At 39.0% G+C, this 60,948-nt stretch overlaps 2 protein-coding genes across 3 annotated transcripts in view; both read left to right on the forward strand.

The window, feature by feature from the left end:
* The window catches only part of LOC108712708 (chromaffin granule amine transporter), a 13,828-nt gene extending 5,125 nt beyond the window's left edge, over positions 1 to 8,703 (forward strand). The window contains exons 10-14 of the mRNA XM_018255067.2: positions 639 to 717; positions 806 to 857; positions 1,724 to 1,907; positions 2,599 to 2,732; positions 7,311 to 8,703. Coding sequence (XP_018110556.1) covers positions 639 to 717; positions 806 to 857; positions 1,724 to 1,907; positions 2,599 to 2,732; positions 7,311 to 7,355 — 494 coding nt within the window. The 3' untranslated portion in view covers positions 7,356 to 8,703. The remainder of the gene's footprint in view (positions 1 to 638; positions 718 to 805; positions 858 to 1,723; positions 1,908 to 2,598; positions 2,733 to 7,310) is intronic.
* Positions 8,704 to 29,437: 20,734 nt separating this feature from the next.
* Positions 29,438 to 59,760, forward strand: LOC108712709 (chromaffin granule amine transporter). 2 transcript variants are annotated; one of them, XM_018255069.2, is made up of 15 exons: positions 29,438 to 29,703; positions 34,981 to 35,117; positions 43,130 to 43,433; positions 43,577 to 43,635; positions 44,746 to 44,829; positions 45,983 to 46,075; positions 47,506 to 47,595; positions 49,638 to 49,681; positions 49,777 to 49,837; positions 49,966 to 50,061; positions 54,456 to 54,534; positions 54,622 to 54,673; positions 56,502 to 56,685; positions 57,039 to 57,172; positions 59,625 to 59,760. In XM_018255069.2, exons 2-15 carry the CDS (start codon positions 35,003 to 35,005, stop codon positions 59,658 to 59,660), a joined length of 1,431 nt encoding a protein of 476 aa, XP_018110558.2. In that variant the 5' UTR covers positions 29,438 to 29,703; positions 34,981 to 35,002; the 3' UTR covers positions 59,661 to 59,760. The 2 variants fall into 2 exon arrangements, with proteins under 2 accessions (XP_018110558.2, XP_041444040.1); XM_041588106.1 differs by lacking the exon at positions 45,983 to 46,075.
* The last annotated feature ends 1,188 nt before the right edge of the window (positions 59,761 to 60,948 follow it).

Raw genomic sequence — 60,948 nt, forward strand, 5'->3', positions numbered from 1 at the left:
TTCAGATGCATGTTAATTGTTATTTTTGCAAGGTTATTAGCCATTTGGGTTGCTAGGGTAAACAGTACCCTAGCAACCAGACATCTACTGTAGAGCTGCTGAACAGAAAGCCAAATAATTAAAAAAACTAAAAAACTAAAACCAATTGCATATAGTCTTAGAATATGAAAGTTGACATCATACTAAAAGTTTAAGTGTTTGCTTTACAAATTTTCAAATTTGAAATTCTCTAAATTCAACCACAGTCATACTTTAACACATTTTTCCTTGATCGCTAGCATATTTCTTATTCTCAAATCATGAGAGTTCATGGACAAGCTACGTCATACATATTACACTAACATAATTGTAGTGGTAAGAAATAAAAAAGTGAGGCTAGGAACAACAAGAAAATGTACCAGCATTTTTCTGCTCTGATTTTGTGACTCCCCATACTCACATGACTGTACTTTTTGTTTATGGGAAAAAACTATTAAAAAAAATAAATAAATAAACAAAAGTAAGGCCAGGAACAATAGAAAGTAATGCAGACCAAAGTTGCAATGTGTTTCTTTGCTGAGACAGGAATAATCTTATTAACAAAGCCTGTTTTCCCTTGAGCATATGAACTTAATTTGTATATTCCTACTTTTCAACAGGGCTTGCTTTCCTTCCTTCTATGATCACATATTTCATTGGTCTGAATGTTTTTGGGGGGCTTGCACAAAAAATTGGGAGGTAAGGTATATGAAAAACTAAAAGCAGCCCTACTATACCTTATTGTCTTATTAGCCAATTGGTGACGAGATTTTCTTCCATATTACAGGTGGCTATGCATTATGCTTGGGTTGATAATTCTAGGAATCAGTGCCCTGTTTGTAAGTACCAATCTCCCTCTTTATCCTTTTACTTTTTCCCCTAAAAATAGGGGTCACCGACCCAAGCATTCCATGTCTATTTTAGACATGAAGAGGTTGGTTTATTAAAAGGGATGCACCGAATCCAGGATTTGGTTTGGAATTCAGCCAGGATTCAGCCTTTTTCAGCAGGATTCAGATTCAGTCAGATAGTTGTGCCTGGCCGAACCTAATCCAATCATATGCAAATTAAAGGCTGAAAGGGAAAGAATTTAGCTTTTTGTCACAAGACAAGGAAGTAAAAAATTTTTTTTCCACTTTTTCTCTTCCTGTCCCTAATTTGCATATGCTAATTAAGATTTGGATTCGGTTTGGTATTCGCCCACAACTTTCATGAATGATTCAAGGTTTCAGACGAATCCCATAGTGGATTCGGTGCAACCCTATTTATTCATTTTTAAAATCAAGGTTTTTCTAGCTGTGCTTGCAAATACAAAAGATCACAATTCAATTTAATTTATTTTTTTCTTAATTGCTAGCATATTTGCAAATAACTTGAATCATATTTCATCATAGATAGAAACCTGGCTGCATGAAATATATAATTTTTTCATTAATTCTTACAAATTCAAATGTTAAAAAAAATAAAACAATAAAATAGCTAGAATATTGAAAATACATTTCCCAGTGACTTCTATAGAAGCTTGCCAGGTTATCGCTGCCAACAGCATTCAAATGTTCGATTGATAAATCTCAGAAATAGACCCTTTACTCTTTCAGAGCACATCTGAGCAGTTTATCCAAATCTTAATCTAGTACAATAGCCATATGGAGTATTTTGTTGTTTATATAATGCTGCTTCCTTGTTTTTTGATGTTTTCTTTTAGATGCCTTTAGCAGTTAATATTTACGGACTCATTGGACCTACTGCTGTGCTTGGATTTGGCTTTGGCTTGATGGAGACATCAGTTATGCCACTCATGGCACAGCTGGTAGATTTACGGCACACTTCCGACTATGGAGGCATCTACACCATCTCTGATATTGCTCGTTGTATTGGTTATGCACTGGGTATGTAACCATGTAGATCTACAGCCGTGTGTTATTACTAGAGGTTCATAAAACATGTATAAATTTCCTTTTAAAGTAGGGGACTGTGTTCAAAAAATAATTTCAATAATTGGACTACTTCTTCTGATTTACAGATGGAACCATCAATATTGGTTCTTACACCAGAGTATTGGTAATGCTGTCAGCAGTACAGCCATACATGGCAATAGATCATATCCCCTGAACAATACATTTCAATATCCTGTAAGACCCAAATATAACATAGTGTAATAAAAGATATTAAATAACATTTCGGGGCAAAATAAACTCAGGACTTTTCCAAAGACTAGAATTTTGATATATTTCCTGCATTTTCAAAAACCCTTCATCTTGGATACCTGTTTTTATTTTTGGCCCATGAGTGAAAATGGCTCAAATATGTAGAACACATTGGGAAGACAAATGGGAGATGGGATGAATGAAAAGAACAGTACTATGTTTTTCCTAAGAAATGTCAAGTTAAATGGCAAACTGCCACATTTAACCAGGCTAACCTTTGATGCATATACAGATACAGTTTCAATAATGACATGGGCTCATTAGAGAAAGATGCTGTGGCACTTTCTTTTTGCAATGTGAAAAGGTTAGGTCAAAAAACAGGCAAAATGTTGGGCTAACTCGGGTTAAAATTTTTAACTTTCTGACCTTTTAGGGCCGTCGTGTGGAGGAGCCATTGCCAAGACCCTTGGATTCACCTGGCTAGCAATAATATTGGGTATATTAAACATTGCTTATGCCCCTCTACTCTTTTTACTGCACAACCCACCTGGCAAAGAAGAGACAATGGTAAAACAACTAGGTTACTTTGTACTTACAGGTCTATTTATCAAGTTTTATGCAATGATTTATATTTCAAAAACCATGTAAAAAGCATAAAAAAGTGGTATAAAAGCACTTTCCTTAGTCCTACAGGCAGCACAGACCAAAGGGTTAATCCCCAGCTCCACCCCTAATGACACAGGAAAAAAGAACAACCAATAGTTAAACCACATCCATAAATACCTCCTAGCACAGTCCCCCCTTTGTGTAATTTTTTCCTGTCCGCTCTTAATGACATGCAGCAGCCGTAGCCGTTCAGGTGAAGATCCAGTCCCTTAGTGGTCTGAAGACCGTATGGCAGACCACTTGAGGGTGGGTCTTCCAGGGGAGCGTCTCCCTTAGGTTATAAGCACAAGCCATGGCTTCCATGTGGCTTGGTATGGAAGCGCAAAAAAGATTACCTGGACGGAGGGTTGCTTGTGTGGAGTGGCGCACTATCCAGTATTGACACTTCCAGGTTGCGCGTCTGATGACGTCATCGCGAGTGCGCTGGAGGCGCATCTCTCTGCTGAACAGGGGAAATGGCTATAAATAGCAGCCAAAAGGTTTTTCTCTTGCCTCCTGAAGTTTTCCGTGGCTGGGGCTGCCGGAGCTTTATTAAGGCTGCTAAGGTATGTGGCTTAGGGCACATGTATGGAAGTTTTTCTCTTTTTACGCAGCCTAAAACTGGGAGATAGTTTGTTGTTGTGGCATACATTATCTCTTCTCATTTTTTTCTTGGCAGATGTCGGCAGGCAAAAGGAAGTGAAAATCAAAGCATAATGTTTGCTCTGGATGTACTCAACCTCTTCCAGAGGACTGCCATTCATCACGCTGTCATCATTGTCAATCTTCTTCCTTAAATCAAGAGAGATAAGATCAGTTATTGGGCATTTTTAAGGACTTACTTCAGAAAACTTTTCAAGAATTTTCATCTAATATTTCTGACCAACAAAGTCTTTTACAAGATTCCTCAGACGTGGAAATTGAATTAGGAGAATTATCTCCTTCCTCTTCTTCATCGGGATCTAAAGAACCTACGAAACAAAAAGATGATTATTATCTCTTTCCCTTAGAGAAAATGCCCAGGCTCATTAAAGAAGTTCGTAAAGTGGTTAGTGGTAGAGTTTCACAAGCACCTACAGAGGATACCGGGTTTCCATATTTTGCTGTTAAAAAACCAACATGTTTTCCGCTGCATGATACAGTTAAAAGTCTGATTGAAAATGAATGGAAGACCCCGGGGAAAAAGTCAGAGGTTTAAGACAATGTTTCCGTTGGAACCAGAAAGTACATCATTATGGGATGATCCTCCTAAAGTAGATACTTCGGTGGCTAGACTATCTAAACAGACTACAATCCCAGTTGAAGAGACGGGGATTAAAGATCAGTGGACCGTTGAACGGAATGTGCTTTTAGGAGATCCTATGTGGCAGGGGTTAATATCTGCAAACCCTCCGTAGCATCCGTATCAGTTTCTAGATCTCTAAAATTTTGGCTTAATGCATTAGAAGAAGAAATTGAGGCAGGCACCTCTAGAGACAAGCTTTTGGATATCCTATTAAGTTAGCATCCGATTTTCTCTGTGACGTAGCTGTCGAATCTATTAAGCTTGGAGCAAGGGTGATGGCACTTTCTACTTCTGGAAGAAGGGCTTTGTGGCTAAAAGCTTGGCTCATCATTAGATAAGCTTATTGACAATCTGGCTTCAGGAAAAGGGAAGACTCTGCCTCATGATAAGCCTAAGCCTCTAAGGAAACCCTTTTTTCGACCATCCAGACGTACTTCCCCACAGTCTGGTTCAAGGAGATATTTTAGAGGGAACTTTGGTGACAGAAACAGAGACAGAAGGAACAGATTCAGCAACACCAGAACCAGATTTGTATCAAGAAATGATGATCGGAAAAGGGATGATAATAAGAAAATAATAGTGTAGTGATAGCTGCCGCTCTGAGACAACAAGGCATTTTCGTAATTCCTTATCTCAAAGATTGGCTAGTGAAAGCCGAATCTTACCAGCAACTTCTGTTACACAGGGAGATTGTGCTTTCTCTTATAAGAAGTCATGGTTGGGTCATAAATCTAAAGAAGTCTATGCTTCACCCAGCAACGTCGGTGAGGTTCCTAGGTTTCATGTTGGATTCAACACAGATGAAAATTTTTCTTCCAAAAGTCAAGGTGGTAACACTGATGGGAGCGGTCAAAGTCTTAATCAAGTCTATGACGGTGCCTATTCGCTTTGCCATGAAGGTTCTAGGCTTAATGACAGCTTCCTTGGAGGCAGTATCTTGGGCAAGGGCCCACATTCGTCCTCTGCAGATAGAGATTCTTCGGAGGTGGGATCATTGTCCTCACACCTTGGACAACAACATGCACATTTCAGCCAAGTTGAAAAAGACGTTGAGGTGGTGGTTGAGACCAGAAGAACTCTCGAAGGGAATGTCTTTTCAGGCGCCCAATTTTCTGTTGGTGACAACGGATGCGTCTTTATCAGGTTGGGGAGCTCACCTTGGGGATCATTTAGTCCAAGGCAAGTGGTCATTTCAGGAAAGGAAAAGATCCTCAAATTTCAAAGAACTCAGAGCAGTTCAGAAGTCTCTCCAGAGATTCAAGCCTTTTCTGAAGGGCCGGCAAGTATTGATCCAGTCGGACAATGTCACAGCCGTTTCTTACATCAACCGGCAAGGTGGGACAAGAATTCCATTATTGATGAAGGAGTGTCATCAACTGATGCAATGGGCAGAGTGCAATCTATCTCTTCTCAGGGCAATTCATATAAAAGGAGAAGACAAATGCTTGGCGGATCATCTGAGCCGGAAATCCCTGAATCAAGGAGAGTGGGAACTGAACTCGGAAGTGTTTCATCACATAGTTCAGATGTGGGGCATTCCTCAGATAGACTTAATGGCATCCAGACTCAACAGGAAAGTTCGAAAATTTTGCTCGTTGAGGAGGATAGACAGTCCGGATTTTTTGGATGCAATGTCGATTCAATGGAATTTCGAGATAGCTTATGTGTTTCCACCCTTACCCATGATTCAAAGAGTTCTGAAGAAAATCAAACAGGACCAGGCATCAGTGATCTTGATAGCTCCCTTCTGGCCGAGGAGGGCATGGTTCACAGACCTGATTTATCTGTCCAAGAAGGTGTTCTGGCGCCTGCCACAGAGGTCGGACCTGCTGTGTCAAGGGAAAGTGTTTCATCCAGATCCTTCCAAGTGGAACCTGACGGCTTGGAATTTGACAAATTCATTTTAGATTCACAAGGGCTGTCTCAAGGAGTGGTAAAAACACTCTTACATTCAAGGAAATTGTCTACCTCTAAGGTTTATAGCAAAATTTGGCGAGTTTTTCAGCAATGGTGTGAAAACAAACACATTTCTTCAGAAAATTGTCCGATTTCAGAAATTCTACAATTTTTACAAGATGGATTCGACAAGGGCCTTAAACCAGCAACCTTAAAGGTGCATGTTGCAGCTCTTTCAGCAATTTCAGGTAGAGTCTTGACTAATGAACCTTTAGTCAAAAGATTTCTAAAAGCAGTGTTGAGGTTAAGACTTTCAATTAGAGATCCGGTAGTTCCATGGGACTTAAATTTAGTTCTCAACGAATTATCTAATGATCCCTTTGAGCCTCTAGAGCTTATAAATCTGAAGTATCTGACTTGGAAAACAGCGTTTTTGGTGGCCATTACATCAGCCAGAAGGGTTAGTGAGTTACAAGCGTTAGGAGCAAATTCTCCATACACGATTTTCTTTCCAGACAAAGTAGTTCTCAGAACTCTTCCGCAGTTTACTCCAAAAGTTCCTTCTGAAAGGAATATCAACTCTCAAATTGTATTAACATCTTTCCTTCTCCCTTGGATGAGGAAGAGGCAAACTGGCATAATTTGGATGTTAGGAGGTGCCTTTTGAGTTACATTGAGAGAACAAAAGTCTTTAGGAAATCAGAGCACCTTTTCATTTTATTTGGAGGAAATCTAGAGGAAATAAGGCTTCAAAATCAACTATTTCGTCCTGGGTTAAAAAAGTAATTACTCTGGCTTATACTTCAAAAGGAAAAGATCTGCTGGAGAAGGTGAAGGCTCACTCAACGAGAGCAGTCTCTACTTCTTGGGCAGAAAAGTCATCTCTTTGCATGGAAGAAATCTGCAAAGTGACTACTTGGAGCAGCACCTCAACGTTTGTCAGGTGCTACAGACTGGACTTAGCAGCCTTAAAGATGCAGCTTTTGGCAGCCGTGTGTTGGAGGCAGTTCATCAAGACCATGTATAATTAAGTTTCCCCCCTCTTCCGACCTTGCATAAGCCATTAACACCTATACAAAAAATTCAGATGGCAGATAAATTCCAGGGTAAAAAAACTGAATTAAATGGGATAAAATGTACCATCACATCATTTACAAGTGGCAGCTGCTTCTTACACTTGAAATTCATGTGATTGCTCAAAAGCAATATAATTAAAATATTTTTATGTGATGATTGGTGTATTTAAATAAACAGCATGGTATTTTTTTTTCAGAATAAGTGATTATATGAGCCAAATTAAATCTCATTGTGTCTTTCAGCCTGTGCTAAGCCAAGAGGAGAAACAAGAGGAGGAAGACTTGTGACATCTTTCCAAATATGTGACACTATTGATGAGGAGATGGCCTCTAACACGGGCACAACCTACTGGCCAACAACAAGAGCACTCATTCTTCTTTAAGCAAAATGAAAGGATTGTGCCTTATTTAACCAACGGCAAGCTTCAATGGGCTTGTACAATGCAACAGAGGCTAATTTATTCAGTATTAGGTCTGTTATGTCATTTTCTTTATAAACAAGCATATAACAAGCATATAACAAGTTAAATCATATATTGTTAAGATTTGTCTTACAGTTGATAATTTAACCGTGTGCTGTTTAGAGGGTACATCTTTTTCTGGACCTCCACAATTTCTGCTTTGACTTACATAGACTACCTCCTTACATAGTCTTCCTCCTGGTGAGGAACAGTAATGGAAATGGTTCACCTAGTCTGATATGGAGCAGAACAAGGGATATGAAATATATCACTGACTGTTCCATAAAGGTATGAACAAAACTGTTGGGATACAAGAGTTTACCAAGCTTTCTTGCTAGAGATTTATTTATTTTCGGGAGGTGTTGACATATACCATTTCTTGATATAACTCTGTTGTGCTTGAGAGGATGATGTTGCAGCACAATGACCACCACCGCAATTTTTCAATCTCTTCATTCTAGAAATCACCATACATAAATTATAACAAGAATAATGAGGCAATAGGTGTTACACAGTTATGTCTCATATTTAATTCACTAATGTCAGGAAAGACAGGAGAGTTTATGATCAAAATTTTAAAATTACAAACTACATAAAGAGATGGAATTGTAAAAACACTGATAATACTGACAAAGCTCAAGAGGTTAAAATGCCTTAAAAAGCACCCAAACATTTGTTATGCATTTAGAAGGAAAACCTGTTTGATTGCTTTCACTTTTTTCACCATTATGCAATGGAGTCAGACAACAATGCTGTGCAGCCAGCCCCCCTCCCCCTCCAATAGAGATTTTCGGTGTTGTTTCACTCACATGCACAAACCGCCGTGGGCCCGTAGGGGGTGCGAGCCTTGGGGGCAGATTTATTCGAGGACAGAAATTCGGCAGCAACCTCTTCACCAGTTGAATTTTCATTCCGAAAACGCTAATTCACTGGAATGAGGAGTTTAGTTTGTGGTTATCGAACACTGGCGACATTTCGCAAGTGCTACTTCGGCAATGTGAGCAATTGAAAGCGAAGATTTGCTAGCGCTCATTTCTGCCTAGAGCAAATTCGCTAGAGGTCTTCTGCTCAGGTTTATTTGCATACAGCGGGAAATTTAAAGTTGAATTTTGCAACAAATACATTACATTACACAAGTCCAGGGAACTTTAATAAAGAAAATAGAGTTGTTATAATGCCCTCCACATGAGCCCACTGTATAGTTAATGTTCCATATGTTAGAAAATTTATGGGGGAACCTGGTAACCCAAAAACATTTAAAATAACTTTTGCAGGCTATCACGCCAGCATTTTTTGGACTTAGAAGCTTTTTCCACTAAAATAATATGATGTAAGTAACAGAAGGTTGAGGAAGATCTATGCACTCCAGTGTACTTTGCCTAGTCTGAGCTGGCGAAGGCAAGTCTGGCGAAAGAGGTAATGTTCAGTAAAATCCGCATTTTATTGAATGTGTGGAGTTACGTCCATTTGCCTATTAGGGATGTCGCGGACTGTTCGCCGGCGAACTTGTTCGCGCGAACATCGACTGTTCGCGCTCGCCGAATGTTCGCGAACGTCACGCGACGTTCGCCATTTTGGGTTCGCCTTACCTGGCGCTTTTTTGACCTCTCACCCCAGACCAGCAGATACATGGCAGCCAATCAGGAAGCTCTCCCTCCTGGACCACCCCCACACCCCCTGGACCACTCCCCTTCCATATATAAACTGAAGCCCTGCAGCGTTTTTTCATTCTGCCTGTGTGTGCTTGGAAGAGCTAGTGTAGGGAGAGAGCTGTTAGTGATTTCACTGATTTGAGGGACAGTTGATAGTAAGTTTGCTGGCTAGTAATCTACTTGATACTGCTCTGTATTGGAGGGACAGAAGTCTGCAGGGATTTGAGGGACATTTTAGGTTAGGTAGCTTTGCTGGCTAGTAATCTACCTTCTACTGCAGTGCTCTGTATGTAGCTGCCTGCTGTGGGCACTGATCTCTTCTGATCTCATCTGCTGACTGCTGTAATAACCCAATAGTCCTTGTAAGGACTGCTTTTATTTTCTTTTTTGTTTTTTTACTTTGCTAGTTGCTACTATAAGAGCCCAGTGCTATTAGTCTAGCAGTGTTGGGGAGTGGGACTGGTGTGCTACTGTGCTGCTCCTAGTAGTTCAGCAGCACCAACCCGAGAATTTTTTTTTTTTTAATATACATATAATTTTTTTTTAATTTTACTTATCTTACTGTTCTTTAACGTGTACAGTGCTGTTTGCTGTTCTTCATAGTAGTGCACCAATAGTAGTGCACTTGCAGGCATTATTTGCCCAGTGTGTTCTTCAAACAACTGCCATCTAGCTGTGTGAGCTTGTTCACATTCTGTCTAAATATCAATAATAATACCGTCTCCAGAACCACCACCTGAGTGACGTTTTTCAAGCAGCAATAATATATTCCGTATCCACTGCTGTAGTAGTGTATACGTTGACCTTGTAGGCATTGTTTGCCCAGTGTGTTCTTCATTTTCAAACAACGGCCATCTAGCTGTGTGAGCTTTTTCACATTCTGTCTAAATATCAATAATAATACCGTCTCCAGAAACACCACCTGAGTGACGTTTTTCAAGCAGCAATAATATATTCCGTATCCACTGCTGTAGTAGTGTATACGTTGACCTTGTAGGCATTGTTTGCCCAGTGTGTTCTTCATTTTCAAACAACGGCCATCTAGCTGTGTGAGCTTTTTCACATTCTGTCTAAATATCAATAATAATACCGTCTCCAGAAACACCACCTGAGTGACGTTTTTCAAGCAGCAATAATATATTCCGTATCCACTGCTGTAGTAGTGTATACGTTGACCTTGTAGGCATTGTTTGCCCAGTGTGTTCTTCATTTTCAAACAACGGCCATCTAGCTGTGTGAGCTTTTTCACATTCTGTCTAAATATCAATAATAATACCGTCTCCAGAAACACCACCTGAGTGACGTTTTTCAAGCAGCAATAATATATTCCGTATCCACTGCTGTAGTAGTGTATACGTTGACCTTGTAGGCATTGTTTGCCCAGTGTGTTCTTCAAACAACTGCCATCTAGCTGTGTGAGCTTGTTCACATTCTGTCTAAATACGCAGAGGCACTAGGGGCCGTGCTGCTATGCTATCCTGTGGCCCTAGGAAATTGCCCAGTTTTAAAAAGGCAATGACCCTGAACTCCCAAAATGCTGAAGAGGTAGTTGACTGGCTTACACAGCACACCCCATCCTCGACCGTTTCTAACTTTACCACAACATCCTCATCCTCCACTGCTATGGCCACCCCACGTAACACTTCCTCCACCACCGGCGCCCCTTCTTCACTGGAGTCAGAGGAGTTATTTTCACATGAGTTTCTTGAACTGAGTGATGCGCAACCATTATTGGCAGAAGAAGATGAAGGAGATGAGGACGTTACACAACAGAGATGGACATAATGAGTGATGAGGAGGTCCCCGCTGCTGCTTCCTTCTGTGAGCTGTCAGAAGAAATTGATGCATCTGAGGAGAATGATGATGAGGAGATTGATGTTTTGTGGGTGCCCAGTAGAAGAGAGCAAGAGGAGGATAGTTCAGATGGAGAGACGGAGAGTCAGAGAGGCAGGAGGAGAATAAGACTTAGAAGAAGCAGGGAGGACAGCTCCCAGGGAACAGTAGGGCAACAACATGTATCGCCACCTGTGGTCAGCCGGCCAACGCACCCGCCATTGCCGCCAACGCCGCCAACTTCTACTGTTACCGCCAGATTGCCAGCTTCAAAAAGGTCAGCAGTGTGGGATTTTTTTAATGTGTGTGCCTCTGACAAAAGTGTTGTAATTTGCAATGAGTGCAGTCAGAAACTGAGTCTTGGGAAGCCCAACAGCCACATAGGTACAACTTCTATGCGAAGGCACATGAACGGCAAGCACAAAGCACTTTGGGAGCAACACCTCAAAGGCAACAGGCAAACTAAAAGCCACCCTCCTTCTGGTCCAGCATCTTACTGCTCTACCTCTGCTGTCCTTGACCCGTCTGAACCACCCTCCACTCCGCCTTCCACCTTGACCACCACCAGTTCCCATTCCCAGTCATCTGCCCCCAGCCAAGTTTCTGTGAGGGCCATGTTTGAGCGTAAGAAGCCAATGTCTGCGAGTCACCCCCTTGCCCGGCGTCTGACAGCTGGCTTGTCTGCACTCTTAGCCCGCCAGCTTTTACCATACCAGCTGGTGGACTCTGAGGCCTTCCGCAAATTTGTAGCAATTGGGACACCGCAGTGGAAGGTACCCAGCCGCAATTTTTTTTCAAAAAAGGGAATACCACACCTGTACCACCATGTGCAGAGCCAAGTCACCGCATCTCTGTCACTTAGTGTTGGGCCAAAGGTCCATATGACTACTGACGCATGGTCCTCCAAGCATGGTCAGGGCAGGTATGTCACCTACACTGCCCACTGGGTGAACTTGGTAATGGCTGGGAAGCAGGGAATGTGTGGCTCAACAACGACAGTGGAGTTGGTGTCACCGCCACGGATTGCACGCGGTTCTGCCACCACCTCTACTCCTCCTTCGCTCTCTACCTCGTCTTTTCCTCTTCTTCCTCCTCTGCTGCTGGGTCCTCCTCCTCCACACCTGTGCACCCCCAGCTCCCCCTAGGCTATTCGACGTGCCAGGTACGCCGTTGTCATGCTGTCTTGGGGATGACGTGCCTGGAAAGCAGAAACCATACTGGATCTGTACTCCTGTCATCTCTGCAGTCACAGGCCGATCGGTGGCTGACCCCACACCAACTGAAGATCGGAAAAGTGGTGTGTGACAATGGAAGCAATCTGTTGGCAGCACTGAGACTGGGCAATTTAACACATGTGCCCTGCATGGCACATGTTCTGAATTTAATAGTCCAACGTTTTGTCTCGAAGTACCCAGGATTCCAGGACGTTCTCAGGCAGTCCAGGAAGGTGTCGGCCCATTTCAGACGTTCCTACACAGCCATGACACGCCTTGCTGACATTCAGCAGCGGTACAACATGCCAGTCAGGCGTTTGATTTGCGACAGCCAGACTCGCTGGAATTCAACGCTCCTCATGTTGGAACGTCTGCTGCAACAACAAAGAGCCGTCAACGAATACCTGTTTGAACTGGGTGGTAGGACTGGATCTGCAGAGCTGGGGATTTTTTTCCCCCGTTACTGGGTGCTTATGCGCGATGCCTGCAGGCTCATGCGCCCTTTTGAAGAGGTTACAAATATGGTCAGTCGCACCGAAGGCACCATCAGCGACCTAATACCCTTTGCTTTCTTCCTGGAGCGTGCCGTGCGATGAGTGACAGATGAGGCTGTAGACCAGCGTGACGAGGAGCAGGAAGCGCACGATTTCTGGTCGGAATCACCAGAACGAACCCAGGCACCTGCTGCAACGCAGGGAGAGGTGTCAGAAGTGGAGTCAGAGGAGGAAGGTGGCTTTGTGGAGGAGGAGGACAAACAGGATCAGGCTTCCCAGGGGTCTGGTGGTGACCTTTTGGGGACCCCTGGTCTTGTACGTGGCTGGGGGGAGGAGACCGTGGATGATGCAGTCCTTGATAACGAGGAAGCGGAGATGGATACCTCTGCATCCAACCTTGTGAGAATGGGGTCTTTCATGCTGTCATGCCTGTTGAAGGACCCCCGTATCAAGAGGCTTAAGGAGAAGGACCTGTACTGGGCCGCAACGCTACTAGACCCTCGGTACAAGCATAAAGTGGCAGAAATGTTACCAACATACCACAAGTCCGAAAGGATGCTGCATTTACAAACCAGCCTGCAAAACATGTTGTACAATGCTTTTAAGGGTGATGTCACTTCAGGAACTCATCAACATTCCAGGGGCAGAGGTGCCAGTAATCCTGCCACGAGCGCACCTGCAAGGACAAAGCACTTTGGCCACTCTGTAACGTCAGACATGCAAATGTTTTTCAGTCCAAGGCAGCGCCAGAACCCTTCTGGATCCACCCTCAAAGAACGCCTCGACCGGCAGGTAGCGGACTACCTGGCATTAACTGCAGATATCGATACTCTGAGGAGCGATGAACCCCTGGACTACTGGGTGCGCAGGCTTGATCTGTGGCCAGAGCTGTCACAATTTGCCATGAACCTCTTGTCTTGCCCCGCCTCAAGTGTCCTCTCAGAAAGGACCTTCAGTGCAGCAGGAGGGATTGTAACTGAGAAGAGAACTCGCCTAGGTCACAAAAGTGTGGATTACCTGACCTTTATTAAAATGAATGAGGGGTGGATCTCGGAGGGTTACTGCACGCCGGAAGACTTGTTCTGAGTTTCTGACTCCCCATGCAGCTGTCCTTCTCTGCACGCCTCATGACTCCACACACAGCTGTCCTTTAGCGTCCTCCTCCCTCCGCCACCGTTACAAACTAGGGTGCAAACCCTACTGGTTTAATTTGAATCCAGGTAAATCCTGAGTTTTTCTGGCCTCTGTGCTTCAGTGGCTGCAACCAAAAAAATGAATATTTTCAGCATTTATATGGCATATTTTTTCTGGCCTCTGTGCTTCAGTGGCTGTGACAAAAAAAATGAATATTTTCAGCATTTATATGGCATATTGTTTCTGGCCTCTGTGCTTCAGTGGCTGCGACAAAAAAAAATGAATATTTTCAGCATTTATATGGCATATTTTTTCTGGCCTCTGTGCTGCAGTGGCTGCGACAAAAAAAAATGAATATTTTCAGCATTTATATGGCATATTTTTTCTGGCCTCTGTGCTTCAGTGGCTGTGACAAAAAAAAATGAATATTTTCAGCATTTATATGGCATATTGTTTCTGGCCTCTGTGCTTCAGTGGCTGCGACAAAAAAAAATGAATATTTTCAGCATTTATATGGCATATTTTTTCTGGCCTCTGTGCTTCAGTGGCTGCGACAAAAAAAAATGAATATTTTCAGCATTTATATGGCATATTTTTTCTGGCCTCTGTGCTTCAGTGGCTGCGACCAAAAAAATGACTATTTTCAGCATTTATATGGCATATTTTTTCTGGCCTCTGTGCTTCAGTGGCTGCGACAAAAAAAATGACTATTTTCAGCATTTATATGGCATATTTTTTCTGGCCTCTTTGCTTCAGTGGCTGCGACAAAAAAAAATTATATTTTTAGCATTCATATGGCATATTTTTTCTGGCCTCTGTGCTTCAGTGGCTGCGACAAATTTTTTTTTTATATTTTTAGCATTCATATGGCATATTTTTTCTGGCCCCTCTGCTTCAGTGGCTGCGACAAAAAAAACATAATTTTTCAGGAAAGTACACATGCCTAATTTTTCAGGGTTCTGCAACAGTGGCAAAATCGCATCTTTTATGGTCACCGCAGGTGATCAATAAAGTAGACCAAAACTGGGCCCACACTGCAGAATCAGTGTTTTTTGGTTCACTTCACTGTACATTGAATTACCTCTGCCTGACCGTGCACGTGCGCACAAGCACGGTGACTGCTAAACACACCACTACAGAAATATTGCCACCAACAGGACGAACATCCTGGAGGTGACAAGCTCAACTAGTAATTAACAACTATTATTTGCTCACTTGACGGTATCATTCATTCATTAAAGCTCTTTGCGTTTTTTTGCGTTGCAGTAAGCGCCGCGTTTCGTCTTTGCGTGTGAACAGGCTGTAACCTTTACATGTAGACGCTGGACGTTTTAAAGCAGTTTATTACACAGGTTTAGAAATGGAGTGTGATTTCTGCCCTTTACAGCACAAAACGCAGCGCTGTGTCAACAATGTATTTTTTAGAAACATTTTTGCCCTTGATCCCCCTCTGGCATGCCACTGTCCAGGTCGTTGCACCCTTTAAACAACTTTAAAATCATTTTTCTGGCCAGAAATGTCTTTTTTAGCTTTTAAAATTCGCCTTCCCATTGAAGTCTATGGGGTTCGCGACGTTCGCGAACCGTTCGCATTTTTGACGCAAGTTCGCGAATATGTTCGCGAACTTTTTTTCCGACGTTCGCTACATCCCTATTGCCTATTGAAGCAGAGGAATCCTGTAGTTACAGCCACCTTCAGACCAGGTGGTAGTTCAGTCAGTTTATTGGTTGATCCACATCACCTTCTTTCAGGATGGGGGTAGAATATATGGGCATATATTTAAATAAAGAGGTGAAGTGTACAATTTGTATTCAGTGTTGTACAACCGGTTGGTTACTTATATCCTGTTTAACCTCTTTTTTGACTGCACTAAACATATAACTAGCTAATCTCCCTCCCTCATCTCCACCCACTGCATTCCATCATTACTGCTTAGGGTTGCCACCTTTTTTAAAATGTTTTACCGGCTGCTGGGGGGCGGGGACACAAAGGGGTGGGCCGTGATGCCAAAAGGGGCGGGTCGTGATGTCAAAAGGGGTGGGGCCACGACACGGATGCTAGAAGAAAAGTTAAGTTCCAGGGGATGTTCCAGGGGATTGGGGGCAGGCCGAGGGCTCCTTTTAATCGTATTACAAATTTACCGGCAGCTACATTGCCGTTAAATTTGTAATACCGGCCCTGGCCTTGGCAGGTATTTTACCGGCTAGGCCGGTAAAATACCGGCCAGGTGGCAACCCTATTACTGCTGCTGTTACCACCTCTGATGTTTTGCCATCTATATGCATCTGTAAGCACATATCAATAGGAGTCGTGTTTATTAACTACTGGCCTAGCACTAAATGATGAAATGTGAGTAGAATTTTCCTCATTAAAGGAAAACTATAACCCTAAACAATGTAGGTTTCTATAAAAATATATTAACTTTTTTTAGTAGTATGTGCCATTGGGTAATCATAAATAGAAAACTGCCATTTTAAAAAATAAGGGCCGCCCCCTGGGATCATACGATTCACAGTGCACACAAACAAACCAAACAAATTATACTTTTTAGGTCACATGAGCCAATTAACAGAGAGAGTTTTGTCTTTTAATCTCACTTGTTCCTGTCTAAGTTAGAGCTGCAGTATTTCTGGTCAGGTGATCTCTGGGGCAGCACACAGACCATGGTTCAAGGCAAGAGATGTAAAACGGTAATATTTACTTAAATATATATATATATATATATATATATATATATATATATATATATATATATATATATATATATATATATATATATATATATTAGTTTGGTAAGTAATAGGCCACTTCATTTGATATAAATAAACTATATGTTGCTTAAGTATTCATTTTGGGGGTATAGTTTTCCTTGAAATCATAATGCTTGACTCGGACTTGCAGTTGATACCTATATGTCAGTTTTGCTTATAGTGTACAAGGTGAGTACTGAAACACAACTGAGCCCTGTTCCTTGCATCAGCCTTGACTGAGTAGTAAGTACCTGGATTCATGTGCTTTGTTTACAAACCTGGCAAATTTGAATGCATTTAAATGCAATAAAAAAAGAGGTGTGCCCTCATTCGGCTTTACCTTACATTGTAGATGACACATGCACCCAAATACAGATCATTCAGGTCCAAACTTTTATGCAGGTTTGCTTATAATTATACTGGAATTCAGAGAAAAACATTGCATTGTGGGTAAAAACCGATTCAGTCTATGATCAAGTGCCCTGGAGGGGCGTGTAATGCATGAGGCTTTTTGTACCACAAATAAGATGTTGTTTTAAACTTTTTAAGATACATTTTATCGACTGAGGTCTGATGGTCATGTAAAAACGGATTCAGCCAATATTTTGCACTATGCACATTTCATTTGTATGTTACGTTACCTATAAGTTAGTTCTATCAAAAATGAATTATCTAAACAATATATGACATTACATTAAAGGGGTTATTTACCAAAATCCAATTTTTATTTAATTATATTATTTGATAAAGTATGACCGAACAGATTTGACCTAATTTATTATTAAAAAAGCACACTTTAATCGGATCAGGGAAAAACTGAATCGTATGATTTTTTCGGATTTTTTTCAGGCTTTTTCCAAAAAAGTCAGAATTTTTTAGATTTTTGCCAGAAAAGCCAGAAATAGTCAAATTTTCGGACTAATTCCAGAGCAGACCACAGCAACTTCCAAATAGGATAGAGACCTCTCCCATTGATTTATATACAACCTCTACAGGTCTGAGATGCCGGACTTTTGGATTCTGACTTTTTTATTATTATAATAAAGTTTTTTTCACTAAAAATGCAGTTTTTATAGTAAAAAGAAACTTGAATTTTAAGAGTTTTGGCATATTGTAAGAAAAATACAGAAATTATTGATGTCCTTTTACATCTATGGCCATCTATGTGTAGCTAAATGTCAGCTTGTGCAATGCCAATATTATATCAAGAAAAACTTAACTTCAAACTACTGAGGAGTGGCATATCACAAACAATTACAGTAGATAGAAGAACCAGCAGAGGATAAAAAACAGACAGAAAAGAGATAATAAAGAATGAGAAGATAGCTAAGAAGAGTGAGGAGATAATTAGGGTAAATATTAGAATGAAAGATAAAAACTTTTTTAGTGGCAAAATAAATCTTTTTGCCCTAGCTATTCTTTATCACATGCAATATAGGAAGGGAAACAGAACTATAACATTATGTCTCCAATTCTGACTTCTTTCCAAATCATTCACTCTTTCACAACTCACAAGTAAAAAACTGTACCATGACCAGACCACTAATAGTACTAGAGTCCTGGAAATAAAAGGAAGGGTATGAGGGGACGGAATATTGAAATGGACAGAATGTTCGGACTTCTCTTGCCAATTAAAGCCATTCTGCAGCTTCTAACAAACCCCATAGTGGGTAAACTCATTTTAATCCATCTAATATAATAAGAATTATCTAAATTTTGAAGGCTAAATGTAATACATATACATGCATGGGATTTGTTATCGAGAAAGCTCAGAATTACTAAAGGGTTGTCTCCCATAGACTTCATTATAATAAAACAATCCAAATTTTTTAAAAAAAAATATTGCCTTTTTCTCTGCATTGTACTTGATCCAAAACTAAGATATAATTAATCCTTATTGGAAGCAAAACTAGCTTGTTTTGTATATTTAATGATTTTCTAGTAGACTTATGATATGAAGATCAAAAATAACAAATAAAAAAAACAAACATACAAAACTTATTGTAGAAATGATACCTATATTGGCTAACAATAAAAATACCAATCATTTCTACAATACTTTTTGTATTTGTTTGTTTTTTATTTGTTATTTTTGCTACTGGCTAACACGGTACTACAGTTTTTGTTTTCTGCTATGAAGATCCAAGTTACATAACAATCTGTTATCTAGAGAACCCAAGGTCCCGAGCATTCCAGATAACAGATCCTGTTCCTGTACTTTTAATTCTAGATACATCTTATGTGACTACACTACATTCAATAAAGACTCCTTATTGGTTTACTCTTCTGTCAACATTTTTATGTTAAATAGACAGAAAAACAATGATTTTAAGAACTGGATATGATGCCCCTCATCTCATCTCCACCTGTGTACCCAACATCTGATTAATTGATGTAATTACATTTTTTTATGCAAGCTATCTTAGTCTGTTTGCTCTCTGAATATTCTTCTTTTACGTTTATATAGCATGGATTTTTTTTGTATGAGAAATTCACCGCTTTTGCCCTTTATTTTATTTTAATAATTTAATGGCAGGAGACTTTAAACAGAGAATCTGCATCTCCTAAAAGATAGGAAGCCAACTTGACCACATGTAATGCACTCACAATAGAAGGGGTGTGATATTGGGTGTTTGTACATTCCACCACAGAAGACACGGATATTTCAATAAAGTTGATTCCAAATGCTCAAGTTTACATGTACAAGTGTAAGCAGATATTCTCAAAACATCCAGACAGTTTATAACCTCAATAATCACTCCTCCATAGGCTGACCTGCATATGGTCTGCATTGGCTGTTTGGAACTAGTGGTCAGTTATTCCACTTTAATTAATATTCTTGCTTTGTGATGCATCTTTGAATTGTTTGCCTTTGCCAATTCATATGCACTTCTTTATGTAGGCAGTGGGTTGCAAGGAATTGGATTATCCTTAAACATACGTAGTGTTAGGTAAAACATTTGTATGGTTATTCTACAATTTACCTGTTGATTGGTAAGATACTGAAATATGTGGCTGGCAGATAACCTACCATCCATATTAAAAGTGGTCATAGGGGGGCGGAGCTAACCGCCATGCTGATCGGTCGCACTATCTGAGCGCTCCGTGTAGCGAAGCCACAACACGGTGAATTGCGGGGCCTCCTGTTTTTCAAACATTGCCACAAATCTTCAGCGACCCCAAAGGACCCTAAGGATAGCAATATGACCAGTACAAAGCAGCGTGGGTCACAGAGAGACTTTTTCAAACGCCAAGCGCCAGGCCCTGATAAAAACCAAGATGGCGCTGGCTCCCCTTCTAGCAGCCCGGAACAGAAAAAGGCAACTCCTCATGCATTATGCCTGAAAAAACAAGACCTGGACACAGGTTTGGAATCTTTATTTACCAAATTATCAGCTACGTTTCATACTGAGCTCAAATCAGCAGTTACTGATCTTACCAAAGAAATTACTGCATTAGGTTCACGTATTGACACACTAGAGGAAAAGCATGACACGATGGTGCAGGCCCATGACACACTTCAGGAGCAAGTACACTCCTTACAGCGTAATGTTACAGCGCTTAATCTTCATATAGAAGACCTAGACAATAGATCTAGGCGAAATAACGTTCGCATTAGGAATGTACCTGAATCTGCTACTGATCTGCACAAAGTTTTTGACTTACTGTTCTCCAAACTGCTACCAGAATATAGCCCAGATTTACTTATTATCGACAGGGTTCACAGGGCCCTTCGCCCTAAGCCACAACAAGGCGAACCTCCACGAGATGTTATCGCCAGACTTCATTACTTTGAAACAAAAGACGATTTGCTTGCTTCTGCTAGAAAATGCCCAGCAATAGAACTGGAAGGGGAACCACTCCATTTATTCCCAGATGTAGCACCATCTACATTGCAGAAACGCCGTGAGCTTCGTCCTATTACCCTGCTACTGCAACAATCAGGGCTCAAATATAGATGGGGATTCCCTTTTCGTCTTACAGTATTAAAAAACGGATCACTATTCTCAATAACTGATCCTGTCGAAGGCCCATCACTGCTAACACGGCTTGGTCTAGCTGATAAAGAACTCTCTTCTCCTATAAAGAAAAATTTTCCACTAACACTACATCCAATTTGGGAAAAGAAAAAATTGAGAAACTCCTGAACTAGCTCATCTTTTGATTATGCTACCTGACAACAAAAGTCACAGCAATCTTCAGAAATGGCTTATTTGTTTTCAACACCAGGAATACATAGTTATCTACCTCACTTTACTAACATCGTATGGCCCACTACATATTAATCTCGGAACGAGAATATTGGATCATCTTCCTGGAAGTTCTGTCTATATTAACATATACCGGTTGGATGGCTTTTTTCTCCCCCCTACACGGCCATGGATCGCTGCAGCGAAGTAATACAGCGAGGTCTATGGTCTACTTGAGGATCAGGTATCCTCAGGCACAGTTGATACTTTTACTACGATTTTTCCTTTTTTTTCTTGTTTTTCTTTTTTCTCCTTTTTTCTCTTTTTTTGATAATTTGATATTTTTTATTCTTGTTTTTATTGCTTTTACGATGAAACCGCAGCTCAGAGACGACTTCTATAAAACAATACTTGGACATGTATTCTCGATTTGGCTAATAGTTTTTGCTGAACTTTTTATGCCTTTTTCGTATACTGTTAAGCAATATGTTCCCAGAGATACTGAAGCTAAACAAACTACGATTGACTTAACAAATTGGTTCAAAAATGGCCTAAATGACAACTTAAACTCATATGGTTATAATGGGAATATGGCTGACCAAATATTAGCGATAAAGCTAATAGTTCACACTGAGGTTTGTAAGTTTTTACCGGGTTTACCCGTACAATATGTATGCAGTAACACTGAGATTTTACCTTTTCATGTTGACTTTGAAGTTCGTCTCAAAAAATGCTTAAGCAGTAATAATAATTGGGTAATTTTCACTATGATTATAATGGTTGTTTACATATGCCTGTATAAATGGTGTTTACGATGGCTATAACTATTCTTTCGCATAATGTAAAAGGCCTTAATTCACCTACAAAGCGAAAAATGGCAGCTCAATACTATTTGCGTCATAAAGCTGACATAATAGGACTCCAAGAAACGCACTGGCAACACTCGGGAACTCCTCCCTACTTACATAAATCTTATTCTCAAATTTATGCTACCTCCTATGCTGAAAAAAAGAGAGGTGTTGCCATTGCTTTTCGGTCTCATTTAGCATTCATACCCTACAAGTCTATAATAGACCCAGAGAGTAGATATATATTCTTACAAGGGACAATGCTTGGCTTTGAAATCACAATAGTTAATGTATATGCACCTTTCTCTGGCCTATTGACCTTTTATTCCAAAATTTTCAAGATGATACAACAGCACGCTAAAGGGATGATTGTCTTACTGGGTGACTTTAATTTAGTAATGAACCCCACTGTAGATCGTAAAGGACTACTTGCTAATACATCAGCGGCCTCCCCAAAATTCTTGAAGCGAATGTTGATTGAGGATTCTTTAATTGATACTTGGAGACACCTTCACCCAGGTCAAACAGACTATACCTTTTATTCCCCTGTCCATCATTCCTATTCACGAATCGATTACATTTTCCTATCTCAAGGTTACTTACCTCAATTAACTGCAGCAGAAATAGACCCAATATTTTGGTCGGATCACGCTTCTATAACCATTTCGATTAGGCTACCCTCTACTTTACCAGGTAGACCCTCTTGGCGTCTAAATGACTCTCTGTTGGCTAACTCAATGATACGAGATCAGATATCAAACTCTATTGAGAATTATTGGAAGGAGAATCTTGATGAAGAATTATCAATGGGCACACTATGGGCAGCTCATAAATGCACCATACGGGGGGAAATAATAAGATTAGCTACCCAAAATAAAAAAGTGTATAATGATCAGATATCTACATTAGAATCCACAATACAACAACTAGACGCCTTGCATAAACAAAATCCATCCTCTGCACTTCATTTACAACTATTAGAAGCACGACACCAGTTAAATACATTAACGCAAGGCAAAGCTGTTAAACAACTTAAATGGTTTCAGCAGAAACTGTTTCAAATTAAAGATAAACCAGATAAACTTCTGGCCAAAAAACTCAAACTTGAAAACGGTTTCAAGCCTATCCACTCCATCCAGTCAGAAACAGGGAAGATGGTTCATAACCCTTTAGAAATAATAAAAGTCTTTCAGAAATTTTACACTAAATTATATGAGATACCCATCCCAGACCACACAATTAATAAAGATGTACTACTCTCAGATATAACCCTCCCTAAACTTACAGTGGAAGAACAGTCTACCTTGAACTCTCCTATCACTTCCTTGGAAATTGAAGAGTCATTGAAATCCTTAAAAAACTCATCTAGCCCAGGCCCAGATGGTTTTTCGGCTCGGTATTACAAAACATTTAAGACTCTCCTCCTACCACACTTACTTGTATTGTTTAATGACATGCTCAAAGGACATTCAATTCCCCCAGAAATGGTACATGCCAATCTTTCATTGATTCCTAAGCCTGGAAAAGACCATTCATCAGTCCAGAACTACCGTCCTATATCAGTGATTAATGTGGATATTAAGTTGTTTTCAAAAATATTAGCTACACGTCTAAACAAATACTTACCAAGTTTAATACACCCGGATCAGACAGGCTTTATTCCTGGCCGGCAAACAACTGATAGCATTCGTAAGTTAATAAACATAATAGCAGATGCGAATACTTCACACTCTCAATTATTAGTATTGATGTTAGATATACAAAAAGCTTTTGATAGCGTTACTTGGCCATATCTTTTCCATGTTCTCCCTAAATTTAACATTTCTGGTCCCTTTTTGGATGCTCTCAGAGTACTATATCAACACCCTATAGCATATATAAAATTTTTAAATCATCAAACTTTACAAGTACCAATCCACAGGGGGACTCGTCAGGGGTGTCCTTTATCCCCTTTACTTTTTGCCTTAGCAATGGAACCATTAGCCCATCTTATCCGCAATAATGTAAACGTTACAGGATATATCAAAAATAGTCAATCCCATAAGCTGAATCTTTATGCAGATGACCTATGTTTAACTTTAACCAAACCCCTGACGAGTCTTCCTAACTTATTCTCACTCTTAGATACTTTTGCCAAGGTCTCAGGCCTCCGGGTTAACGTTTCAAAAACGGAAGCCCTACCGATTAATATTTCAAAACCTCACCTGAAATTATTGGAACTAAACTTTCCATTTTACTGGCGAACTACTACAGTTGACTATCTTGGGGTTAAAATTACGAAAACATATCAAACGTTATACCCACTTAATTTCCCTACAATGTACAAAAAATTACAGCGCTTCTTAACAGACTGGAATGATTTGCACATATCATGGTTTGGACGCATAACAGCAGTGCGAATGGTTGTTCTCCCTAAGATACTATATTTATTTAGAGCCCTCCCTATTGCTGTAAAGTCCCAAGATCTTATGCTGCTACAGAAGCAAATATGGCAATTCATATGGAAACATAAATACCATAGAATTAATAAAAATGTGTTATATCGCTCACGACTGCAAGGCGGTCTTAAGGTCCCCTACATAAGGAATTACTACTGGGCAGCTAGAATTGCACAAATAATACAATGGCATAATGACTCAGGAATGCTCAGATGGGTAGAATTTGAGAATGATTCAATATATCCCTTACAAGTTAGAGCACTAATGTGGTTAACTACGAATAATATACAAAAATATCCTGTTACTAACCCCATTGTTAAATTTCATATGCAACTTTGGAAATTGCTTAAATCAAGATTGTTACCAGCAACTACTAATAGCTACATGCAAGCTCTAGTAGGAAATCCAGATTTCCCCCCAGGGATGGTTCATAGCGATTTTCAATGGTGGGCCTCTCAAAACCTAAATAATCTATATGATTTATTATCCTTACAAGGGTTTAGAACTTGGAACTCATTAAAAGAGTCATTAACAATCCATCCACGAGAGTTTTTACGTTATTCTCAACTTTCCCACTTTTATTTCTCGCAATTACAAAAGAAACCTTCATTAACAGGCTCACTCTTTGAAAATCTCTGTAAAAATGCCCTACAAGCTAAAGGTAATATTTCCACAATATACTCAATGTTAATTGAGGCTCCATCTTCCTCTTTACCTACGTATATGACGGCATGGGAAAGGGATTTCAACCTATTATGGACTACTGAAGATTGGTCCAAAGCAATGGAATTCTCTCATAAATTTTCTCCCAATGTTGCCATTCGAGAAATGGCTTACAAAGTAATTTCAAGATGGTATTACACGCCAAAACGTAAACACAATTTTTCTCCTTCCTCTTCTCCATTGTGTTTTAGAGGATGTGGGGGACTAGGTGATTATAAACATTCGTGGTGGTCCTGCCCAATAGTAGAGCATTTTTGGAATAGGGTGGTCCAAATTGCATGTGACTTAACTAATTCACCTATTACGCGAACTCCTGAACATCTTTTACTGAATCACCCTAATCCAGATTTTAAAAAAATTACCAATGCTTTGCTATTTCAGATATGGGCAGCAGCACGCTGGGTTATTGCACTTAACTGGGTTTCTCCTACACTTTTTGTAACTCAATTTATTTCTAGGCTCAATTATATTCAGGAAATGCATTTACTAACAGCCATTGCAGATAACAAAAAAGAACTCTTTGATGACATATGGCAACCTTGGGAGAACTACAAGAAATCCTCTTCCTTTTTGCTTTTGTTTCCTTAACTCAATTTCTCCCCACGAGTACATTTACTTATCAAAGTTTATTGTGAACACAACCCGTCACAACAGGATGGTTTACCAATAATGGAAAACTTAGAAGCTCGAGAGATATACGTGAATTCTCTTAGCATTCACATTCTTACCTGCTCTGTACTATTTACCTAATTATGTTTATCTATTCCCCCTTTGTTTTTTTTTTGTTTTTTTTGGTTATTCTTGGTTTATTTTCTTTTTCTTTTTCTGTTGTTTAATGGAAGTTGTAATAATTGCCATATATTTACGCAAGTTAATATTGTTGAACTACCTTTCAATGTATATCACATATGAAACACGATATTGTGAAAAATGACGCAATGACAAACCTGTACTGTTGACATTTTATTCACGAAATAAAAAAAGATATGTTAAAAAAAAAAAAAGTGGTCATACACAAAACAATATGGTTGCCTAGTCTCTTACAGCACAAACATAGCTTTACATATTGGGGACCTCGGGAGAATTTTCAACAAAGCTTTAGAAAGACTTTAGATTTTGTTCTGTGGGTCATGAGCTTGACTATTGCACAATAACATCTGCAAGAAGCTACGAAAAGGTAATTATTAGCTATACATTGTCCCGCAAAGCACATTTGTAACATTGTTACAATGCTACAAATGTCAGAATCAGGCTTTTCTGACGGTTTCACAAAATCCCAAAAAATTTTCAGACAGAAAAAGTCACAGTTTTTGTGAGATAATTCGCAAAAGTTGCATTTTTTCCCGATCCAATTTTTCGTGCTTTTTAAATGATAAATAAGGGTAAATCATGTATTCTAGTTTGGTCTGACTTTTTTTATTCAAAACATCAGAAAAAATCTGATTTTTATAAATAATAATGTTAAAGGTGAACAACCTCTTTAATAGGTTTGTGCCCCTCCAGTCTTTCTACTGTGCAACCCACCTGGCAAAGAGACAAAGGTGAGACAACTCTGTTTCCGACAACATAAAAGTGGTGAAAAATAAATGTATAGGGAAGACCTGGTGGTATCTGAGTAGCAAAAGGCGGCTGTTAAAGGTAGAAGCTGAGACCGGGACCTTGGCATTTGTTCTGGGTTGTGGGACAGCACATGTTCCAGTGTAGTTTCTTGAGCCCCATTTGTCATCTACTAGATATTTATTTATTTGTCAGTATTTGCCAGTGCTGGTGCTAACTTTTTGTTATTCATTTTGCAGTATTATTCCGTGTAGATACTTGTGTTTACCATACTGTATATTGCACACATGTATGTATGTACACATGAGATAGAAAAAATATTCAGATTATCAAAATAAAGTTGTATTAAAGTATTTACAATGGAAGATTCTATAATACATATATATGTATGTTTGACTGTGTGTGTGTGCAAGAACATTTAAGAGATCTCCAAACAAACCAGTTGTGCTTTTGATGCAATAAAACCCCTATTCATTGTGCTGAAGAAAAGCAATGTGTAGTACAATGATATGAAACCTTTTAAGTCTTGAATCATACATTTGTCTTTATTAGTATTTATATTAGTTTATTTATGCTGTTTTCTCATTGGAACCCCTTGCAAACAGAGATATAAGGATAGTATGTACAGCCCTCTTCTGCTACTGCATGAGATCTAGCACGCATTTAGTTGTCACTACAGGAGTCCTATGCCTCCGCTACATGGGAGAGCACTTTAATATGGCGTGCCTCCACCCAAGGTCAGGACAGGCTGAACTGTAATACCCCTCCCTGGGAACTTCTCTGATCCGCAACATACACATACACAATGGAACGGTTGATGGATTTATTTGTCAGGACAATATACCTTTAAATTACAATGATACAGATAGCCTGCCAGCCAGGAGCAACTTCACTCAAATAACACAGCTAGTGATGTCTGAACTGCTGAAGGGAATCCCCACTTATGTGCCAATTGCTTCAAAGCAGGGCCGGAACTAGGAGTAGGCGAAGAGGCATGTGCCTAGGGCGCAAAAGTGGAGGGGCACCAGGCAGGTACTTCCCCCTAGCTCAGACCCTTCTGTCTCTCTCATCTTGGCAGCTCCTCCTGTCTCTTCAGCGCATGGCTGCTCTCTTCTGCGCATATGGATGCACACCTATGCATGTGCTTGCACTACCCGGCAGAAACTACCATGTCCTTGGTGCGTGTTCGCACCTCCGCGCATGCGTGTGCACCTCCGTAAACTTGCGAGCTTGAGAAGGGGGAGAAGCACTTCAAAGTCCTGAGAAGGACTCCCTTTGGTTTTTCCGTGACCTGAGAAGAGCACGCTTTGCTCTTCGGAGCCCTGACAAGGACCCCCTTTTCTTCTGCGCACTTTACTGCCATTGAGGTTCCTTACTAACTTCCCCACACAGAAACTCGGGGAGCATGCACACTTTGCTTGTACTCTCTGCTTCTCTCTTCCCGCAGCCCTTTCTCTCCCAGCAGCACTTTCTCGCTCCCTCTTCCTTCCTGTCAGCTCACAGAGGGTGGGGTTCCTCCCCCTCCTTGCACAGAATCAATATAGAATAGAGACAAGTGTACACAGCTCTCCTACATATGGTTATATACACTTAATATTGTTTTCTTTAGTGGTGGTGGGTCCTGGGGCAAAACAGACTTTTATTGTACATTGTATGAAGTGTCCAACCTACAGCCCTTCATCTGTTTTTTTGTAAATACAACTCCTTTAGCAGTCATTGGGATCTTGGATTTGCACTACATCAATAACTCAGGGGCCATGGGTAGGTCAGCACTAGGGGCAAATTTACTTACCTCCGAAAATCCGCCAGCGTTGGCTTTGTGCACATCGAAACACTTCGCCAGGCGTAAATTTGCCTGGACAACCCTAATTCACAAAGATCTGAAGCTGCGCACAGGGTACCGAACACTTGCGAAGTTGCACTATCGATAATACGATCAGCAGTTCGAAATTACTCTAACATTGGCTAATTTGCATACGGCGTACAGTTAAAGTACAATGGACGTATTTGCTGCAGCAAATACATTACACTACATAAGGCCAGCGAACCTTAATAAAATAAAATAAAAGTGTTATAATGTCCTACACAACTTGAACCACCCCTTTTAGGCGATCTATTAAAGTCCGAATGTCAAAAACTTGAAAAAAATATATTTTTATATAAAATCAGAAATTTTAGTGGAAAAAAACTAATTTTTTTTTAGGTTTATTAAACCCTGAGGATGGAAAAAGTCTGAATCTGAAAATCCAGCATCTCAGAAAAAACTAAAAAAAAACATACGATATAGATTTTCTCTAGATTTTTTTGTGTTTATCTCTCGATCCGATTATATCCTTATTTTTTTTTAAATAAATAAGGTCCAATCATGGATTCTAGTTTGGTCAGACTTTTTTGATGAAAATAATCAGATAAATTTGGACTTTCATAAATAAGGCCGTTAATGTGATGTAGACTTTGATATTCTTAGACATTTTTTCAATTTGTCATTTAGCTTGTTGTTGAGCATTTCTCCATTTGGATTTTTAGCAACTATTTGGTTGCTAGGGTCTTATTTAGACTAGCAACCAGGGAGTGCTTCAAATGAGAGATGGGAATATAAATAGGAGGTGACCCCAATAAAAATGTTTACATTGGGAAGATAATTAAATGATCTATCATAAAACAGCAATTCTGTCCTTCTGTAGCTGACATTCTAGCAGTTCTCTGTGGCTGACATTCTAGCTTTCTATAAAGCAATGCAGGTGGTTTCTTCCTCCACAAGCGGAGCAAAAAACAGCTGAAGTTACAGTCTTAAAATATACATCTATGAAGATTCATTACCAGAATTGTCCATTTCTGCTTACAATTACATGCAAAATTAACAGAAATGTCTAATAAATACACACTAGGAAATTGAAGTATATCTTGAAATCGACTTCTTTTGAAAACCTTTTTCTTTTTTTTGCAATTCATTACTATTATTCGGCTAAATTTGCATTATTTTCATTGACGTAGCTAACCTGTGAGCTTTATATAGTGTTTGTTTTTAAGTTCTCTGTGCAGCACAAACACTCATTTTCCCTTCTGACTGCTTTAGCCTGAAGGCATCAAACTCTTTGCAGTAATTGGGAAGGCTATACTGACTGGCTATTTCAGTCCATATTTCCCTTATTTAAACTACTTTGGGAGTATTTTGAGGGACAACAGGCTGTATTGTTCTACATGAAAAATCTATTCTAGTGGAATAGGTACTTGACATAGGGTTTTAAAATGAAGTATATTTTGCTGCTAGTCTCATACAAACAGGAGCAGGACACAGACAACTGCAACTAAGACAGAACTTCACTAACGTGTGTACAGAAGGTAAGACCTTTTTTCAACTTTAGCACTCAAGATGTTTTTGTCATTATTTTCCTGTCCCATTTAAGAAAGTATAAAAGAGGGAGAAGTCCTTTTGTATGGAAGAACTTCACAGTATTTCAAAATAAGAATGCTGGGATCCAGAGACGGGACCGGACATGGGGTAGGCAATACAGCAGGTACGTGCCTGTTGCCCCCCAAGCTTTGCACCCTAGGCACGTGCCTACTCTGCCTACCCCTAGTTCCGGCCCTGCTGAGATCTGTAATAATGCTTTTACTGTCGATTGCAGTCTCACACAAAGAATTAAGTCTTGGTAAATAGAGGTGGGTAAACATAAAGCAAAGCAAAGAAATATAAATATAACTATTGGGAACCATTTTATTTCTTATTGTAACTAGTAATGTGTTTAGAAATTGCAAAGCCTATTACTGTGTATCAGATATAGATACCATACCATAAAACAAATGGTTAAAAGAGTAGTTTTCTGGTTGAAGTCACATTTTGAGGTCCAGGCTTTAGCTCATGACAAGGATAAAGTTTATTTTTTTTAAGCCAAAATGTGTTTTTTCCCAGTGAAACAAAATGCATTAAGAATGGTTAGGACTATAATTTTATGATTATTATTATTAACATGTATTTTTAGAGCGCCAACATATTGCGCAGCGATGTAAAATAAATGTGCTTATACAAAGAAATCACATGAATTACACACACAGAACACAGAGTTATATACATAACAACCAGTACCGGTACAAAAGGTGAGAAAGGCCCTGTGCAAAAACAGTTTACAATCTAAAGGGGAAGGGAATGGGACACAAAGTGTGGGAGTGGGCAAGATCAGAAATAAGTTGGTGAGAGATGTAGCATATGGTATTGCATTTGGTAGCTTAACAGGTTAAGGGTAGTGTAAGGGAACCTTACCCTGGTGATCTAGTGGGCAGCGGGGTCCATCACAGCTCCTTTGGCGTGGACGCCCACTGCGCAACTCCCTTCTCTCCAGTGCCGGCCTTCTCTAAGGTGCAGTGACACTGACTTGTGACGTCAGCACGCAATGGCGCCAAATTCAAACCGTATATAAGGGAAAGTCTGGTTTGATATGATTGCCTGTTGTTAGGTTCAATTGTTGTTCCTGGATGTTATATTCCTTGTGAATCCTATTGATCTTTAGTGTATTGACCCTTGCCTTCCTGATTAACTACTCTGAGCTCTCCAATCCTGATCCTGCCTGTCTGTGACTATTCTGACCTCTCCAATCCTGATCCTTTGCCTGTCCACTGACTATTCTACATTCTCCAATCCTATTTCCGGCCTGTCTGACGATTTTCTGCTTGTGCTGGCCCGGCCTGCCTGTTCCTGGTGGCGTTCTTCCTTCCAGTATCCTGGTGAGACGATCGTGCCCCTTTCCTCGTCCAGGGACCAGGGAGCTTAGCTTGGGTTCTGGATATAGAGTGCCGAACGTGACATATAGACATCTCTAAATAAGTGTGTTTTAAGAGATCTTTTGAAAGCAGGGAGGTTGGGAGAAAGTCGAACAGACTGTGGGGTATATTTATCAAAGAGTAAAGTTAGAGGTCGCCACCGTCCTCTAGAGTGAAATTCCACCACTCTCCATTCATTTCTATGAGATTTTTAAAAGAGTATTTATCAATTGGTAAAATTGAAAGTTCACCCATTGATAAATGCGCCTTTCGAAAACCCATAGAAATCAATGGAGAGTGGTGGAATTTAGAGGACTGTGGCGATCTCTAACTTCACTCTTTGATAAATATACCCCTGATGAAGAGAATTCCAGAAGAGGGATGCAGCCCTTGCAAAGTCTTGAAAGCGAGCATGTGAGGAGGTAACTAGAGAAGAGTTGAGGAGCAGGTCAGTAGAGGAGCATAGTAAGCGGTTGGGTTGACTATCTAGAGGTGAGTTCAGAGATGTAGGGGGGGGCAGAGTTATGAAGTGCTTTTCAATATTTTGAATTTTATTCTTGAAGGTAGCGGAAGCCAGTGCAGGGATTGGCAGAGCACAGGAGGAGCAGTTGCTAAGGTGTATAAGCCTGGCGGCCGTGCTTATTATGGACTGGAGTGGTGACAGTCTCTGGTGGGGAAGGCCAATTAATAGAGCATTAGAGTAGTCTAGACGTGATATGATGAGTAAATAAGAATTTTGGCAGCATCTTGGGGGATAAATTATCGCATATTGGATATGTTACTTAGGAAAAATTTACACGATTTAATAAGTGACTGGATAGGAGGAGTGAAGGACAGGGCAGAATCTAGGATAACCCTTAGGCACTGTGCCTGTGGAGATGGGGTGATAGTGGAATTGTTAGCTATGATAGATATTTCTGGGATGTTACGGCTGTAAAAATGTTTTACTTCCACTAGTATTGAAATTTTAACTGTGATGTGGCTGAATTATAAGCCATGACTCTGACAACCAGACAATGTTCCAAGTTGAAAATTTGAAATAAGCAAGCAAGCACACTAGTTCAAATATTAAACAATATATATATATATATACAGTGCTTGAATTGGGATCAAAAAAGCAGAGGGATGGTATGTGCGGTGTGCGTAGCACAGTGCCGAATTTTTTTAGCCACGCCCACCATCATAATAAGCCACACCCACCAATACTTTCTTGTTTCGGCCACTTTAAAAAACATTTTGCTATTTCCATGTTTATTAACAATACAACAACTTAGTCCAACAGGTCACATTAACGCTAACCTGGCAAACATTTTATAATCAATGCCTTTATTTTTACATACATCCCTTTTTGGTTTAAATGTGACATGTTGATTGCTGTTGGACTGTGTTAGATTTACTAGTGCAGCATCACCACAGCTATTTGCAACTCAAATAGTGATCCATTATGCTAGTAGTCACTGTAGAAAATGATCAGCTTTAACACCAGAAATGCTAGCAACCACAATAGAAAATGGATGTAATTAACCCAAGAAATGCCAATAATCACATTAATCACTAGGCATGCCAGAACTCATTGCAGTATATAACAAATAGAGGCATTAAGCCCTGACATGACAGAAATATATGATGCAGAGTAGACACTAATAGGTAAAAAAAACTGGCACCCCAAGAACAGTATCATATACAATTAGCAACAGTGAATAGCCACACCCCACATACATTAAATTGTGCATAAAGGTGAGATACAGTGTGTATTATACTGTGACTGGAACCACAAGACAACACAAACAGCTGACACTAAATGAATCAAGCACATTTGCTATGACCAGAAGTCACCCAGTGCAGAGTTATTATACGTGCATATAAACATAAGTTTTGTAAAAGCAAGATACAGGTATGGGACCTGCTATCCAGAATGCTTGGAACCTGGGGTTTTCTGGATAACAGATCTTTCTATAATTTGGATATTCATAGCTGAATTCTACTAGAAAATCATGTAAACATTAAATAAACCCAATAGGCTGGGTTTGCCTCCAATAAGGATTAATTATATCTTAGTTGGGATCAAGTACAAGCGACTGTTTTATTATTACACAGAAAAGGGAAATATTTTTTTAAAAATTTGGATAAAATGGAGTATATGGGAGATGGCCATTTCGTAATTCTGAGCTTTCTGGATAACGGGTTTCTGGAGAAGGGATCCCATACCTGTACTACTAACCTTTTTTTTTCCCCTGTTCTGCTTTTCTTTCTCTTTTATTTTCTTATACATCAGTTTGTGATCCTGCTCCTCTACTATTTCTCTCTTTGTGTTTCTTTCTTCCACCATTTCTTAACTTTTTAACATATTGTTCTACCTCTTGCTGTTCTTTTGCTAGCAGCCTGGCACCCCACTTTTCTGTTTTTAAATTTTTGCCTGACAGGGGTTTTCTTTTACTATGTTCTTAAAATACTTTGCTACTTTTCTTTCCTGTATTTATCCTCTTTTCACAGCCATGAAATAAATATACACATACTTTACTATCCTAATCTTACCCCTGGAAATATAAATCTTTCCCCATAACCATCATCAGTGTGATCCCATTCTGCCACAGCACTCCCACTTTTGTTTAACTTCTTTAAACAGAGGCATACATCGTGTCCCACTCCCAGCATAAATCTTGTCTCAGCATAAAATAAAGGGCTTAACCTTGTCCTGGGAGGCTTAAAGCTTGTCTCAGCATAAATCCGAACTTTATCTGTCTCAGTGCCCCGTGAATAACTTCTTTACAGAGCAGTCGGTAACAGTGCGCACATAGTGGGAGGATCGTCCAACTTCGGCGTCTGTACTTCTTATCTTGCGCATGCGCTGTACACGTCTCCCAATCGTCCAACTTGGGTGTCTGTACTTCTTATCTTGCGCATGCCCTGTACACGTCTCCCAATACATCGCATGCGCAAGATAAGAAGTACAGACGCCCATGTTGGACAATCCTCCTACTATGTGCGCACTGTTACCGGCTGCTCTGTAAAGAAGTTATTCATGGGGCACTGAGACAGATAAAGTTCGGAGTTATGCTGAGACAAGATTAAGCCTTTTTTTATTAACAGTCCCTCCTCCCACCGCTCTGCCTGCTCTGGAGTCGCAAAAAAAAAAGCTCCGGTATTCTGAACAGTAGCATCCCGCCTGACGGGATGCTATTTAGTGAAAAAAAAAAGTAGCGGGATCCCATCCCGCCGCATCCCGCCCCAATTCCAGCATTGTATATATATATATATATATATAATGAATGGCAATTAAAATATTCTTATTAGTAATTTAAAGGCAAAAACTTCCTTTAATTTACTGAAGAGCAGTAACGCTTCATTAAAGGAGAGGGAAAGCTACTGAAACAGTTTATTAGCCACAATAGTGCAAGCTATAACATTATATTTATTCTGCAGAATGCTTTACCATACCTAAGTAAACAACTCTAGAAGCTTTCTCAGTTTGTTTAGGATAGCAGCTGCCATATTAGCTTGCTGTGATAGCACTTCCTGCCTGAGTCTCCCCCTGCTCACTCATAGTTCTGGGCCCAGATTACAGCAGGGAGGGGAGGAGGAACTGGGAGGGGGAGAGAGGAGCAAACTGAGCATGCTCAAGCCCAAGCCCTGGAGGTTTATGCTGAAAACAGGAAGTCTGATAAAGAAGCCCATATGTACACAATAGAAAGAAAGAAATGCTGTATTTCTTTTGACCTAGGACTGAGAGCAACATTACTTTGAGGATTTACTGATGTATTTATATAGACATTTCTGGTAAAGCTTACTTAATTTTAGCCTTTCCTTCTCCTAAGGAATGGCAGTTTTATTTGTGCTAAGACATGTTTATGTTTATTTTAGGAGTTCCCATTTTCATAACACTATGGCAGGATGTTCCCCATGTCAGAGTTTGAAGGAAAAATGCAAGTCGCGGGGACTGATCCTCTTTGTGATTACTGTGGTTATGTTTGTGGATTGCATTCTGTTCTCAATTGTCGGTATGTGACATGTGCTCCAGGTGTCGGCATGGCTTGTAATAACAAAATAAAGTGCAGATATATAGAGTTTGTTTACTATTAATTGGCACAAAATGGATGTTAGAATGAGCAATGCTAAAATAGAGTTGCAATCGGTAACCCAACAGGCATAAAGCCTCTATCCATACCTGAATGTAGTGCAAGTTGCACCTTATATTGTGCACTAAACCAAGGGTACAGGAATTGTTCAGTATAAAAATAAAAACTGGGTAAATAGATTAGGCTGTGCAAAATAAGAAATGTTTCTAATATAGTTAGGCAAAAATGTAATCTATAAAAGTTGGAGTGACTGGATGTCTAACGGAAACAAACAGAACACTATTTCCTGCTTGGCATCTCTCTTGGTTTCCGCTGACTGGTTACCCTGGTGACCAAGCAGTATCAGTGACTTGAGAGTGGGCCATAACTGTTGCTTTTGAATCTGAGCTGAATGCTGAGGATCAACTGCAAACTCACTGAACAGTTATGTACCATGTGGTCCCCCTTCAAGTCGCTGACTAACTCAGAGTTAGAGAGCTGAAAAGCAGGAAATAGTGTTGTTAGACATCCAGTCACACCAGCCTTTATACATTACATTTTTGGCTAACTAACTATATTAGAAACATTTTTTATTTTGCACAGCCTATCTACTTACCATTGTTTTTTACACTAAACTGTTCCTTTAAGCATATGGGTGTCCTACCGTGCTATAACTTTGCAGTAAGTACTGGGCTTCATTGTTGGACTGGGCAGACAGGAAAAAAACCCCGGTCCTTTCACGGAAGTGGCTTCTGACTTCCCTCCCTGGCCCCCCAGTGCAGCTGAATGAAAAAGAATTACTCCAAATCAGACTTGCTGAGTTCATGGCAGATGTCCCGAAGATATCCTGATTTGCTCTGGGTTTCCAAAAAAGTCACGGTATTCGAGCATCAACTCCGAAAAACTTGCGGTATTCGGGCAACAAATCCAAAAAGTACGATTTTTTTCATGATTATATAACGTTTTTTCCCGCACAAGAAGTTTTCAAGAAAATTTATTGATAAATAGGGGGGAAAAATCTGTGCAGATTTGGTTGGAGTAGTTTTCAGATATTGTGAGAACTTTTTGGATTTTGATAAATAACCCCCTGAGAGTCTATTTTACCAATAAGACAGAAGCAGAGCCAGAATGAATAGTCATGCAAGTACATGATATCCTATTTTAAAAGATCCTTCACTGAGCTCTTGTGAGATACATTTGTGAATAATAAATCACATTTCTTCAGTTCCAAATATGATACAAGTTTCATTTTGTAAGATATAGATACTCCTTTATTACCTTTGTAGAGTCATACATTGTAGAAAGATCTGTCACAAATGACTCAATATAAATGGTTGGCCACTAAGTATGTTGGAGGCTCCAAGTGCCTTTCAGTGGGATTTTCTGTTAAACCCCCGTAAAGTCCTATTTCAATGATCTCTCTTCACCAAGTGCAGGAACAGCCACACAATGCAGTTGAATCAAGCCCCAGACCCACAGGTAAATAACTTAACCAGTTTGATAAATATGCACTCTCCATCGCAGTGATTTTAGAGCTCCCGCACTTGCAGTTGTGTTCTTAAACAAACCCTCATGTGCAGTGCCTGTTTGTAGTCACTGGATGTGACTACTGTAGATTACAGATAACTCAAATCTGACAATCCATGTATATTAGCTGTATATTACAAAGAGAAATTAGAATAAATGAGAAACCTAAGAATTAGAAATAACTTCAGAAAAAGAGGGAAATGTGCTGGACAACAATCAATATATAACAGGTCAATGCTGAGGTTATAAACACTGACCGTTGTGATGTGTGGAAATAACTATATCTATGGATTGCACACTCAGACTTATATAAAAAAATCAAAATTTATTATATCATGTTGTTAAAAACTTACAGACATCATAGAAAAACCCGACGCGTTTCGACCACCATAGTGGTCTTCATCAGGGGCAAAAAAACTCCTCAATATAAGAGAGATCAAAAAGGCAGGAAGATTGTATATGTACATACAGTTTAAATACCTTATGGCATGTTACACAGGCTCCCAAACAAACGATGCTTGGCATGTGACGTCATTTCCGCCCAATTACAGGCGAGAATAGGAAGTGTGCGAGCTAAATCTCTGTTTGTAGCGCACATGCGTTCCACTCATGGAACATCATGCGCATGTGCATTCACGCCCAACCGTGGGCGAAAACGCGCATGCGTTACATACAATCATGCGCATGCGCATTTACGCCTAATTATAGGCGAAAATGGAAATGTGCGCACAACTTCTTAGAATGGAACGCATATGCGCTCCACTCACCGTTGTGCATGCGCATTTTAGTTATTATTTCAAATAGCACATATAGTTCATTGGATCTCAAAAGAGGGAACAAAATAACAATTTCTCGCTCACATTTACAAATCCTTGTTATGACTCACAATTGCTGCGCATCATGTCTGTTTGATGGCCAAGATATATCAAAAAAAATGTTTAATTTTTTTTTTATCATATCTCATGTTACTGTGCACAATTAAATCACAAATGGGCCATTTCTTGTTTAAGAGCCCCAAACACAGTCTAAGTCTGGTGTCCCATGGGTCTGTTATACACTAGAAAAAATTGAGAAAATAGAAAAATTACATAAATATACAAAGATCATTATACAAGAACTTATTTTTTACAAGATTATGTAACAACCCTCACAAGACATATTCTTTATTAGACCTTTGAATATGCGATTGGATTTGAAGAATATCTATATCTCAAGATCAGAGCAGAACATACCTATCCCGGTGCATCATCTAGTATGGATAGAGAAATTCGCATCGGATGAGTAAATCTCAATAATCGGAACCGATTTTATTGATATATCTTGGCCATCAAACAGACATGATGTGCAGCAATTGTGAGTCATAACAAGGATTTGTAAATGTGAGTGAGAAATTGTTATTTTGTTCCCTCTTTTGAGATCTAATGAACTATATGTGCTATTTGAAATAATAACTAGAATGCGCATGCGCAACAGTGAGTGGTGCGCGTACAGTATGCGTTCCATTCTAAGAAGTTGTGCGCACATTTCCATTTTCGCCTATAATTGGGCGTAAATGCGCATGCGCATGATTGTATGGAACGCATGTGCGTTTTCGCCCCCGGGTGGGCGTGAATGCGCATGCGCATGATTGAGTGGAACGCATGTGCGCTCCAAACAGAAATTTAGCTCGCACACTTCCTATTCTCGCCTGTAATTGGGCGGAAATGACGTCACACGCCAAGCATCGTTTGTTTGGGAGCCTGTGTAACATGCCATAAGGTATTTAAACTGTATGTACAAATACAATCTTCCTGCCTTTTTGATCTCTCTTATATTGAGGATTTTTTTTGCCCCTGATGAAGACCACTATGGTGGTCGAAATGCGTTGGGTTTTTCTATGATGTCTGTAAGTTTTTAACAATATGATATAATAAATTTAGATTTTTTTATATAAGTCTGAGTGTGCAATCCATAGATATAGTTATTTCTATGATATTTATCAGGAGCCTATGTTTGGGCAGCCCCCCTTGGATTAGCACCTCAGCATGCTAATGGGTGTGCGCCTTCCAAATTTCAATTTGAGGATCATCCTTGAAAAAGGTCCCAACAGCGACCAAAACGTTGGATAATGATGCAATAAAAGATTATTTGTTTTACATCAAAAGGAGTGCTGGTCTAAAAAATATTGGCGTATACAAGATTTACCATGCACCCCTGCCTTTATTAAGATTGATTTCAGAGTGTGGATACTCACGTGGAAGTATATATATATATATATATATATATATATATATATATATATATATATATATATATATATATATATATATATATATATATATATATATATATATATATATATATATATAGGTTTTAAAAATTTGTGGTTAGCCGTGGCCAGCTCCATGTTGTAGCTCCCATCCTTTCCAGATATGGTCAGGTGATCAATAAAAGAGCAACCAAGTTTGGGAGTTTTAACCTTGAAATCAGCAAGTAAGTTGCAGGTAAAACTTAGTCCCTGTGTAAAATGTATAATGAAGCAATAGAATTATTTCCCCACAACCATATGGGACTTAACCTCTAAATGCGAATAAACGATATTAGATATCCAGGACCATGCAGATTATACTAAAAAGCAATATTTATTGTCACCATGCCAAATAACTAAAAACATTTAAAATAAGCAGCGCTGATTAGGGGGTGGGGATCCCATTTATCCTATTTTGCAAATGTTACAATACAATACAATATAAGAAACTGCGTGCACGCTATAGATCAAGGCCTCCAGTGTATGTGGATTGCAACCAACTGGATACATCCGTAATTAAGTGTTCATAAGATGAGGAGAGCGAAAATCATCGCGGCTGTAGTATAAGTAACCATTAGGGTGCTCAATTTGATGGTAGAGAAAGTACTTAGTCGGATTCAGTTATGAGTGAGATATCAGAATTAAAACGGCATGTGAGGGCGGAGCCGGTGTGGGGTTAATTCTTTAGTGCCCAGAATGATGCAGTCTTATATGGTGTGAATATAGGCACTAGAAGAGGAAATATCCTCTATGCACATCCAATGGACATTCGGATCCCGGTACTCTGGTGGTATGGCAATCGCTATGTGATAATGTTTATCCCACCACTCCGCAGCAGACCGCTTTTCGGGATAGAGAAATTACTGACCGTGATGGATCACCTCTCACACCGGCTACTCATCGCTCCATACTCACATCCGACTCCCGCAACCACTTGAGCCTCTGATGCGCATCATCCTCAAGAAGGAAAACAGAAAACCGCAAAATCCCCTTGCAGCGCTGTGCGTCGACAGCTGTTTCGCCGCTACCTGCGGCTTTGTCAAGAGACCAACAAACCAGAAATGACATCCTTTTAAGGGTAAAGTCACATGACTCCAATGATCGTAATTGCCACAACATTGTTGCGTAAAGCTTTCAAATGTCACTAGTATCAATGTGGTAACATCGTTGAAATAGTATACAATCTAAGGACATCCTTTAGACCAAAATAAACAATAATACACAGATCAATGCATCCTATATCAAAAATAAGAAGTAAATGGAAAAAGAATGAAAAATAAACGTATAAAGGTAAGCCTTTTTGTGGCACTATTCACATAGCTACTCGCTAAGTTTGTGTACCCCTAAGGCATGGTGGTAAGATACAAAATAAAAGAATATCCTATAGGTCCTGGACATGTGATCAAAATTCTCAATTGTAAGTATGTATGTATGTATATATATAAATATTAAAACTCCCAAAAAATGAATATATTAGAAAAATTAGAAAAAGAAAAAGAGAAAAGAAGGGAAAAGAAGGAAGAGAGAGGAAAAATGATATATATACAAATCAGTACAATTCTAGACAAAAGGTATGGTATGAAATCATTAGAATTGCCGAAATGGCAATTAAAGTAGGAACCTGCATGATGTCCATTGTGCATGCCGAAAATGTGTTTGGCAATTGCTGATAACAGATTACAATTTCTAATATCGCGCATGTGCTCATATATGCGTCTCCTAAAGGGTCTCCCTTTAGGAGACGCATATATGAGCACATGCGCGATATTAGAAATTGTAATCTGTTATCAGCAATTGCCAAACACATTTTCTGCATGCACAATGGACATCATGCAGGTTCCTACTTTCAGGGCATTGACCGCCTACATGGGGACATTAGGGGGGGCGATTTGGATAATAAATTATTACAGTTGGAAACAACATGGATCTTCAGACTCCATACTTACAAATCTGAATTTGGTTTGAATGGCCATCTTAATTTTCAAGCTTTTGTAAATAAATGATAGGACAGGATGTTGAATGACCTATGGTATGGTTAATGTATTTGGCTGCCCATTTCGGCAATTCTAATGATTTCATACCATACCTTTTGTCTAGAATTGTACTGATTTGTATATATATCATTTTTCCTCTCTCTTCCTTCTTTTCCCTTCTTTTCTCTTTTTCTTTTTCTAATTTTTCTAATATATTCATTTTTTGGGAGTTTTAATATTTATATATATACATACATACTTACAATTGAGAATTTTGATCACATGTCCAGGACCTATAGGATATTCTTTTATTTTGTATCTTACCACCATGCCTTAGGGGTACACAAACTTAGCGAGTAGCTATGTGAATAGTGCCACAAAAAGGCTTACCTTTATACATTTATTTTTCATTCTTTTTCCATTTACTTCTTATTTTTGATATAGGATGCATTGATCTGTGTATTATTGTTTATTTTGGTCTAAAGGATGTCCTTAGATTGTATACTATTTCAACGATGTTACCACATTGATACTAGTGACATTTGAAAGCTTTACGCAACAATGTTGTGGCAATTACGATCATTGGAGTCATGTGACTTTACCCTTAAAAGGATGTCATTTCCGGTTTGTTGGTCTCTTGACAAAGCCGCAGGTAGCGGCGAAACAGCTGTCGAGGCACAGCGCTGCAAGGGGATTTTGCGGTTTTCTGTTTTCCTTCTTGAGGATGATGCGCATCAGAGGCTCAAGTGGTTGCGGGAGTCGGATGTGAGTATGGAGCGATGAGTAGCCGGTGTGAGAGGTGATCCATCACGGTCAGTAATTTCTCTATCCCGAACAGCGGTCTGCTGCGGAGTGGTGGGATAAACATTATCACATAGCGATTGCCATACTACCAGAGTACCGGGATCCGAATGTCCATTGGATGTGCATAGAGGATATTTCCTCTTCTAGTGCCTATATTCACACCATATAAGACTGCATCATTCTGGGCACTAAAGAATTAACCCCACACCGGCTCCGCCCTCACATGCCGTTTTAATTCTGATATCTCACTCATAACTGAATCCGACTAAGTACTTTCTCTACCATCAAATTGAGCACCCTAATGGTTACTTATACTACAGCCACGATGATTTTCGCTCTCCTCATCTTATGAACACTTAATTACGGATGTATCCAGTTGGTTGCAATCCACATACACTGGAGGCCTTGATCTATAGCGTGCACGCAGTTTCTTATATTGTATTGTATTGTAACATTTGCAAAATAGGATAAATGGGATCCCCACCCCCTAAGCAGCGCTGCTTATTTTAAATGTTTTTAGTTATTTGGCATGGTGACAATAAATATTGCTTTTTAGTATAATCTGCATGGTCCTGGATATCTAATATCGTTTATTCGCATTTAGAGGTTAAGTCCCATATGGTTGTGGGGAAATATTTCAATATAAAGTAAATGTGGACACCTCTTTTCATGCGGGCCACAATTGGCTGCTATTAATTGTATGCACCTTGCTTGGGTCATATGGATATTTGAAGCAATAGAATTCTTAATGAATCAGATGCAAGTTGAGTTTTGGACTGGCCATATCAGGGATGACTTTGATGTAGTTGGCCAGCTTAAATATATTACAATATATAAACAAACAATCCCTGTTTTGTTTAAAGAATAAGACATTTTTTTAGTAGCTTAAGGCACAAAATGTCACAATGTCCTAAATATATTGATAATGGGTTGGGTGCAGAGGACCTCTTGCATATTTATATACAAGTATGGAACCTGTTATTCAGACTGTTCGGGACCTGGGTTTTTCCGGATAATGGATCTTTCTGTAATTTGGATCTTCGTACCTTGTCTACTAGAAAATCATGTAAAGAACCCCAATAAACTGTTTTTGCGTCCAATAAGGATTAATTATATCTTAGTTGTGGTCAGGTACAAGGCACTGTTTTATTATTACAGAGAAAAAGGAAATCATTTTTTAAAATGTGAATTATTTGATTAGAATGCAGTCTATGGGAGACAACCTTTCTGCAATTCAGAGCTTTCTGGAAAATGGGCTTCCGGATAACAGATCCTGTACCTCTACATATAAGATTATTGAAGTCAATGTTAGAATGAAATAATCTGTTACAGTAATGATAAATTAACATGCATTTCTCTTGCAGCTCCAATAGCCCCGGCTATTCTTTTTGACACCGAGTTTGGTATAGAAAACACAACTATAACATTTCACAATGCCTCCAGTTCTTCTTCTGTTCTTCTTTCAAATCATTCAATTAATGAAAACTCAATAAAAGAACCATACCATGACCAGATCATTAATAGTACAGAAAGTACTGGAAATCAAACAGACTGCTACCAAGCAAAGGAATATTTAAATGAAGAGAATGTGCGAGTGGGACTTCTCCTAGCAATTAAAGCCATACTGCAGCTTGTGACAAACCCCATAGTGGGTAAACTTATTAACAGGTAATTTAATTAAAATTTCTATAGCTACATTTTGAAATAAAATCATATCCTCAGTTAAGATTAAAATGCCCTAATATACTGAAAAACAAACAACTTGAAGTTACTTTCTTCATGTTCATGTGCCTTTACTCTTTCCCCTACAGAACTGGATATGATGCACCACTGTTTTGGGGCACTATCATTATGTTTTTCTCCACTATTAGTAAGTATGTTCTCTTCTTCAAATGGGTATCTTACATGGAATAAATGTACAAATGCCAAATTATTTTACAAAAGATGTATCTTTTATATAGTACAAGCTTTCTTATTGCGCAGAAGTTTGTTCCCATTTTCATTGCATGAGAAAGTTGAAATGGGAAATGTCACAACAGTAAGAATTTATTTTCCTCCAATAATTTAACGGCAGTAGATGTTAAATACATAGGACCTTGTGTCAGTTTATAAACAGATCAGTTTTGTAGTTTATTGCTCTATACCTCTATACTCGATGTTTAGAACGATGTTTAGGGGGTGCTATGACCCTAAGGCACTTGTCCCTTCTGCCTCAACCTCAGCCTCGGAGATGCTTTTTGATTGAGAAGCATTGTAAGAAATAGAAGAGGTACTGGCAGAGGTGTGAGTGGGAAATTGTTGTGGATGGAAGAGAGAGATAGGAGGGACTAGGGGATGTAGTCGCTGAGCGGAGGGTTGGGGCAGCCTCTAACCCCTGTTTGGCCCTTCTCTTTCATCAGGAAGTGGCGGAGTTGTGACCAGAGAGATTTGGGCAGGGAAGATAGAACAGGGATTGCAGAACTGGGGGATGTAGTCACAGAGTGGAGGGTTGGGGGCGGCTGATGTTGGGGGACTTTATCAAAATCTGAAAAGTTCTTACAATTTTCTGAAAATGACTCAGACCCAATCCGCATGGATTTCCCCCCCCCCTATTTATCAATACATTTGCCCAAAAATTTCTTATGCTGGAAAAAACTCGATAAAATTATGAAAAATCTGAATACTTAAAAATCATTTAAACATTAATTAAACCCAAAAGGATTGTTTTGCTTCCAATAAGGATTAATTAGATCTTAGTCTGGATCAAGTACAATGTACTGTTTTATTATTAGTGTTATTATCATTATTATTATTATAATTAAGAAAAAGGAAATATGTTTTACAACTTTTAACTATTAAAATGGAGTCTACGGGAGATGGCCCATATTTTGAAGCTTCCTGGATAATGGGTTTCTGGATAATTGATCCCATACCGGTACTATAATTATCAATGCTGATCTCATTGGCTGTTATGAGTTCAATGTGATGCATTTTCTTACAGTGTTTGCCTTTACCAGTTCATATGCCTTTCTTTGTGTGGCCCGGGGGTTGCAGGGAATTGGATCATCCTTTACCACAGTGTCAGGTAAATATATTTATAACCTACAGTATGAAAATGTATGAAATACATTTCCTACAGGTGATATGATGTTATTGCTAATTCTTAGGAGGTTATTTATCAAAATAAGAAGTTCTATTCATAAATACATTTTGCCAAAAATTTCTTATGCTGGAAAAAACTCGATAAAATAATGAAAAATTGGAATACTTTGACTTTTTTGGATTTGACGCCTGAATACTGAGACTTTTTTGGAGACCCAATGCAAATAAGGATATCTTCGGGACATCTGCCATTGACTTCTACAAGAACTGGGCTGGGGTACTTTTTATTCGGACTTTTAAAACCATCAGGGTTTAATAAATCAGTTTTTTTTTCCACGAAAAAATTGTGTTTTCCCCCTTTAAAAGTACAATCAGAAGAAAATGGACTTTAATATATAACCTTTGAAGGACATTTTGAAGAACCCTTAGAAGTAGCCTGTACTGTGTGAACCCTACTTAAGCACTGATAGCATTGACTAGTTGACTAGCACCAAGAATGTATATATTGTGGTAGATTGACCAAAGAAATTGGTAAAAAGGTGTGTTTGGCCTTTGATATGCTCCTGGAATGGAGTTTATAAACATAGAGTGGTTTCTCTGTTTAAAGATGGTAGGAGCCAGACACTCCATCCCCTAATCCAGTACAGTTATTTGAGCTCACCTTCCATAGGAAGGCCGTCTTGTGCACAAAGCAGGAGTTGACTTGGACCATGAGCTGGTCGAGGTTCTGAATTAACAGTCTGGGTAAGACTGTGAGTACAGGAGGCTGAACTATCAGGAAAAGTCCTGTGAGTAAAGGGGCAAGCCCAAACTGGTTTGTTTTTCTGGTAGTCCACAAGGGCCCCAGACTAGTTAGGGACCTCTTCAATTGTGTGAATGTAGTGGACAGGGTTTTATTTGATGATTTCTGTTTGTATGCTGTAATGCTCACCCCTGTGTATGTTTATGTGACAGTGTCATTTAAAAGCTGTAAAATAAACGTGTGTTTTTTTTCTGAAGAAGCTTGTGTCACTGTGTTTATGCTCCGGATCCTCTGCTTACCTGCCTACCATTTGCTAATCCCCCCAAAAATGACATGTCCAGCAGCCAGCTTGTCACAATATATTATATAAATTGTACATATCTGTCCCCCTCAGCTATGGGCATGCTGGCACATGTATTTCCAGATGATGCTGAAAGAGGGAAAGCCATGGGATTTGCGATGAGTGGTGTTGCCATTGGGCTGCTTGGTAAGTTTTTTTTAAGCTCTAAGGCTAGGTTCAGCTGTAAATTCAGGGAACACTCAGCACAATAAACCATTTTTTCACTTTGCTCCCTGGCTTCCACTCTGTTTGACTTGCTGCAGGTATCTGCACTGTTTTTGGTGCACAGAGGCCATGAATACAGGGCTACCTTTAGTTGAAATACTTGTATTTGTGCCAGAAACAATATATATAAATAATATATTGGTAATCAATTGCTACTTCCTCTTTCTTTAAATGATGAGGGTCAGTATAATACACATATGTAGGGACCCATAGGTTAATATGTCCCTATGGCTTTAAATCCCTACACTTCCTTATCTCCCTAGTGGGCAGATGCCCATGTATCTAGCTATCTAATTTTCATGTTTCATTTATTGGACTGCTGGACTATGGCTACTTCCTGCCACACTGTAACATAGTGCCTGATTAAATGTGGATCTTTCTCTTTGGCTTCTGGTTGCTGATCAGGCTGGATCTGTTCCAGGAAGTGCATCAAAGCCCAGTAAAGCTGCTCTGCCCTAGAGAGACCAGTACCTCTAGTGATGAGTTGTGGAGCAGGGACACCTTGAAAGAGGACAGTCAGAGACAGGTTATATTCTTTCATAGTACAGGTATGGGAACTGTGATCCAGGATGCTTGGGACCTAGGGTTTTCCAGATAACAGATCATTCTGTAATTTGGATATTTATACCTTAAGTCTACTATAAACATTAATAAACCCAGTAGGCTGGTTTTGGATAAAAACCCAATAGACTGGTTTTGGATATTTGGATAAAATGGAGTATATGGAAGACAGCCTGTCCATAATTCGGAGATTTCTGGATAATGGGTTTCCAGATAACAAATCCCATACTTCTCTTTAGGAGAATAAGATAGAGAGGTTAAATAGCATGGGAAGCGGGTGCTCCTACAAGGATTTTAGTAGGGAGTAGCTCTCCCCTAGGCTCTGAGTTTGCCAATAGTGAAGGGACCGCAACTGGATAGGGTGTCAGGCTTTAGATTTATTAACCCTGATTATTCCACTATATGAGATCCAGACCACAGCTAGGCATTCCATCCTAGAGGTGTACCTTCAGCTACCTTATTTACGTCTACATTGTGCCACATTATACTGTCTCTACCTTAACTGTCCTGGCATTTTGATTATCTAAAGTACATTGCCTCTTGGATCTTTTGTGGATCATTTGTCTCTGATAAATAAACTTGTTCTGTTTGTTTTCTGCAAGAAAAACGCCTGGCATCCTCTAAGCACAGTAGCCTATGTGTGTTGTAGCTTAACTACACCTTTCCATCCTACCTTCCACATAGTGAAGGCCCTGCCTTGTGTGTTAGAGTCAAGTGCAAACCTTGCTCTACTGTTTAGCTGGACATTTTTTAGCCCGAAATAGTCTCTCATTGTCTCTGTCTCTCTGCAGCGGGGCCTCCATTTGGTTCTACCATGTATGAGTTCATTGGAAAGTCTTCTCCATTTCTGGTTATTGCAGGCTTGGCTCTTCTAGATGGAGGTGAGAAAATACTTTGATTCTTTATGCCAACTGAAAGTTAGCCAACATACTGCACTGCCTTTAGCTTCTTAAAGGAAAATGATACCCCCCAGAACAGTGTAGGTCTCTATAAAAATATATTGTATAAAACAGCTCATGTATAAAACCCTGCTTTATGTAAATAAACCATTTTCATAATAATGTACTTTTTTAGTAGTATGTGCCATTGGATAATCCTAAATAGAAAATTGCCATTTTAAAAAATAAGGGCCACCACCTGGGATTCTATGATCCACGGTGTACACAAAAAAAACAGGGGCACACATACATGTTAGGTCACATGAGCCAATAAACAGAGAGAGTTCTACCTTTTGCTTTGTTACAGAGCTGCAGTATTTCTGGTCAGATGATCTCAGAGGCAACACAGAGAATATTATAAAATGCTGGTTCAAGGCAAGAGATGTAAAAGGGCAATATTTTTTTTTATATATATTCTTTATTTTTCCTTTTTTTGAAATATAAAGCACACACATATAACATCAAGATTGATATGTAAGAGTTACAGGCATACATAATTTGAGTGTATCAAACATGCATTATCACATTTTGCAAGGTAAAAATCTAGATATAGCCATGATCACCTATACAATTTCCATAGTAATGAGTACAGAAAGTTTTAACCATATCCTTTTAAGTAGAGTTATGTATGAACGTTATGCATCAATAACAAGGGGAGGGGGGGACAAAAGGGCAATATTTATTTAAATATATATACCAGTTTGGTAAGATTCTTTAATATGCCCCTTAATTTAATATAAACTTTCTATTGCTTAAGTATTCATTTTGGGGTATAGTTTTCCTTTAAGGATTTTATTTTAAGTTCTTTCATAGCCCTCCTTTGATGTCAACATGAATATAATGAAAATGTCAGGTTATTGTGATCTTATCCCTCCCTGATATTATACAAAAGGGCTCTAGTAGAGGACTGAAGGCCAAGGCCAGTATTTTCAGTTTCACATGATTCCCACTGAAATTTATATTGTCAATTTGTAAAATGCAAAAAAGTCGCTACATATGGCTTTAGGGTTCTTCTAGTCCTTATTCTTATATGGGCTTCAATTCAGCTTAATATTGAAAACCCCTTAAACTTCATCTTTTGTGTTTCATTTACTATTTTAATGTAATGTACAAAACGTGTACTTAAATGATGCAAGAAGATTTCAAGACACCATAGGAAACACTTCTACAAATAATACTTTTATTTGCAATGGATAGTAACCAGGCATCATCTACATAGTAACATAGTAAATTAGGTTTAAAAAAAGACACACGTCCATCAAGTTCAAACTGTGTGAGTTGAAAAGACCTACTGGTAAATAAAGCATTAGAGAGATTATATAATCCTCTTCTATATTTATACATAGTTATCATATCACCCCTTAAGCGTCTCTTATCCAGCGTGAGACATTAACTACAACATCAGCCTTAATCTATAATGATGTTCAATCATGGCACTAGACTGAATCACTCTACATAGTGCAACTGTTTATTTTTCACCTCCATGGATCTTCTAGATAAATGGTATCACCATATCACAATGGAATTATTTCTCAACCTTGCAATGACGAATGGGCATTCTCAGTGACTATATAAGCATGTGCATACTCCTACTTTGGGAATAAAACCACTGCCTGACTTGAGCCATATGATTGCTCACAGTTACTTAACTAATCTTTTTTTTTTTTACTCTGCCCCCCTCAAACATTTGGCCCCCCTCTAACTCACAATGAGATCATAGGTACAGTGTAATAAAAAAAGGTCATAGTCAATCTCCTCTTTTTTCCAAGGACATCCAAGCCTAAGCATTCACCTTCAAATTCCATGCTTATTTGCTTTCATGCCATGCCCTCCCTTCCATTTTTGGGCTTGCCTTAGGGGGGCAAGTATTCTCTTCCATTTTGACAGAATACTGGTACCTGATTGTTCCAGAGGTTCCGTCTCTTGCAATGTGTATGCAGTTGCCATATTTTTAATATAACCTTACCTACTCTATTTATTCTTAGCACTGCAGCTTTTTATACTTCAACCTAAAAAACTGACCCCAATAGTAAGTATCAGTATTTATGATTACCTGCTATCAGTGGGTTAGAAGAGGACATGGAAAAAATACAGTGAAGATTAAACCAATTTCTTTTCAAATAGTCTGTTCCTGCAACACCCTACAGAAATCTTCTTATGGATCCTTACATTTTGGTGGCAGCAGGTGAGAATGAATATATCCCTATTACCATATCTGATAAGCACCAAAGCGGGTAGTAATACAATTGAAGTTGTGCATAAAGTTAACCAGTTTAATTTGTTTAGGAACCCCTCTTGCTCTTTTTTCTGTAGTGGCTCTCTGTATTTGTAATCTTTCATACGGCATCCTGGAGACAACTTTACCCATTAGGATGATGGAAACCATGTGTGCCCCCCGCTATCAACTTGGTAAGTTCTGTTACATTATTGACAATAAGAGATGAATCTTTGTGCTTTAAAAGAGAGTTGCTCTGTAGCTATCCACATTCTCCTATCACCATAACACCTCTTATCATATCACCTCTTTTGACCTTTACTGTGCTGCAATGGTATAGTCTTCCATGTAGGCCTCATCAAGTTTCTTCACTTGTCTTCCAACAAAATCCATGCCAAATATAGTCATTATTGGCAATTTATATTTTTAATAGCAATGCATTTCTAAAGAAATTGAAGTTTACAAATTGGTGGCATCTGTGCAGAAAGAAGTTTTATGGTGAAGCAAGAATAGAACATCTCTGGAATGATCAACCCTCCCTTCGTCATCCTGTTTTAGGTGACGAATAGTTAAATTTGAATTCTTAAAGGGCCAGAGTATGATAAACCTTGAAAACTGAATTTGAATTTTTTTAAAAATTCAAATCAAATTTGAATAACTCCCTAGTCAAATTTGACAGTTTTTGACCATAAAAAAAATTAGAATTTCGAATTTTCAATTCAACCTTTGATAAATCTGGCCCTTACTGTTAGGGCTCTTAATTTATTTATAGCTGACTATTGTTAAAGGGGTTGATCACTTTTGAGTTAACTTTTAGTATGATGCAGATAGTGGAATTCTGCGGCAATTTGCAATCGGTTTTCATTTTTTATTCAATGTGGTTTTTGAATTATTTAGCTTTTTAGTCAGCAGCTCTACACTTTGCAATTTCCAAATAACCCTATCAACCATGCATTGATTTGAATAAGAGGCTGGAATATGAATAGGAGAGGCCTGAATAGAAAGATGAGTAATAAAAAGTAGCAGTAACAATACATTTGTAGCCTTACAGAGCATTTGTGTTTTAGATCGGGTCAGTGACCCCCATTTGAAAGCTGAAAAGAGTCAGAAGAAGGCAAATAATAAAAAAACTATAAAAAAATAAATAAATAATAAAAAGACCAATTGAAAAGTTGCTCAGCACTGGCCATTTTACAACATACTAAAAGTTGACTTCAAGGTGAACCACCCCTTTAACCGAGTTCTTATTATTTTGGAACACACAGCATTGCACTAGCAAAGTAATGTGCTTTATATTTAATAGATTTCACTATTCACTGGCATGAGCAATTAACATCGTTACCTACATAATTAGATTAAGTTTAACCCTTCAGTGTATGGCACAGTACCACTGGCATTTGGGAAAAATGAAGCGTTGATTTGACCTCCAAGTTCCATTAGAAGTTCTCACCATCAAGGAGAAAAAAACATGATTCAGCTAGTTTGAGAAATACAGTATATGGCCAAAAGTATCCAGAGACTGCCTGGTCACCCCTTTGCAGCTATAGCAGCCATTACACTTTCGAGGAGGCTTTTCAATAATTGTTGGAGCAATGTGTGAGGTTGGGAGTTAATGTTGGATGATTGCAGAGTCCAAAGGAATTGCCCATTATAATACTCCAGCAAACACTATGAATGATGTTATTTATTTGCGCAGTTGCCCACCATAGAAAAATGAAGCTCCCAACACTACACTTTGGGGGGAACACAATTATAAATGCAAGCGTTACTTAAAATGTCATTTTTGCGGATGTTTAGTGCTGCTTGCAATGAAAAAACATTCGCCGGCAAACAGGGGCGGAACTAGGGGTAGGCAGAAGAGGCACGTGCCTAGGGCGCAAATGTGGAGGGGCGCCAGGCACCGTACCTCTTCTGCGACTTGCCCCTAGTTCGGCCGCTTCTTTCCCCACCTATAGCAGCAATCGCCATCTTCCTAGGCGCGCACAGACGCGCACTCTTCCTAGACACGCACTCTTCTGCGCATATGCGTGTGCACAATTGGCTTGTGTGCTTGATCGCTCGTGTGCGCGCAACTTGGCCCGGCACTGCTGGCAAATATTACATTGCACATTATCGCATAACGGTTAGCGTTAACACCTGCCCTGGAGTGTTAAATATTTTGTTGCAATAAAACTCTTTGCGATTTGGTCGCAATCTTTGCAAGGAAGTCTTTGAAGTCTGTAACCAGTCAAAAAGAATGCAGACATGGTCGCTAAAAAGTGTCTGTAAATGTTTTTTTTCCACTAACGACACATATTATATTCCCCATTTGTGTGCTGAATTATGTGCTGATTGCTTACAAAGACATCATGGAACGTGGAAATGAATGTTGCCATTTAGGACATGGCAGTGCCTGGCCATAAACTCCTCATTGACAACTTGTGGGACTATTTATCATGCTTTGTAAAAAAAAAAATGGTGACCAAATACACCACAGATCACCAGGCATCACAGTGTAAAAACCAGCGTACATTTCAGGCTGCATGCTGATTTTTAGCAATGTAAATATCTTTATAAAAGAAAAATGCTATTGTAATATACATACAGCGATCATCCATTGCGTCTTTAATTTCCATTTTTTTTCTGTGCCAAAACGTGTCACTTTCATTTTTTCCAAAGGTTTAATGCATTAAGCAAGGTCTGTAGTGGTGTTAAAATAATGAAATTAAATATAGCAATCATAAAATAACATCATGGCAACATTTATTTATTTATTTATCAAAGTCCAAATTTTCCTGATATTTTAAATAAAAAAAGTCTGACCAAACTAGAAACCACGATTTACCCTTATTTATGATAAAAAAAAAACACGAAAAAACTGGATCTGGTAAGAACAAGCCTTTTTGGGATTATTGCATGAAAAAAACAAATTTTTTGGATTTGACGGCCGAAAATTTTATGAGGAATTGGTTGGAAAAGCCCGAAATTTTCAGATTATCGTGCAGACCATAATATCTTCAAATTGCAAATAGGACCTCTGCCATCAACTACTACAGGACCTCACCAGGTTGAAGATGGGAGTATTTATTGATTCTGACTTTTTCCAGCTTTCAGGGTTCCAAGAACCTCGTGTTCCTGACACTAGAGTGGTATGTCATCTGCCTAAGGGAGTGCAAAGTGTGGCATCTTTTAGTGCTATGTGTAAATTCTATTATCACGAGGAATAAGTGTGCTTCAGACATGCAATTTATGAAGCACAGGTGGGCACAAGCCACAATGGGGCCCTGTCCTTACCCCCTGCCCCATGGCCCAGTGACATCGCGCTCCTCCCCCTCATACAAGATTTTGTATCTGCTGCAAGATGCAGAAGTGCAGCCAGACTTAGGGTCTAGGAAAATTACCCTTATGTTGTTCAAAAACTGGTACAAAGTAACATAGCAAGTTAGGCTGAAAAAAGACACAAAACTTGTCCATCAAGTTCGATCTTTTAGGTCTATATAATATATAACCTGCCTAACTGCCAGTTGATCCAGAGGAAGGCAAAAATAAGCCTCTCCAATTTGCCTCAGAGGTTTAAAAAAATTCCTTCCTGACTCCATAACGACAATCGGACTAGTCCCTGGATCAACTTGTACTATGAGCTATCTTCCATAAACCTCTATTCCCTCACTTGCTAAACACCATCCAACCCCTTCTTAAAGCTATCTAATGTATCAGCCTGTACCACTGATTCAGTGAGAGAATTCCACATCTTCACAGCTCCCCCATCTAAAATATACAAAAGTATTTCAGAAAAACATACAGTATTAGCAAAGTTTAACCACTAGGGCCCAATGACATATTAGTCTTTTTTTTACTTTGTCTCAACAGAATTAAAGGAACAGTAACCAAAAAATTTAAATGTTTTGATTTTAAGTAATGAAAATATCATGTACTGTTGACCTGCACTGGTAAAACTGATCTGTTTGCTTCAGAAACACTACTATAGTTCATACAAGCAAGCTGCCGTGTATCAATGGTGGAAATTTAAAAAAGGCTATATGGCACAGGTTAAATGGTAGATAACAGATAACACCATGTTCTACAGAGCTTATCTGCTGTGTAACCTGAGCCTTTTCTCCTTTGAATGGCTGCTCCCTTGCTACACAGCAGCTAATTTATATAAACTATAGTAGTGTTTCTGAAGCAAACACAGCAGTTTTACCAATGCAGGGCACCACTACATTATATTTTGTTACTTTAAAACACTTTCATATTTTGACTTTACTGTTCCTTTAAGTATCTCCTATTAAAAATAGTTTTTTTGCCATCTCTATCAAGACTTGGGTGGGTCACTCCTGCTAATTTAATTGCCACTAAGTTCCCCACTATTGCCCGAGCTTGCTGCTTTGACAGTCTAATAGGTAAAGAATCGCATTTTTCGCAATAAATAATTGTAATGGATAAATGTATTAAAAAAAAAAAAGTTCAGATAACCAGAAAAAAATGGACACATAAAAATGAGCATTGCCTTCTTACAAGCTTTTCCTTTGTGCAGAGATAAGTAATATTACAGATATATTTTCCTTTGAGCTTATGATTTGTAATTTTACATCAATCTTTTTTACAGGACTGTCTCTTCTACCCTGTGTGGTCGCTTATCTCATTTGTCTGAATGCATTTGCGGGGTTTTCACTAAAAATTGGGAGGTCAGTCTTTTTAATTCTGTTTAGAACTACTCTATTCTGCCTTATATTGTTATCAATTGATTCATCTGATTCTCTTTTCTACTCTAGGTGGCTTTGCATTCTGCTTGGAATCATCATTCAAGGGATCAGTGTTATGTTAGTAAGTATTGTTACCTAAACCAGGCATGTCCAAAGTCCAGCCCATGGGCCAATGGCGGGCCATTTTCAAATTTACACCGGCCCTCAGACTCATGAAATTAATAATAATGTGGCCAGCCAGCACAGTGCAATCAGGAATCGTATAGTCGTAGCAGTAATATTTGGGCACATTAATGAAATGATCTGCCACTTGGTCTATACTGCTGCCTGTGTGCTGAAGGTGTTAGACACATACTGGCACGTAGTGACACGCCGCTCTCGCATACTTCTTAAGGGCTGATGGTGCAATAGACATACTGACGTGCCAGTACAGTAAACTAAAGACGTATGCGAAATCGGTGAATCACTACGTGCCAGTATGTGTCTATTGCTAACACCTTCAGCACACAGGCAGCAGTTTAGACTATCATTTCACTATCATTTCATCATGTGCCCACATATTACTGCTACAGCACACAATGTGAATTGTGCTCTGATAAACTTCAGTCACTCTTTACTGCTGTACTGCAAATTGGAGTGATATCACCCCCTTCCTTTTCCCCCTCCCCCAGCAGCCCATCATCAAAACAATGAGAAGTTAACCAGATAGCAGCTCCCTAACACAAGATAACAGCTGCCTGGTAGATAGAACAGCACTCAATAGTAAAAACCCATGTCCCACTGGGACACCTTCAGTTAAGGTGCCCGTGCACGGGGTCTCCTCGATATCTGGCCAAAAATCAGCTTGATATTCATTGGGCAGGTTTGATTTTTCATTAGATTGAGGACCGCATGAGATAGTTGATACAGTCCTACGATCTGTCGGTGCCCATTTCCTTTGTATAATCTGATCATTTGGCCCTAGGGCCAAACATTCAGATTAATCCAATATCGCCCTGCTGTTGGTGGGGATATGACGGAAAAATCCGATTGTCTGGCGACCTCGCCAAACGAGCGGATCTTATCGTGTATGGCCACCTTTACATTGAGTAGGAGAAACAACAGCCTGCCTGAAAGCAATTCCATCCTGAAATGCTGGTTCTTTCTGAAAGCAAATGACCTGGCAAAATCCTGAGATGGCTCCTACACACCAATATTACAACTAAAAATATCCACTTGTTGGTTCAGGAATGAAATTTTTACATGGTAGAATTATTTGCAGTGTAAACCATGTAATTTAGAAATAAAAACGACACCATAAAAATCATGACAGAATCCCTTTAAAAGCTGTGTTTTAAGTGGCAACATCAGTTTATTCCCATTATACAGCACTGGCATTAAAAATGTATGTCACAATCTGAGGATTAAAAGTATTGAAACTGCTACTGTATAAAGAGCAATTGGCCTTTCAGTCATGAAATATGTTACGCCATTCCTTGCCATGAATAATAAAGTGACTTTTTGGGGCACATTTACTTAGCTCGAGTGAAGGAATAGAATAAAAAATACTTCGACTTTCGAAGTATTTTTTGGCTACTTCGACCTTCGAATACGACTTCGAATCGAACGTTTCGAACTAAAAATCATTCAACTATTCGACCATTCGATAGTCGAAGTACTGTCTCTTTAAAAAAACTTCGACCCCCTAGTTCGCCACCTAAAACCTACTGAAGTCAATGTTAGCCTATGGGGAAGGTCCCCATAGGTTTTTAAACAATTTTTAGGTTGAAGAAAAATCATTTGATCGATGGATTAAGAACGATTTTTCATTCGATCAAACGAATTGCGGTAAATCCTTCGAAGGATTTCAATTCGGCAGTTGAATATCGAGGGTTAATTAACCCTCGATATTCGACCATAACTAAATCTGCCCCTAAATGTTAATTCCTGTTGAACATTTTCTTTTCTAGATGCCTTTAGCTTTAAATATTTATGGACTCATTGGACCTAGTGCTGCACTTGGAATTGGCTTTGGATTGATGGAGACATCAGTTATGCCACTCATGGCACAACTGGTAGATTTACGGCACACTTCTAACTATGGAGGCATCTACGCCATCTCTGATATCGCTCTTTGTATTGGTTATGCACTGGGTATGTAACTATTTAGATTTTGATGGACTTTAAATACTCCTTCTGAAAGTATATACTTACATGTCCATGTTTTATTTGCTTCTGACTTACAAATGGACCAGTCAATATGGCTTCCTACGCCAGGGTAATAGTCTGTATAAAATTCAAACATATGATAATTGAATAAACCACAGCATTTACTGAATCAAGGTTTAAGTGTATTTATATAGCTGGAATTAATTTTTTTTACTGAGCAAAGAATTTACAGTAAGTACTCTTTATACAATAATATCGTGGGTACAAAATCTGATACAAAATCTGGTATGTTTTTGTATATATGTTTTATAATATGTTTTTTTCCCGTAAACTCTTAGGCCCATCATGTGGAGGAGCCATCGCCAAAGTTGTTGAGTTTGAATGGTTAATGATTATATTAGGTATAATAAACCTGGTTTTTGCTCCTGTCTTAATTTTATTGCGCAATCCACCTGGAAAAGAGGAGACAAAGGTGAGACAACAATGTTTCTTCAAACTTTTAGATGTGCATGTGCTGGAAATAGTTTGGTTGGTCTGTCATAGTCATTGCTGGTACATCTTACATTGTATATGAGCTGCAAGGTTGCAAAACAAATTTAGGACATGTACAATGTGGCTGTTTTCTGTATTGTTTGTTATCATCTTTATTTGAGTTTTCCAAAACACAAAAGGTTTTTTTTCATTTTAAAAAGATTATGTAAACCACAATAAAATTAAAGAGATGCATATGCCATGCATCTTACATCGCAAAAGAATATAACAAATATATAAATATATGCCCAATAACTTCATTGTACAAAGGTCATGAGCTATTAAACAAATAAAGTAATTTTGAAAAAGTCTAAACAACATAAAACTAATGGTGGATTTACAAAGTTGAATCTGGAAACTTGAAAGCAAATATAGGAACATCAAATGCTTTAAAATGACATTGAGCCAAAAAAATAAGAGTTAAATCTGTAGAAGCTCCAAGATTTGAGCTTTATGCCTAAGGTCCACTTGATAGAAGTAAAGAGACCAGTTATGAATAAACCTGTGTTTTAAATGGGGTTTTCTGTATTGTGTACTAGGAGGTCTCGGAACAGTAGGACTGATAAAAGATTTAAGTCTTTCTTGCTGTGCATCTTCAGGAAAACTGACCACCACTTCCAGTACATAGGCAGGCCCGGACTGGCAATCTGTGGGTTCTGGCAAAAGCCAGACGGCTGCTATAAAGTGCCATAGAAAGTCACTATTTAGGGGGCTGGTGGGGTCTGTTTGGGCCTCTTTGTGGGCTGATTGGGCCTCGGTGAAACTGAAATGCCAGGGCCTATTTTAATTCTCAGTCCGGACCTGTACATAGGCCTATGGTTGTAGGACATGTTTGACTGAAGCTTCCCAGTTTAGGGCCAACAATTACTTATGCCCCACCCTCACTTGTTTACAGCAAGTTTGCAAACACATGTGAACATTGTGGAATCAGGAATTCACTTAGGTATCCAATTATATTGAGGACATTAAAGAAGTGTTCCATGTTATTAACCTCATAAATGGACTGCCAGTAGTATCTAGGAGAGCTAATAGGAATTGTCTCTGGATCTGTCCCTAACCCTCTTTCAGACTGGGCCTCCCCAACTTTGGCTGGGGAATACTGTAGTGGGCAATGATTTGCATTTTTATATATGCCTCTAGGTGATTAATGGTCAATGTATAACATCTAAGTTCTGATGGTGCTTCACAGCAAAATTCTTTCTTGTGTCAAGATCATATCACAGCACTCAAACACTAAGGGGCAGATTTATTAAGGTTCAAAAGGTAAATTTGAATTTGAATTTTCGGTCAAAACTCAAAATTTGAGTTGGGAATAATCCAAGCTCGAATTTATATTACCTTGAACCTGGGAACAACTTGAACTCGACTATTCGCCACCTTAAACCTGACAAGTCCATGTAGAAGTCAATGGCAGAGGTCCAGTGACCCGTTTGAAGATGATAATAGCCTTCCTGACATTAAAGTTTTTTCATAGAAAAAACTTGATTCGGGTTTAGTTCAATTCAACTTGAATTCAATTAGAGTTTTCGGGTCGGTAGTATTCGTTCGAGTTTTAGACATTTGATTTTTTTCTTAAATGACCTTCCATTTGAGTTGTGAGTATATTCGAATTTATTAGATTAAAAAAAATCACATAAACTCAAATTTTCAACCTTTGATTAATATGCCCCTAATTGTGGAGCATTTTATTACTCTCTTAATTTGAAAATAAGTGGGGAATTAAGTTATAATAATGGCCTTTCTTTCTAGGCTTCATATAGTTTAAGGTACTAATTGAAAGTTTTATTATTAAATTTATATTGCACAACAACTCATGTAATCTATACTGTATATACACATAATATTGTAGAATGAAAGAACACTAAGGGGCAGATTTATCAAGGGTCGAAGTGAATTCGAGGGAATTTTCGAAGTAAAAAAATTCGAAATTCAAAGTAATTTTTTGGATAATTCGACCATCGAATAGGATACTAAGACTTTGACTTCGAATTTGATTTGAAGAAAATAGTTCAAATATTCGACCATTTGATAATCAAAGTATTGTCTCTTTAAAAAAACCTTTGATTTCAATACTTAATTAAATTAAACCTGCCGAAGTGCTATGTTAGCCTATGGGGACCTTCTAGAGCATTTTTCTAAGTTTCTAAGTCAAAGTAAAATCATTTGATTGATCGCTGAAATCCTTCGAATCCTTCAATTAGAAGGATTTAATCGTTCGATCGAACGATTTTACTTCAATGAAAAAACTTCGACTTCGATATTCATATTTCAATTCGATGGTCGAATAAATCTGCCCCCAAGCACATTATAAAGCTTTTCCTAGGCTATTTTGGCATTGTTAAGCACATAAACGGATGCTTCTGCTCTTAGATACAGTATATTCTGTCTTTCAGCCTGTACTAAGCCAAGAGGGGAAGCAAGACTCATGATGCTAAAGATGTTTTCCTAGATACAGTATGTGCCTCACAGATACCAGTGGAGAGAAGATTGTATCTATAATAAGGACAAACCACAACAATACTCATTTATTTTCAGGGGAAAATTAAAGGATTGCAGCTTGTTACTTATTTAATCACTAATAAACTTATTTTGCAATAGTGGCTATTTTATTAAAGACCGGATTTGGCACATTTAGAACATACATTTTGGGTTACTAGACTCCTGGAGCGTATTTGTGATAAAAATTTGTAAAGAAAGAAAGAAAATTGCAGAAGTGCTGGGGGCACACTTTCTTGATAATTTTTTAAAACCTTTAGTAGCAGGACTGGACTGGCCCCGAGGTACACCAGGAGAAATTTCAGAAATCCCTTGTGGGCCAGACAGCTGGCAGCCAAAGATCTAGTGGGCAGGGAGATGCAATTCATCTGTAGATGGAAGCATGCTGAATGGAGGGGTGAAATGGTTGGAAAGTATGCGGTGAGGGGGCAAGTAAGGTTTTCCCAGTCCAACACTATTTAGTAGTCCATTAAATGTTAAATGTAAAAAATAAACACTGAAAGCAATAAGTTATAATATTATCCAACACAATTTAAACAAAGAAGCAGATAAACAGCAGTGAGGTTCCTGTTTTGCAATGACCTGGCTACTAGAGGACAGTTCAAGCAGGAGAAATTACAGCATGGAGAGTGCAGCACTGTTCTTCTGTAGTTAGAATGTAGATCCATAAGACATCAGCAAAGAGTTGGACAAAAGCTATGCATTTAACGATCTTTGTTTAATCCTCACTGAATATTTACAACTTGTACTAATATTCCACTTGTTCTTGTGCCTATATTTATGATTGTCAATCAAACTCCATTTAAAGTTATATTTCTATGAGGAAAAACATCACACGGTGCACTATATTTAGGGGCACATTTACTTAGGGTCAAATATCGAGGGTTAATTAACCCTCGATATTCGACTGTCGAAGTTAAATCCTTCGACTTCTAATTTTGGAGTCGAAGGATTTAGCGGTATTCGTTCGATCAAGGAATAATCGTTCGATCGAATGATTAAATCCTTCGAATCGAACGATTGGAAGGATTTTAATCCATCGATTGAACGATTTTCCTTCCATCACAAATTGGCTAGAAAGCCTATGGGGACCTTCCCCTTAGGCTAACATTGAGATTCGGTAGGTTTTAGGTGGCGAAGTAGGTGGTCGAAGTTTTTTTCGAAGAGACAGTACTTCGACTATGGAATGGTCGAATAGTGTAATGATTTTTAGTTCGAATC

The sequence above is a fragment of the Xenopus laevis genome, chromosome 3S (assembly GCF_017654675.1).
Source record: "Xenopus laevis strain J_2021 chromosome 3S, Xenopus_laevis_v10.1, whole genome shotgun sequence".
Taxonomy (NCBI): Eukaryota; Metazoa; Chordata; class Amphibia; order Anura; family Pipidae; genus Xenopus; species Xenopus laevis.

Bases quoted from the DNA above. Each gene is read 5' to 3' on its own strand.
- LOC108712709 (XM_018255069.2), top strand. From the start codon at position 35,003: ATGGCAGGATGTTCCCCATGTCAGAGTTTGAAGGAAAAATGCAAGTCG. The intron at 35,118-43,129 runs GTATGTGACATG...TTTCTCTTGCAG, and splicing joins CATTCTGTTCTCAATTGTCG to CTCCAATAGCCCCGGCTATT. The intron at 54,674-56,501 runs GTAAGTATTGTT...TTTCTTTTCTAG, and splicing joins AAGGGATCAGTGTTATGTTA to ATGCCTTTAGCTTTAAATAT.